The following is a 58,396-nucleotide window of genomic DNA, read 5'->3' as shown; positions in this document are numbered from 1 at the left end:
TACTAATAACAGAGACAACAGAGCTGCTTTCCAAGACTGCACAGAGTCAAGACGCCCTGGTCACCAGCCCCTGGGAGTGTCAGGGACTCAGGATGGGCTCTGAGGAACAAAAGACCTTGGGGAACCTATATACCACTCTAGATGACCTGGGGGGTTTAGGATTAGAGGGACAGTTGATTGACTTTACAATGGTAAGAAATGAAAATGAGGAGTTCCAGACAGGAATAATAGTGAGGGGCTGAGGTCCTACATATGGACACAAAAGGGAAAGACTTAGCCTAGGGCTGGGTCACCTTGGTCCTGGACCTTAGCCTAGGGGGAAGAAACCATTGGGACAAAAGGGATGTTCAATATTGGATGGGATTAGCTGTTCCCACCCAAACTACCAGGAAGTTCACTGTCTGGTGAAGTGGGACCTTCCCTCAGGGGGAAACCTCTCCTGTGACAAGGTCAGAACCTGGGGTTTCTACACTCAAACTAAATAAACTGGGGATCTCTAGATTTCCATGTTGACAATAGATTATAGACTATGCGTAATAGACATTTTCCTAAATATGGTTCTCCATGTGCATACACTTTGTCAACTAGAAATAACACAACTATTAGTCAAAATCACTCTTTAATCAAGGGCTAAAGGGGTTCAGCGCTAATAGGCTAGGATAAGAGAGCTGCTCGGATCTGGAGGACTGCACAGAGTGGGGAATTGAACTTTGGCGGCTCTGGTCAATGACCCCTGGGAGTGCCACCTACTCAGGATGGACTCAGAGGAACAAAAGAATTTGGGGAATTTATATACAGCTCTAGATGACCTGGGGGCTTAGGGTGAGAGGGACAGTTGATTGACTTTACAATGGTAAGAAAGGAAAATGAGGAGTTCCAGACAGGAACCACAGTGAGGGGCTGATGCCCCACAATGGTAGTAGTAGTAGTAGTCTGAGGATGACGATTGTCTTTGTGCATTTTCATCTATGATAGATGAGTGTGCACAAAGACACTTGTGCGTGAAGGAGATTTAAGTGGAAAAGTCAATGCACAGAGACAGTCCCACTCTCTCGGCATTGGAAGCCTTGGTCCAGTGGCATGAGACTTCCTCAGCTGCATTGGATGGCCATGTTGTCTTTTGTGCTCCAACATGCCCTAAGCACTCCACAGTGCCTTGTTGCATCGCCATCTCAGCCGTTGAACCTTCTTATTGGTTTCTTCGGCCGAAGCAGTCTTCACATGCTGGGCGAGCAAAGCCCTAGTTCACCAGGGGTCCACGATGACTCAATGGCTACCCTCACAAGGTTTAGCCGGCCTGTCAAAGCTGTTGCCCGGGGTGTGGCCGCTGGGGCATGCTAGCAGCTACTGGGAGCCACAAGTGAGAGTTGGGTGTCAGGTGAGGGTCAGAGGCTGGAGAGCTGCCCTAGGAGGGCATGACAAGCCCTCCATACCAGATATACTACTCCTCCCTGAGCACCCCATACACCCCCCCACAATGGACACAAAGGATAAAGACTCAGACCAGGGTTTAACCTTAGCCTAGGGGGACAAAAGAGATACTTAATATTGGATTAGATTAACTGCTCCCACCCAAACTACCAGGATATCCATTGTCTAGTGAAGTGGGACCTTCCCTCAGGGGGAAACCTCTCCTGTGACAAGGTCAAAATCTGGGGTTTCTACCCTCAAACTAAATAAACTGGGGGTCTCTAGATTTCCATGTTGACAACATATATAATAATTACATATAATACATAACATGTATATTATAAACAAATGCATATACATATATATAAACCTTACTCTGTGTTATAAATCTTTCTATGCTTCATTTTATGCACTTAATCTGTGACTGTGTCCAGCCTCCATGCAGCATCCTCCTTCTATTCCTCCTCACACAGAATTGAATTGAACACTTCCACAGAGATTAGTCCAAAATGAAAGAAACATAAGATCAAAGATTTCAATCCACAAGGGACCTCATTGGCCACTGAGTCCCCCTTCCCTTCAGGTGAGGAGATTGAATACACTTGGGGGTCAAACAACCCTACTAGGATCACATAGCCAAGTCTGAGTCAGGACCCATTAAAGCATGCTCCTTCAGCTTTTCTTTGAAGATAAAGGCAGCCCATTCCACTTTAGGGCAATTGCTATTAGGAAATTTTTCTAGACATCCAGTCTCATTTGGCCTGCCTACAATTTCTACCCCTTTCTCCTGGGCCCAAATTGATCACATATAATTGTTCTTCAAACAGTTCTGAACCCACAATTCTGAACAATCATGAATCTAATTCTATGGTTTGTCTGAGCTACACCTTTTAGTCTTCTCCTAGGAAGAACATGACACATATCCAATGCTTTGTTAAAATGTAGCTGAGTTCTCTCAACAACCTCCCTCTTATCTGATTAAGTGACTACCTCCCCCCCCCAATCCCCCAAAGAGAAAGAAAATAGTAGTAAAGTCATCCTGGTGAAATAGTGCTGATACTTCCTTTTCTTGATGTTTGCTGCTTTCATTATGGCATCTAACTCCACCCTGGATTCACCTACCACCTTGTCATTCAATTACATTCAACAGGCATTTTGTAAATATTATAGGCAGGTATCATGCTAGGGTTACAAAGACAAAAATGAAACAATTCTTTACATTTTATCAGGAGAAACAATGTACCCAATGTATAAGTATAAACTATACACAAAATAAATATAAAATAATTTTTAAGAGGATAAACAAGTAGCTGGGAGGGATCAAAAAGGCTTTGTGAAGGTGGTGGCATTTGAACTGAACTTAGATTATCACCAATATATTGTGTGTGTGTATGTATTGTGACAGCAATATGTGCCTATTCAAAGATATGAAAATGGTAGATGGAATAAAGTAGTAAGTTCCCCATTACTGCCTAGATATAGGCAGAGGTTGAATCACTGAATCACTGTTATTTTAATGTTGAGGAAGTAATCCCGTTTTTAAAGACCAGTGAAACAAGATGTCCTTTAAAGATCTTTTCATTTCTGAGATACTATATGAGTTCTAGTTTAGCTACTGGCATCTTTGTGAATTTGAGCTGTCATTAATTTTTCTAGACTTTTTTCCTTATCTATGAAATAAGAGGATTAAGCAACTAGGTGCTCTAATACTGGATTTGGGAGTCAAGGACCTGAGGTCAAATCTACTCTCAGATACTTTCTACCTATGTCACCCTCGGCAAGTCACTTGACCGCTATCTGACTCAGTTTCCTCATCTGTAAAAGAGGAAAATAATAGCACCAGGGACAGTTGGTAGAGAGCCAGGCCTGTAGATGAGAGGTCCTGGGTTCAAATATGACCTCAGACACTGGCAAGTCACAACCCCAATTGCCTAGCTCTTACCACTCTTCTTCCTTGAAACCAATACCTAGTATCAATTCTAAGACAGAAGGTAAGGGTTTAAAAAAAATAATAGCTCCTGTCTCCAAAGGTTGCTGTGAGGATCAAATGAGATATTTTCAAAGTGCTTGCAAAATTTAAAATGCTATATAAATGCTAGATATTATTATTATTATTAACAAAATTATTTCTCAAATCTCATATTACATGATCACACTGGAATGAGACCAGAAGCAGCCTATGCGCTCTATTGGTTTCTAAACCACATCAAGAGACCTAGAAGAAGGTTATATAACCTTCTCTAACCCTCTTGGCAGATCTGATTGTTAAATTTTTAGCATGAACATTTTCATCAAAGAAATGATCAAACTTCAAATTAGGTCCTGATTTATTGTTGAACTGATTGTCATTCTAGATTTAAGGAAGTAATGGAGAAAATGTTAATATTACAGATTAAATTTTAAATGTACCCTGTAAACTTGTTTTTGGAGAATCGGTTGACTTTTACCAGCATACCCCTAAGTACATCTCCTGGAGGATTTTTAGGAGGACATAGAGGAAAGCCAGAGAGAAGGAAAAGATTATGTTGGGCTTATGAGTTGAAAGTAGTGTTTACGTCAGTGAGATCACATGTTCAATGAAAGTTGGAAACATTGAAATAAAGATCAGAAAACCTACTCTAATCATTGATAGAAAAGCCTTCAGAGAGCCAGGTTAGAATTGAGAACTGAGCTTTCCTATCATTATCCATCTCTACCCCCAATTTAAGACTACAAGCAACTTGGAGACCCTAAATTAACAGGATTTCATCATCAGAGGGAATCTTTTTGGCTGCCCTAGTCCATTTCCCTACCAATACATGTATAGCCTCTAAAATATTCCCAAATCATGTTCTTCCAGTTTCTGCTGAAAACTTTAGAGAAGGGCAACTCATTAATGGTCTAAGTCATTGATGGCAAACCTTTTAGAGACCAACAGCCCAAACTGCATCCTTATGTTGCATTTGAGCCTTATCCCAGACAGGGTAGGGAGGAAACACTTCCATTGGGTTGTTGGGCAGAGGGGAAAGTGATATGAAAAAATGTCCTCAGGTACAGTGGAAAGGGGGAAGGGAGCACCCTTCCCCCCCCCCCCCGGCATGTATGCCATAGGTTTGCCAACATGGGTCTAGTTCAGTGATGGGCAATCTTTTGAGCTTGGTGTGTCAAAATTTGCCAAAAAACTGAGCATAACTCAGGTGGTGTGTCACTTTGAGAAAAAAAACAACATAATTTTGCAACATTTATAGTTTAAATAACAAAAATGTATAATTGTAACATATAACTGTATTTAATAAACCAAATTTAACTTACTTGTTTAGTGACTCCTTTCATCAGTCAGTTTCTTTTGTTGGTCTTGATATTATTTAACTTGTGTGGTGTGCTATGAACTAAGATAAGTGAAGAGATGAGGGGGGAGGGGAAATTCTTTAACTAACCTGCCTATTAGTGACTTTTCTGTAGCTGAATTTCAGTGGCTAAATCTTCAATTGAAGATTGGTATTTTGTATACTTCAAGCCCAAGCAAGCACTACTAATTTCATCTGTAAATCTGTTTCTTTTGTTGGTTTTGATATTATTTAACTCTGAGAATAAGGTCTCACAAAAGTACGCAGAAGAAAAAATTGTAAGTCATTGCTATATTTTTCAGGGTGCTAAAAGTGTCTGGTAATTGGTTCCAGGCACTCCTTCATTGCACATGAGCCAGAGCCCCACCCAGTATTCCACTGGCCCTGTCCCACCCTGCCCTTTCCCAGCCAGCTGGTGGGGTGTATGTGTATGTGTATGTGTGTGTGTGTGTGCGCGCGCGAGCGCGCAGCACCAGGAGAGCAGTGGCTGACACTGGCCAGCCTACCTGCCTAAGCTCCCTCCATGTGTGTGCTCCTCCCTGTGCCCCAGCCGCTTGGCACACACCCCCTGTCCCCAAAGCCAGTGTGTGGAGCATCCCTCCCCTGAGGGCCAGGCCAGGGCATGGCCATGGCGACAGTTGCAGGCTCTTGGACCTCAAGGCTCGCTGAGCCCACATTTGGTCACATGTAATGAAAAAATGACTACACATGTCATTGCTGACACATGTGTCATAGGTTTGCCATCATGGGTCTAGTTTGTAGGCTCTGGCATCTGAGAACAATAGTGCTTCGGACCTTCTTAGCAGAGCTAAGCTTATAAAGTGCTCAGTTGTTCAGTTATATCCTACCCTTTGTGACTTCATTTAGGGTTTTCTTGGTAAAGATACTGAAGTGGTTTCTTCAGCTCATTTTATAGATTTTATAGATCAGAAGACTGAGGCAAATAGGGTTAGGTGACTTGCCCAGGGTCACACAGCTAGTAATTTCTGAGGCCAGATGGGAATTCAGGAAGATTCCTAGCACTATCCATTAGGCTACCTAGTTGCCCACTTCACAGATAGCAAGAATAATTCATTAAAATAGGAATGTACTAAATTCTTTCATCCCACCAATATCCAGCTGAGGGCTATCTTTGGGCTTAATAAATTTTAATTTAATAAATTCCTAGTTATAGCTTTGTTTTTGACTGCAGAACACTGCCTGTTGATGTCAATGATTTGCCTCTCTTCTACTTCCATTCTTTGCCCCTAACAAAAGAAGTAATAACAAGGGAACTAATGTTTCCCAAAGACCTTTGGACTTTGGTTTTCCCATGGGCTGCCAAGAAACTGGGTGTCCTCATTCCCCACCCACGTGGTAATCATCTTAACCACCTCAGAGCTCCAGTATTCTCAGATTGATTACAGAGCTGGGCCTCCAGAGATAGGATGTGGACTGTGCTTAAAGTAAGACACTTTGAACAGTTTTTTAATGATTTAAAAAACCTTTGTTGAAACATGCCTAGGGCCAAACTTGGGCAAGACACACCTCTGGGGAGGATTCCAACTCACAGTCTTGGAATTCCTCTACAAACTGATAAGAAGTCCATGTACTATCCATTGAATTACTTAGCCCTTAGCAGAGTCTTGCCATCAGAACCCATGAATTTGCATCAGTATACCCTTTAAACTAGTCCTGCTCATCTCTTAGTGACTTAGTCTAGGTACAGTTGGAGGTAAACAAGGACAGCTGTAGGAAAAATTATGAAGGAAGCAAGAGCTCTCAACTCCTTCTCAGAGTCCCTTTCCTTACTTCTAGTCTCAGGGCTCTCAAACCTTTTCACCCCCTCTTTCCTATTAAAGAATGTAAGTCATTTTATACTTTATTTATTTATATCTTATATTTTTAGTTGTACTTTTATACTTTTTATACCTTTTTAAAAATTTGTATGAATGAAAGAGGTCCTCTAGAACAGTGGCATCAAAAACATAGAAACAGGGGCCACCAATCACTGAGTAAGGATCCAAGGCAGAAGAGCAGTAAGGGCCAGGCAATTGGGGTTAGGTGACTTGCCCAGGGTCACACAGCTGGGAAGTGCCTGAGACCAGATTCGAACCTAGGACCTCCCATCTCTAGGCCTGGCTCTCAATCCACTGATGTACCTAGCTTCGCCCCCCCCCCCCCCCCCCCAGCCCCATTACATTTTAATCTGGTTTGGTTGTGCTGGGGAGAGTTATTGGTAGGGTCTGATGTCCCTGCTCTAGAAGTTAGCATTTCCTAGTGACTTTACTATGGAAAAGTAGAAAGAGCACAACTCTAAGAATCCAAATTCAATTAAATTCAACAATCAAATTTATTAAACACCTATTATGTGCCAGGCACTATGGTTGGCGCTGGAGATACAAAACCAAAAACGTAATTGCTCATATACTCCAAGAACTTACATTCTACATAAGCCTATTATGCTTGCTCCATAATGTTTTTCCGTCATTTTATTGAGGAGAAAAGACTCACACCCAGAAAACTATGAAATAGCAGCAAAGCAATTTCTTGTGATACAGGGGAGAATGCTGATAGCTGGGAGGACCAGGATAGAGCTCTTGAAGAAAACTTTTGTTGTTTGGTTGTAGTCAACTCTTTGTGACCCCATTTAGCATTTTCTTGGCAAAGATACCAAAATAGTAAGCCATTTCCTTCTCCAGCTCATTTTACAGATGAAGAAACTGAGGTAAACAGGTTTAAGTGACCTACTCAAAAGGGTGGAATCAGGAGGATCTGGGTTCAATTCTAGATGTGTGACTGTGGGCAAATCACTTTGCCTAGCCCTTGCTCTTCTGTCTTTAGAGTTGTTACTAAGACAATATAAAGGTTAAAAAAAATGTGACTTGTTACCCTAAACCTGGAGTTGACCTTAGGTCCAATTGACTGCAGGCTCAGCACTTTATCCACAGTGCCACCTAGCTGCATTCAGGGAAGCTAGGGATTCCAACAACTGGGGGTGAGGAGGGAGGGCTTTCTAAATATCATCACAGCTTGGGAAATGACTTGTCATTCATAAGGAATAACAAGTGTTTCACTGTGGTTGGAACACAGGGGAGTAATGTAGAATCAGTCTAGAAAGACTATTTGGAGCTAGATTTTGAGGGGCTTTAAATTTATTAGTCAAGACACCAAAAATAAAACAGTCCCCAAGTCAAAAAAAAAGAAATAGGTTTACTGAAAAGGGGCCAATCTCACAATAAAGCCGGACTCCAGTTAGCCACCAAAGACTTGGAGCCTTGAGAGCAGCCTCCTTTTATAGCACAATTTACAGAAGTAGGATCAGAAGTACAATGGGAGTTGATAGAACTAACTTGACCATTATCACTCACTTGGCTCATGCCTGCCAAATTGTCACTTGGCCCATTCCACTGATGCAAGTATGTTCTGTACCCAATGCCATTTATACAAGTAAGCAGTGGTGACCTGAAGAGTTGGACAGCTGCAGGGATTCTGAGAACAATTATGTCATAAGGATGTTGCTTTCACAGACCTATTGAACTCAGGTCCTTTACTATACTCGGGCTGAGAGTGTGCCACTGGGCACTGGTCTTACAAATGCAGGGTGTGTATTTTAACTCAGAGTGTCAGAAAAGCACAGACCCAGAATAGAGAAGGATGTATAGCTTAGTCAGCCAGAAGTGAATTAGCTCAAAAGTTCAAATCATGGGGCAGGGGGGCAATATCAGAACAGAATAACTATAACATAACTCAATTATAGAATATGTATAAAATATTACAGGATCATAAGGGGAATGGGATTTTCATATTCACAATATGCTAATATAAGACTTTCTATGTTTCTAGAACTCATGAACAGAAGAGAGATTGCTCAGATTTGTGACCTGTAAATATCAACTTAATATCTATGTTTAGGAAGGATTGCTAAGGGGAGAGACTTTAGGCACATGACCAATTAGAAGGCTATTGAGCTGACACATGTAAAACCCAATGGAACTGCTCCTTGGTTATGGGAGGAGGGTGGGAAGAGGGGAGGGAAAGAACAGAAATCATGGAACCATGGAAAAAATATTCTAAATCAATAAATAAAAATTTTTAAATTAAAAAAAATGTAATTGAGCAATGATCTGGGACAATCCTAAAAGACTTATGATGGGGAATGCTATCCACCTCCAGAGAAAGAACTGTTGGAGTTGTCTTTCATTTCAGTGTATCTTTATTTGGGGGTGGGGTGGGATTTGGTTATGTATGAGTGTGCTCTTACAACAATGACCAATATGGAAAAGGGTTTTGCATGACAATAAAAAGAAATTAAAAAAAGAAAAAGGAAGGTTATTGGTAGAGTCCAGGTGAGAGATGATAAGAGCCTTAACTAGGATGGTAGTCATGTACATGGAGAGATAGGAAAATATGTAAGATATGAAAGAGTAAATCTGAATTTTGGGTCTGACCTTTTCTTGCTGGTTAATTTTGGGTAAGTTACTTGACCTCACGGAGCTTCAGTTTTTTCCTCTGTAAAAAGGGAATCATATCACTGGTACTCCCTACTGTATAATTGAAAATCTGTTACCCTAAAAAAAAACTACATTTCCCGGGAGCCCACTGACTTCCTGCCATTACTTACTTCTTGCAGACAGGGAATAAATATCCAGTGGGCAGTCCTGCCTACCTCTGTTTCTTTGGCATACAGCAAGTATGGTGGCAGCAGTAAAGCAGGGATTTTGAAATGGCTGATTTAGCCACAGGCACGTGGTTTTTATTTTGTACCCTCTTTATTCCTTGATTTCTAATGATCATTTAATAAACCTCCTAAAATATATTTTTATTATTAAGATTTAATTTTAAATTTTGCACTATTTCACATAGTTGTGGTGAAAAAAAAAACAACACCCTACATAAGTATGTATAACTCAAGAGAATAGGAGATAAGGAAGATATCAAAGTGTCCTATCATTCAACAGAATTCTTTGGTGGTTAAGGAGAAACCCTTTTTTCCATCAATAATGACAAGGAAATTGAAATCCAAAGTCCACTTGGGAAGGCGGGTTCTATTGTGTTTTAGCCATATGGAAGTTATAGAGAGTCTTATGTAGGCCTTATGTAAATAGAAAGTTCTTAACAGTTAGAACTTCCCTAAAGTGGAACTGGCTGTCTAATGAGATGAGTTTGCCATCACTGAATATTTCCAAATAAAAACATAGGCGAGCATTCATGGGGGATGTTAGAAGCCTTTCTTGTCCTAGTAATGGCTTGGACAAGATGGCTTCTGAGCACCTTTCCTACTTTGGGCTTTTATAAATCTGTGCCCCAACACATAGATAAAGTTCATATAAGGTAGTGATTAAAAGAACAAAAGGAAGTCAAGAATAAGTGTTTTTTAAGGGAGTTGGTTTTTTAAGACTGGAATTAAGAAGATTAATTAGGGCTAGATTTATGCATTTGGGTGACATCTACATAGAGATAATTGCACCCATTGATAGAGTCTGGTGTACCCCCCACAGATAAGAAATGATCCAGCAAAGGGAACTAAGAAATTAGGTAGGAAAAAGAACAAAGAGAAAATAATGTTACAGAATCCAATGGAGATGAGAATATTTGGAGGGTATCCAGAGGTAGTAAAGAGAGCAGTTGCTGAAAGGTCAATGACTGATTGACTATTCATCAGATTTAGAGTTTAGGAGGTCATTCCTGCTCTTTGAAAGTGTAATTTCTTTAGACTGGTTGGGTCAGAAGCCAATTTGGAAGGGGTTGAGAAATAAGTAGAAAATGAACAAATGGATCTCAGCAGTGAACTGGAGGAGAATTCTGGGTTAACAGCATGAGAGGGATGGCTAGATCAGGTGAATAACAAAAGCTGATTGAAATTTATGTAGCTCTTTAAGAGGGAGTGATTTACATACATATACATTATCACAGTTGAATATCACAGCAACCCTGAGATGTAAGCACTAGAGTCATTATTAGTTCTATTTTAGATATGAGGGAAACAAAACTCTTATAGTCATGGGACTTTTAAAAAAATTTAATTAGTCAATTTAGAACATTATTCCTTGGTTATAAGAATCATATTCTTTCCCTCCCTCCCCTCCCCCAACCTTTCCTATAGCAGAGGCTCAATTCTAATGGGTTTTACATGTGTCCTTGATCAAAACCTATTTCATGGGACTTTTCAATGTCGGGTTTGATTTGAACCCAGGTTGGCTTGATTCCAGACTCAGAAAATTATTCACCGCACTACCCTACTCTTAGTGAAAGAACTGAGCATGTTTCAGATTGTGAGCTGACAAGGTTAGAGTTAAAAGATAGGGTAGGAGAGGGGAGAAGGAGAGAAGAAGAAGAAGAGAGAGAGAGAGAGAGAGAGAGAGAGAGAGAGAGAGAGAGAGAGAGAGAGAGAGAGAGAGAGAGAGAGAGAGAGAGAGAGAGAGAGAGAGAGAGAGAGAGAGAGAGAGAGAGAGAGAGAGAGAGAGAGAGAGAGAGAGAGAGAGAGAGAGAGAGAGAGAGAGAGAGAGAGAGAGAGAGAGAGAGAGAGAGAGAGAGAGAGAGAGAATGAGGCAAACCTCTGAAGGAGATCAAGGGCATAAATCATAAATAAAGGGGTTACCTTTGCCAAGGAGAAAGGTCTCCTTCTCTGGAACTGATACAGAAAAGAAGTCAATATGTGAAAATTTAGATTTTGGGGTCCTTGAAGTATTTAAGTAAAGCTAAACCTAAATACCAGTTTAAGTGTCTTCAACTAGTCTCTCTGGGCTTCTGCAAACCCTTGGTAGACATTTGCAATTTTAGGGTTAGAGTCCTCTAGCCTCTCTGATTATTGAGGGATTTGGCAGAGTAGCAGCTGTGGTTTTCTAAATTAATATGCAGCACCCCCCTCTCCCACCATCTGCTTCTTTTTGAGTTTGATACCACTGCCCTAGGCAGTGATGGTTTCTTTAACTGGTCTACCTGCTTCCACTTTCCACATCTCTAATCTATCATTACAAAATCATACTTTGTACAGTCAACAGGTCTTTTAACTGATTTGCTAAGGAGAATAGGATGGAGGGAGTAAGCATTTATATAGCCTGTACTTTGTGCTAAGCACTTTACAAATATTATTTCATTTGATAGAGACGGGAATGTAGTGAGCTTCTGCTTTGCCAGTATAATTTGCTCATTGCAGAAGTCCAAGAATCTTACTGTTCCATTCTAAAACCTTTAATAACTCTCCATTGCCTACCAAAAAAATTTATAACCTGCTTAACCTAAAATTTAGGCCTTTATACAATCCCTTTGCCACCTATTCTTCCAATTTTATGACATATTACCCCTTTATCTGACCTAATTCCAGCCAAATTGTACTACCTTCTACCCAAGTTTAATGAGTTCCTTTCTTCCTTCCACTCCTCTCCCCACAGAGCAGATAACTTCTGCCTACTTTGGACACACCAGATAGGAACTCTTGGCTACTGGTGCCTAACCATATATGACTCATCTGCTGAAAGTGTACTGTGTTGGAAATTGATGACTTGGGGTATAATATTTAGGTTTTTTTTGGCTGGTAACCTATTGGTGGAAGCCCTTCAGGTGACAAGATATGATTTCATCAAGGGATGGAAAAGAATGAACTTTCTCTTCAGGGACATCACCCATTTATGACCATGGACTTAATAGGTCTTGTACTAAGACTCCTACTTCCCTTTGATTCTCCTATGTGTTTCCTTCCTTAGCAACAACTTTATAAAGATCAAAAGATGTGCAGTGATGGTAGCTGCTGTCTTCTTCTTTGGCAGTAGAGTAATTAGTGGGGAAAGAGTGGTCAGATTAGACTGGTACCAAGGGAAGAGTCACCATTAGAGAGAGACCACTAGAATGCCACAGGTAGGTTCTTTGATGCTACCAGAGGGAAAAAATAACATGACTAATTAGTATGTTTTGTGTTTTATGTCTTCATGAGGCTTTGATGTTAGCCTTTTTAGGTAATTGTACTCGTAGTCATACTAGTAGTTACAAGTATATTCTGTTAAAATCACTCTGTTAATTCATACTCTGATTCTTTTATGCTTATCATTTCTTTTTGTGTTAGATAAATGACTCATCCTCTACCTGACTGATATTATGCATTGGATATCTTTTTTTACCTACTGCCTTTGGGGAAGGTAGTAAAACTTTAGACAGGAATGAAAAGTAAAATTGTCCTTGGAGTAGCCAAGGGGACTTGGATAATGAGCCAGTAAATATGAGAATAGGGAGCTTACTTCTCTCATTAAGAAATCAGGCTTCCCTAGAATAGAATCTGGACAAACCATGGTGGCTGAAGGAAGCCAGGAGTTCCATTCAAGAGAGGCAAATAGAGTTAGAGGTATAGGTCTCCAGAATCCTCATTGAGGCCTCCTTTCACTATGCCGCAGCTGATTCCTTCAACAGTGTAAGGTTTAGGGGGCAGCTAGGTAACTCAGTGGATTGAGAGTCAGGCTCAGAGATGGGAGGTCCTGGGTTCAAATCTGGCCTCAGATCCTTCCTAGCTGTGTGACCCTGGGCAAGTCACTTAACCCTCATTGCCTAGCCCTTACCACTCTTCTGCCTTGGAACCAATATACAGTATTGATTCTAAGATGGAAAGTAAGGGTTTTAAAACAAAAACAAAAAATAGTGTAAGGTTTAAATTTAGGTTTTATACTAACTGAATTATAAAGTAATATTGTGGTCATCAATTTTAAAATATAGCTCAAGTCAAAATGACTTTTAGCAACTTTTATTTACAAAGAGGTAGAAAGAAAGAGTGAAAGTGTAAAATGTAGATAGACAGATTCCTAACAAGCCTACCAGCCCTTCTCCAGTGAAGTGCAGCTCAGCCCTGGCAGGGGCTTCCCCAAGTCCTATGATCTCCAAGTGGATTTCCTGGTACTCCTCAGTCAGAAGTCCTGGTGGTCATAGCCTTCAGTCAGAGTTCTACCAACACAGGTACCGGGGAAAAAGTCTCCTCCAAACACCAGGAAAGGAATCTTAGCCACTCACTCTAAACGTCAGGAAAGGAATGATTCCTAGACCATGCTGGTCTTTTCTTTTATGCTCCTTTTTCCATGTCACTTACTGTCATTCCTCCTCTTCACAGAAACCAATTGCAGTCTTTCAATTTGCCCAGCACTGCAGGGGGTAAGAGGGTTTGGGGCCAGTGGGGGTGGGGGCAGTGGCCTTTGGAGTTGTGAGCTTACTCTGGTAAGTGACTTTTGAACTTTCATACTTAATGGTAAGTAGGGGCACTGTAAGTTCTTGATTTGATTAACTAAAAATAGACAAGGGAAGAGTTAATCCTGTCTTCACAACAGGACTGGACCATAGTCTTTGTGGGGCTTAGATTTGCATACTATGGTATATACTAGATGGGACAATTTCAGACAATCAGAGTCTTCTCTCCATATCCACTGACTCTCTGAAAATATGCCTCTGCTTCCCCAGCTGAGGATGATATGAACTCCTTGGCTAGGTTGGAGGGAGGAAAGAAACTCTTTTCTTGAAGTTGCCAAGGACAAAGGATGGGTATTTCAGGGACACAGTCTTCCTCTAGAATGGATCTACCCAGTCATAGTTTTCCCTAAGGCACAAACATGCCTTGTAAGGCAGGACAAAAAGAACCTTCAGCTTCTTTCTGTCCTAGCATACTAGAAGATAAACAGAGACTAGCTGAAGCAAAATGGCCAAGTTTGGAAACCTACTTTTATAGTTTCTCCTTCCTCTTCCTCAATGACATCATCTACTCTTTTTTGTTATCTTCTTTTAATGCAGTTAAAAAAAAAAAGCCTGACTTTTGGAAGTCAGAGAATTTGGGTTGAGATTTTAGCTCTTCTGGGAGTTTCCTATGTACAAAAATACTTATATAGCAGCTCTATTTATAGTAGAAAAAAACCCAGAAAAAATAAGAGGGTTTTTTCCCCTCCACCAACACCAATTGGGGAATAGTTGACTAAATTATGATATATTAACTTAATGAAATACTTCTTGTTGTTTAGTCATTTCAGTTGTGTCTGACTCTTTGTAACCCCATTTGAGTTTTTCTTGGCAAAGATACTGAAGTGGTTTGCCCTTTTCCTTTTCCAATTCATTTTACAGATGAGGAAATGGAGGCAGACAATGTGACTTGCCTAGGATCATATAGCTAGGAAGTGTCTGAGGTTGGATTTGAACTCAGGTCTTCCTGATTCTAGACCCTGTGCTCTATCTACTGGCTGCCCCAAATATAATACTACTTCACCATAAGAAATGACGAAAAGGCTGGTTTTGAAGAAACTTTAAAAGACTTATATGAACTGATGCAGAGTGAAACAAATATAAATGAGAATAAAGTTATAAAGATAATCAACTTTGAAAGAATAACCATGATTTTAGAGGACTAAATGATGCTACCTACCTTGTGACAGAGAGGTTATAGATTCAAGATGCAGAATGAGACCTACTTTGTCAGATATGGTCAATCAGGAAAGGCTGAGAATGATAATAATGGTTCTCTGGGATGTAGTATCAATGAAAGCTGTGAGAAGAGGGGTATAAAAGTGGCTGTATAAAAAGAACATTATTTCCAGTCATTTCTGCGATGTGGAGATCCAGGATGATGTAGGAGAAGGAATGCTGAATTTTGAATGAGCAGACTGGGTTTACATTTTAGTTTTAATACTCAGTAGTATGTGGTCCTGGGTAACAGTATACTTCTCAACTTTAATGTGCTCACCAAGAAAACGGGTATGATGGCCCTTCTTTTTTTACAGCGGGCTGCTCTACTCTGGAATTTCTTTGGCTGACTTCACCATGAAGCAGGGGTAGCTTGATGCTGGGATAACTTTAGTATCCCATAAGATTCCATCAGCCTTCAGACTTCATCTCATTGCTACTTTCTGCCCCTCTGATTGGAGGGTGAGGTCATGAATTCCAGAGAGCTCAGCTTGGACATCTCCTTATTTCTTATTTGACTGGACTACTTTGGCACTTCTCTGACTTTTCTTCTCTGCCCCCAAGTCAGTCATCTTCTTGTCCTCTTTCCCGTTCCCCTATTTTGTGGCTTCCTTTTGTGTTTTCTCTTCTTCCTTTAGATTGTAAGTTCCTTGAAGGCAGAAAATGACTTTTTTTTTTTGTCTTTGTAGCTTCAGTGTGTGGCATAGTGCTTGGTGCATAGTAGATGATTCATAAATATTTATTGACTGACTGACAGACCATCTACATTACTTGATGGCTGTAAGGAAAGTCCTTTTCCAAGCTGAAAGCACTATAGAAAGATGATTTATAATAACTTTTAGAAAATCATTTAGGTTTAAGGGCCATGTACAAAGGCCTATAATGATGGGTCATAACATCCAATATGTGTCATATTAACATTAATTTAAGTTTTATTTGGTAATAAACTGTCTATTCTCTGTATAATTTGTTGCTTACACATCATAGTCACCTATTCTCCACATTTAAAATTTGAAGGAGGGTTTCATGTTATCCATCTTGTCTCAGCTCTTCCTGATTGGCTCCTTACCTCTGGACACTCATCCAAAGAATGTCCTCATAGGCAAGGCATGAACTCACCTGCTGGATCAGATATGAAGCTCTTGTATATGGCTCATTTTTACTTCACAATCTTTTCTGGTAATTGTACTATGTCTGAATATACATACATATGTGTGTGTGTGTGTGTGTGTGTATGTATACTATTGTGTGGATAGAATTTGCTCCCCAGGACTCTCTTACTCAGCTGCCCATTTACATACACACAGATGGGATGCTGGGTAAGAGGGTCCTGGGGAGCAAATTCTATCCACACAATGTGTGCTTTTAATCGCCCCATCCCTATCCTGGGCATGAGCAGCAGGCCACTTGCTACCTGTGTACCTTTGGGAAAATCATAATTCCTCAGTGCCTTTAAGAAGCTCTCTAAGATATACATTGAAGAATAGTTAACTACGTACTCCAGGAAAAAGAAGGTTGGACCTATAATTTAAAAATTTGGTTTCAAATGTAGACCCTGTCACTCACTACTTGTGTGACCTTGGACAATTCAGGTGGATTTATAGGTTCAAGTCATGCCTCTGACATACTCACTGTGAAACTCTGGGGAAGTCCTTGAACCTGTCTCACTGACTTCTCATTTTCTTTGTTGGATATTCATCTTGGTCATGGCCATTAACTATAGCCAAAGTTCTATTCTGGACCCTTTTCTCTTTCCCCTTTGTTCTTTTTCATTTGGTGATCTCAGCAATATTCATGGATTTCTGCAATGTCTCTCCAGGTGATTTTCAAATCTACTTGTCCAGCCCTGATCTCTCTTGACCTTCTGACTTGCATCTCCAACTACCTATTCAACATCTCCAACTAGATGCTCCATAGCATAGATATCTTAAACTCGGCAGGTCCAAAACAGAATGCAAATTTCTCGCTCTTCCCCATCCCCACCAAAAAGTCCTAGAATCTTTGGAACTTCCCCACTACTATTGAGGGCACTACCATTTCTTCAGTTACTCAGGCTTGAAACCTTGGTATCAATCTCAACTACTTTCTCTCTCACCTCTAAAATCCAATCTGTTGCCAAGTCCTGTGGATTCTACCTTCATAACATCTCTCATATATATCCTATGGAAGTTAATATTAATTTGTACCCCTTTTTGGTCCCCAAAACAAACTTTTTTGATTTTAAAACTCAAATGGTTGATTTTTGACCAAAACTATGAACTGGCTTCTGTCCCCAGACTGAGGTCATGGGTGCAGTCTTCTCTTATTTGGTATAGTTCTTTTGTCTTTGGAAAGGATGGGTAGGGTGGGGACCAATTCTTTGTTTGATCTAGCACCAAATATTCTCTTAAGTAATGAAGTCAGTCAGCTAGCACTATGTTGGCTCAAAGTGACAAGGAGGGGATGAGAAACTCCTGGAAATCAGAAGACTTACTTCTTGCCCAGAATGAGGTCTGAGTCTTCCAGAAAGGTTCTAGAAAGGGATCTCACAAGAGCATAAATTGACAGATGAAACAGGAAGTTAGCCTTTTTCCTGGAATCAGGGACTCTGGGCTGGCTCAGCTTACTCCCAGAGAATGTAGCTGGTCCCATGGCTCATGCTTTTCTCTCTTTCTGTGGTTTGCTTTTAGTGATTTAAGAAATAATTGTAAAATAAGATGAGTCTCTGGAGAATTTCAACTGTAATAATCCAGTTTGTTTTCTTTCATGTGATATAGGAATTCAATAGGCAGGAAGCTGGAGGAAAAGAATAGCAGATAACTTTACAAAACATACATTTCTTATCCTATTGTTGTTGTTCAGTCATGTCCAACTTTTTTGAACCCATTTGGGACTTTCTTGGAAAAGATAATGGAGTGGTTTGCCATTTCTTTCTCCAGCTCATTATCTATCTTATTTTATAGATAAGGAAACTGAGGCAAACTGGGTTAAGTGACTTGCCACGGGACATACAGCTAGTAAGTATCTGCAGCCAGATTTGAACTCTAGAAGATGAGTCTACTGTGTGCCATCTAGCTACCTTTAACCTATCATACATCTTAGCTTAATGGGAAACTTTCTCCCATTCATTTTTCTTCAATCTTCTCTGTGTTTTATTAGACCTCAACGTCCAAGACGGGTGCTGACACTAGCTATGATAGAATACAAAGATGTTTAAAGGTGAAAGCAATAAACAAATGAATAAAAAAGCATTAATTAAGGATTTTACTACTTACTAGGCACAGTAGTAAGTAACGGTGGGAATACAAATACAAACAGGCAAGACAGTTACTGCCCTCTGAAAGCTTATATTCTGACTGGGGCAGATGACAAAGATAGGGGAGCTTTTTGGGAACTGGAAGACAGAGAAAATGATGATTGGAGTCAGTGGGCAATTGATTCACGTGTCCTTGACAGGGATGGTAATGGTCATTTGATTTCTGTTCTCAGAAATCGAGATGGAAAATATGGAGCATGATAAAGGTAAAATATTCCCCACTCTGAGCCAAGGACATCATGGTGGGTCAGTTCCAGAGAGGGGTGGAGGTTAGAGAAAAGGGGGCATGACATGGAGATGGCATCTAACCCAGTTCCTAATTTTTATCCTCATTTCATAGCAAAGAAAATGGAGACTCCAAAAGCCTCAGAGTAATTGGTCCAAGACCACTTTGTAGGTAGCAGAGCTGGGACTCTAACTCAGGTCTTCTCAATCTAAATCCAGTGAGTGTTTTTTTCTTTATACTATGGGAGTCAGCTCTCAAGGTGAAGTCTCTATGATCAAATCCCAAGAGAAGCCAAGTTTATTCAATATTTGGGGGTTTTTTGGTCCCAGATGACCTCACCACTGACCCCATTACATCAATCCCCCCAAAAAGGATTTCTCTGGCAACTGAATGGACAGAACAATTCTGATGTAATTCTCAATCCCAGCCCAGCGTGCTCAGTCAGGTTTATCAGAATTGCTTCATGGATTGGTGGTGATTGTTCAAATGGACACTCTGAAACTCAGGCATCACAGATCCATTTTGTCCCTTTGACTGAATATTTGGGGAAGCCTATGGTGAAAAACTGGAAGCCTATGAAGATGGAAGGAGGTTTTGGTTCAGAATACAGGAGAAATAAAGTCCAGAGAAGGAGAATCAAATGATGTGAAGGCGGGGGATTAGGTGACAACGTTCCCACTGGCTGAAGGACTGCCCCAAGTCACTTTACTGAGATATCAAGTGATGTAAATCTGGCAGGGGTTAACTGGGTAGACCAAGATCCCTCTAAGGACCACCAGAAATGTAAATCTGGCTAGGCTTAATTGGGTAGACTAGGATCCCTCTGAGGACCACATGAAGAGATGTAATCTGGCAAGAGTTAACTGGGCAGACCAGGGTCCCTTTGAGGATCCAAGTGCCATGAGATCAGCCTCTGGGGTTCTCTAGAGGTAGGTAAAGGTTTGAGGCCAGACTGAGATGGCTGGAAGTCACCTCAAGCCCATCAGAAGGTAAGAGATAAGTCTCCCTACAACAGATTTAAGAAAGTTGGGAAAATCTCTTGCCTGCCAATCAGAATCCTTCCAAACCAGTGTTCCCAGAAGAACAAAATCTTCAACATTTTAGTGTCAGTCCCCACTGTTACCGATACCGTCCACACCTTATTTATATTGAGGTAAAAGTCAGTCAAGCCTTGAAAGTGTAAAGAAGTCAGGAGAAGGCAATCTGAAGCTCAAGCGCCAACCCATGGAAGCAGGATGGAGAGCTTGTTGCTAGTGGAAGGAGAAGTGGATTTTGAGTAACAGAAGTCTTGGGTTTGATCTTGCCTCTTCAGTTTACAACCTCCGTGACTTTGGCAAGTAACTTAAGTTCTCTTTACTTCATGTTCCTTCTACATAAAGAGGATCAACTCTAAGAACCTGTCCAGGCCTGAAGTTCTACTATGATTTCTTTCTTTTTTTAAACAACTCTTTACCTTCCACCTTAGAATCAATCCAAAGTATTGGTTCCAAGGCAGTAGAGTGGCAAAGGCTTGTCATTTGGGGTTAAGTGACTTGCCCAGGGTCACCCACTTAGAAATATCTGAGGTCAGATTTGAACCCTAAGACCTCCTATCTCTAGGTCTGGCTCTTGATCCACTGAGCCACCTAGCTTCCCCTTGCTTTCTTATATAAGTATTTGGGTATTTCTTTCTCTTCCTTTTAAGCTCTAGTGAACAGAACCTGCTTCTTAGCTTCTACAAGAAGCCTTCCCCCAATCCCTAAATGCTGGTGCTTTCCCTCTAAGTTTATGTCCCGTTTATTCTGTCTATATTTTGCTTGTACATAGTGGTTAGCATGTTGTCTCCCCCAGTCTCCCAGGTTGGCCCTGACTGGTCCCCTTAGAGGGACCCTGTTCTACCCAGTCAGCCCCTGCCAGATGTGAGTTCCTTGAAGAAAGAGATGTTTGTTTGCTTGTTTTTTTGGTGTATGTGTGTGGGCACTTTCCTCCTATCTCCAGTGCTAAACACACTACCTCACACACAGAAGGAGCTTAATAAATGCTTGTTGACATGACTGGATTTCCCCCGAGCCCCCACCCCATCCCATCAATTATCAACAAATATTTACGAAGCACCAACTGTATGCCAAGAATTGTCCTGGGTGCTGGGGATACAAGTACAAGGAAGGAAACAGTCCCTACTCATCAGGAGTTTAACCATCATCTGTACCTCTGATTTTTCATTTGAAGCATGAGGATCCCTGAACGCCGGAAGCCTAGGATGCTCCCCTGTAGCTTTGTCAATGAACCAAACCCATAATGCTTAACCTTGCTGTCCAGGTAAGTCTCTTTCTCTCTAACAAAGGAAGGCCCCCACAGGCAACCTTGTCATGGGAATCTTCAGACATTCAAATGAATGCTGCACAATTTCCCCTAAAACACATGGGTTAGATGTGGAGGAGCTAGGCTGGGAGGGTTTGCAGTTGAGTCATCCCACCAGAGCTTAGGAACTAGACCGATTTGGACTTCAAGAAGCCCCACTTTGCTCCATGACTCAGATCTCTAAGGCTAAGGCCCCCTCTCACTGCTTTGGAGATCTTTCTCTTTTCTCAGGCTTTCCTGCTTCTCCAAAAGTTCTTTCCTGGTGCCACCCCAGTCTTGGATTTCTGACCTTCTCAAACTCTTAGCCATCAAGTTGGCAGATCATAGACAGAGAGCTTGAAGGAACTCGAATGGCTATTTATTCTGATTCCTTTCTAATTTGCAGATGAGGAAACTGAGCGGCTACTCAGGCAAAGGGATTTATTCAAAATCATACTAGTTATAATTTGGAGAGTCAGAATTTGAACTCGTCAGCTGATTCTCAAGTCAGTGTGATTTCCACAGCTCCGTATCTGTTTCTCATATGAATAGATCTTAATTAAAAATAGTGAGGAGTATAAAATACACCCTTTCCAGTGGGGATTCCTTCCTTCGTTCTAAATGCTGTGGCTGACTCTTTTTTCCTCCTTCCCAGCTTTCCATCAGGGTAACTTGAGACATTTTGCAAACATCATCTAGCAATGACAATGACAGTGATAACGATAATATATATTAATTTCTGGGTCACGATAAGGTTGAGAAAGTGCTTTCCTTATAATACTCCAGTGTGATAGGTAGTATAAGTGTTATTTTTCCCATTTCACAGATGAAGAAATTAAGGTGCTGAGAAGTAAAATGACTTATCCAGGATCACCTAGCTAGGAAGTGTCCGAGGTAGGTAGTATTTCAGCCCAAGGACTTCTTGTGAAAACCAGTGTGTCTGCAGGAGAATTAAGTTGATAACTGAGTGTCCTTGGAGCCTTCCAAGTAAACATGGCCTCAAGGGGCAATCAGCTCATTTGACAAAGAACTGGATGGCTTTGCATGTATTTTTGGCCACCATGGAGGAAATTGGCTGGGGTGGGAGAGGTTGTTTTGTTTTAGAATAACTAGGAAAGAACTTGTCAAAGATGGCAGTAAAGGCAAGGAAAGTGTTTGATTGTCGTTTAGTGGGTATCTAACCCCAAATGGGATTTTCCTGGCAAAGATACTGAAGTACTTTGCCATTTTCTTTTCCGACTCATTTTAAAGAAAAGGAAACGGAGGCAAAAAAAGCTAAGCAACTTGCCCAGGAAACACAGCTAGTGTCTGAGGCTGGATTTGAACTCAAGGAAACAAGTCTTCCTAACACCTGATCATCCACTGTACCACTTGTCTGCATGAAAGAATGTATAAAACTGCTTCTTTCCTGAGCCACACAGAGACACAGTAAGTCTCTTTCTCTATATCTACTAGATATCTGAACAGATCTAAATGACAACCCCCCCCCCAATAGGGTTCTATTTTCAGTGTGGCCCAAATTAATGGGCCAAGTCACACCCATGAATCTATCTGACCATCAGACTCAACCAAAAAATTAGTATAAAAACAGGCTCGACAATGTTGTGAGATACTAAGACGAATCCACCAAAAAAAATCATGTCTGTTTCTACTCCCTAAAAAGCCAAAAAATCTTTATTTTACAAAAGAAATCCCTATTAGAGCAACCATAATGAAATCAAGAATCGGAGAAACAACTTAGATATATATCCATGTATCAATAAGACCATGTTCAGCATCCAATCAATCAATCAATCAATCAATATTTATCAAGCTTCGCTAAGTGTTGGGGGAAAAAGATATTTTGTCTGATGATTTCAACCAAATTTTAAAATCCAACAAACATTTACTAAGAACCTGCTATGTGGGAGGTGTTTGGCATCATGTAGACAAAGGATGAGAAAAATACAGCCCTTTCTTTCAAAAACTTTGTCTTTTCTCTGCATTGCTAAGAGAGAAAGCATCTTATGAAATCTAACACGCCTAGTGCTTCCTGTCATGGCCAAACTAGGTTTTTTTGTTTTGATTTTTTTACTCTTTCTCAAGACTATGGCTAGGTCTCCACAGAATAAATTAGTTTCAATTAATTTTATTTCCAAATAGCTTTTAAGAGTGAAATCTACTTTCCTATTGATTTCTTTCTTTAAAAAAAAAAAAGAAATGTTGCCTGCTATCCTGATTTGAACAGAAAAAATGTCAAGTAATCAATATACAAATCAATTTTCCTAAAGTTGAACCATGTCACTCCCATGCTCAATAAACTCCTGTGACTCCCTATTTACTTAAGGATAAACTATGAAATTATAAGATCAGAAGATCATAGATTTAGGACTGAAAGGCATCTTGGAAGCCTTTGAGTTCAATAATTTTTTTTTTAAACCCTCACCTTCCCTCTTGGAATTATACTATGTATTGGTTCCAAGGTAGAAGAGTGGTAAGGGCTAGGCAATGGGGGTTAAGTGACTTGCCCAGGGTCACAAAGTTAGGAAGTGTTTGAGGCCAGATTTGAACCCAGGACCTCCCATCTCTAGGCCTGGCTCTCCATCCACTAAGCCACCCAACTGCCCCCTGAGTGCAATCATTTTACAGATGAAGACCCTGAGGCAGAAAGTGGTTTAATGACTTGCTCAGGGTTTCTCAGCAAGTAAGTGTCTCTTTTGCATGAAATTTAAATCCTTTGATAATCCAGCCCCTTTTCAACCTTACAATATGTTACTCCAGCATTATAATGATCATATTCTTTAGCCCAGGTAAGCTTTTAAAAAACTTTTTATGCACTCGGTTTCTATTGTTACTGCCGAGGCAGAGGAGGGCTGACAGGGTGATGGGCTCCTGGCTTGGTCACCAGCCCAAGAATATATTCTGATTCTCTCTTCTCTCCTTTTCTTGTTCACCGTCACACATGACACTCCATTTTCCTTCTCTCTCCTTTCTACTTGCTCTCTTCTGGGCCTGGAATGTTCTCCCTTGTCCCTTCTCCTCAGAATTCCTTGTTTCCTTCCAAATCAGGTTCCCACATCACCTTCTACATGAAGCCTTTCTTGATTTGCTTCAGATGCTGGTACCTTCTCCCCCAAGTAACCTTGGATTTATAGTGTGCATGTCAGTGCACATACACATCACATGTATGCATACATGTACACACGTGTGCACTCACATATATGTGCATGCACACACACTCAAGTACATAACAGACATTATTATTAATACCATCAGGCTCAGATAATATGTTGGTTAGTTGGTTAGTTTTTATGAGTGGGCTTCCTCCCCATCCCTTTATTCTTTTGTATTTGGCAGGGTGGTTCTCTTAGGAAGGAATGTATTTGGAAATAAAAGTGATATAAATACCATATTCATGCCAATAATTTAAGAACGCCAGACTGGTTCTTTTCATTATTCTTTTCGAAGGCTATGTGACCAGAATTCTGAAGGCCACGAATGCGAGATGAGGGGCTTCCCAAGCGTGAAAGACTCGTCCCATGGTCCACAGAAGGAGAACAGGGGAGATGATAGAATGGAGAATGTTCTGGAAGTAATGGAAAAGCTTGAAAAATGATCTAACAGCAGCTCTAGAGCAAATCATGAAGTCAGAGAGACCCGTGTTCAATTTCTTTGCCCCAGACTGACTCTGAGAGCCTGGTAAGTTACTCACCCCTTGTGCCTCTGAGTAATTTTCTCTGAGATGAAGTTACAGACGGGTTGTCCATGTGCATCTGTGGAGGGGATCTCTGCTCTGTATTACTCACAAAAAATGAAATTAAAGGGTCTGTAAGCACCTAGAGTGCAGGGGTTGTTTCATTTTTGACTTTTTAAAAATTTTAATTTAATTTAATTTTTTAAATTTTATTTAGTCAATTTAGAACATTATTCCTTGGTTACCATTTTTGACTTTTTATTTCCAGCACCCAGCTTAGTTTCCAACACAGAGTAGGCTTAAAAAATGAATAACCTTACCTTCATCTAGGATCAATTCTAAATATTGGTTCCAAGGAAGAAAAATGGCAAAAGCTAAGCAATTGAGGCTAAGTGACATCTTCAGAATCGCATAGCTAGGAAGTATCTCAGGGCAGATTTGAACCTAAGACCTTTTCAGTAGACTTAAAATAAATAAAAAAAACTCCCTTTACCTTCTGTCAAGATTGAGTAGTAGTTCCAAGGCAGAAGAACAGTAAGGACTAGACAATGAGGATTAAGTGACTTGCCCAAGGACCCATAGCTAGAAATTGTCTAAATTCAGATTTGAACCCAGAACCTCTTATCTCTAGGCCTGACTCTCAACCTACTGAGCTACCTAGAAGCCCCCTTTCAAACTCTACCTCCATAGTATTTTTAAATTTTTTAAAAACCTTACTTTCTGTCTTGGAGTCAATACTGTGTATTGGTTCCAAGGCAGAAGAGTGGTAAGGGCTAGGCAATGAGGGTTAAGTGACTTGCCCAGGGTCACACAGCTAGAAAGTGTCTAAATCTAGATTTGAACCCAGGGCCTCCCAACTCTAGGCCTGGCTCTCAATCTACTGAGCCACCTAGCTACCCCCTTCCCAGCTCTACCCCCATGGTCTTTTTAAATTTTTATAAAAACCCTTGTCTTGAAGTCAATATTGTGTATTGGTTCTAAGGCAGAAGAATGGTAAAGGCTAGGGCAACGGGGGTTAAGTGACTTGACCAGGGTCACACAGCTAGGAAGTATCTGAGGTCAGATTTGAACCTAGGACCTCCTGTCTCTAGGCCTGGCTCTCAATCCACTGAGCTACCCAGCTGTTACCCAGCTGCTCCCCATCCCCATTAGTTTTTTAATAGATGCTTAAAGGTAGTGATAATATAAGTAAGATCTATGACACAGGGACCTGAAAATCATCCATTGAGCCTAGACCTTTGATATAATTATTGCTAGTAATACTGAGTTTCATTATTGTCTTTTGTTTCTCTCCCATAGTTCTTTTTTTCCTGACATGATCTACCTCCCTCCCTGGTAAACCCTACTTGTCATAAGGAAACACATTTAAATGAGGCCAAGCTTCCCAGCAGCCCAATCAACAAGCCTTTTACATCCCCTACCTATAGTCTTCTTTTCTCTCCTCATCATTTCGCAGTGATCCAGGCTGTTCATTGCAATCTATTCAAATTTGGCTGATTTTTAGTGTTATTTCCTAAGCATTATTTCCATCACTGTAGTCACTATGTTGTGTTTTCCTGGTTCTGTGGTCCTTAATTTGCATTGCTTTAATAGAGGTTGGGGGTGTTGCAAGAGGAAGGTGGGGACAGTGGAAAAAATGCTTGACTGGGAGTCAGGAGAGCTTTTGTTGTTGTTCAGTCAGGAGAGACCTACATTCGAATCTTGCCTTATACCTATTTACTGTGGGAATTTAGGCAAGTTCTTTAACTTGAGCCTCCTTTTCCTCAGTTGTAAAATGAGGAGAGCATCAGCTGTGGCTCCTACATCAGAGGGTTGCCGTAAGGCTCAAATGAAATGATGCAGGTAAAGTGATCTGTCAATTATAACGAGCAATATTGCTGTCAGCAGTTATAATTATGTTGGTATGTTCACGGCTCAGGGAAAAGAACAGGCTTGTTGGAACAAATCACTTCCACTAGGAAACAGGAAGAGATTCTGTTGGGTTAGTAGAGGGATGCCAGACTATGATCTGGAAAGCCAAACAAAGCAGTTAACATTTCATCCTGTTGGCAATGGGGAGCTATAGATGGTTAGGAGGAGCAAGAAGACTTTGGGCTCTGCCCAACATAATGAGAGTTGTGCTTAAGGAAGATGAATCTTCAGCAGGGTGCAGAAAGAATTGGAAGGGAAAGAGGCCAGAAACAGAGACCAGTGAGGACATAGTTGCAATAAGATAGTAGGAGGCAATGAAGGGTTGAATCTAAGTGGCGATGGTTAGAATGCAAAGGAAGGAGAGATACATTTTGAAGAAAGAATCAATGGATGTTGGGGATTGAGTAGATGTGGGTGACGAAGTAGTGAGATAGGTCAGATATCTCTTTGGTTTCAAGAAATATTACTATATGACTCCCATACTCAAGTATTGTAGCCCAATCGAGATGGATTATAATCAGTATTGTGGAAGGAATATCCTCATCTGAGAGACTGGACATCCATCCCACCACACTTTCCCAGTCTGTGTCCATGACTAATCCAAGATATCCTTTATTTTGAACTTTAATTAATTTGGGGGTTTCAAATTCATTCATTCGTTTGTCCATCCACTCATCCATCCACCCATATATTTATCCATCTATTCTCCTATTCTTTCAACAAACTTTCATTAAGCACCAGGAAGAATACTGTGCTGTGTGCCGAGAGAGATACAAAGTTTAAGTCAAATAGAGATGGGAGAGAAAGGTGGGAATAGTAGAATGAGTGTTTATGAGTCAGTCCTTGCTCTCAGGGAGTTTACAGTCTAGTCTGGGTTAAGACACAAATATATGTATCCAGAATAAGATGTGATCTTAGAGGGGAATAGATCCCTCCCAATTTCACTGGCATAGGGAGTTTCTGACGAAGAACTCGCTGTATCAATGTAGATTGACTGCTGATCTCTAATTCCCATTTTCAGACATTTGTCTGGAAGCATGAAGAATTTAAATGACTTGCCCAGGGTCATACAACCAAGATATATTAGAGGCAAGCCTTGGCCTCAGGTATTCCTGACTCTGAGGTCATTCTTCTATCTCCTGTGCAATCTGTGTCTTACACGCCAAGTTCTGCCAACCAAAGTTATGTTATTCTACCAAGGTGGGGAGGTTAACAGTTCTATAAAATGATTTTGCCTTCAACAAGGCTCTTCTGAAATGCTTATATCCTCATTTCTTTTAATAGGTCCAATGAGTTTTGATGGAAGAGGCAAACCAAACAGAGATGGTGTGGTTCTTCTTTCGCCCATTCTCATCTCATTTTCAGGTACAGATGGTGATTTTCATGGCCTTCTTGGCTATGTATCTGATGAGCCTCAGTGGCAATGCCACCATCGGTCTAGTGGTCCAGGCTAACCACTCACTTCATACTCCTATGTACTTCTTTCTGGCCAATTTGGCAGTTTTGGAGATTTTTTATACATCAGCAATTGCACCATTGGCTTTGGCCAACCTCTTGTCCATGGGGAAAACCCCAATTTCCCTCCCTGGGTGTGGTACACAGATGTTCTTCTTTGTCTTCTTGGGTGGAGCTGACTGTGTGCTGTTGGCTGTCATGGCCTATGACCGGTTCGTAGCCATCTGTTACCCACTGAGGTACACCCTCATCATGAACTGGCGCTTGTGTGGCCAGTTGATGGTGGGATCTCTGGTTCTAGGTTTCATGCTGTCCTTGCCCCTCACGACGCTGATTTTCCGGCTCCCGTTCTGCCATAATAATGAGATTTACCACTTCTACTGTGACATGCCAGCAGTCATGCGCCTGGCTTGCACGGATACACACACTCACGAGACTGCTTTGTACATCATCAGCTTCATCGTTCTGATGATCCCTCTCATGCTCATCTCTATCTCTTATGTCTACATTGTGGCAGCCATCTTGCGCATCCAGTCAGTGGAAGGGCGCCGCCGAGCCTTCTCCACCTGCTCCTCCCATATCACTGTGGTTCTGCTGCAGTACGGATGTACAAGCTTCATTTACTTATCTCCAAGCTCCAGCTATTCTCCTGAATTGGGTCGAGTGGTATCCGTGGTCTATACCTTTATCACTCCAATCTTAAATCCTCTGATCTATAGTATGAGGAACAAGGAACTGAAAGATGCCCTTCAGAGAACGCTGGGGAAGTTGTTGTGGACACAGTGTAAATGACTGATACCGTACCCTGGGAAAAGGAATCTGAATGGCCAGATGGGATGTCAGGGTTTGAGGAATGGAATGAGAATCATCACGTCTGTGATATTGATCAGTGTCCTGATCATGGACCAATCCCTGAAACTCAGGGTCTTCACCTTTAAAATGATGATGATGTAGATGACTTCACTCATAGGGCTGTTGTGAGGAAAATGCTTTGTAAACCTTAAAGTACTTTAAAAAGAAAAAAGGAGAGTTTTGATTAAAGACTACAAGGCTCAGAGCCAGAGACTAGAGTTTGAATTTCCTTTCTGTCACCCACTACCTGTATGTATTACCCCTAGCTGTGTGACCAAGGCTCTGGGTTCCTATTGACTAAATGAGAGGGCTGGACTGGATAGATAGTCTTAAATATCTCTTAGAATTCTGATAATTGGGGGTAGCTGGGTGGCTCAGTGGATTGAAAGCCAGGCCTAGAGATGGGAGGTCCTAGGTTCAAATCTGGCCTCAGACACTTCCCAGCTGTGTGACCCTGGGCAAGTCACTTAATCCCCATTGCCTAGCCCTTACCACTCTTCTGCGTTGGTGCCAATACACAGTACTGACTCCAAGACAGAAGATAAGGGTTTAAAAAAAAAAGAATTCTGACAATTGAAGAGCTGACAAAATGGTAAACATGGTAAATTAACTTCAATAACCTTAAACTGCAAAATGTTTATCAGATAATAATAACCTTATCTCTTTTCATCTCTCCCTGTGCCTCAACTCTACTAAAACGACTATTTGTCTTCGCCTGGATCCCTCAATACTCTCTGAGGCCATCATTCCTGTGTGGTTCAACTTTGCTCCCTTCCTAATCTCAGTTTTTTCCTTCTGAACCCAGAGTCACATTGCTAGATCAGAGATATTTGAGAGGTGATAAGACAGATAAAATTGTAACCCACAACCCCTTTTGGAGCCTGAAAGATCAGAGATTGCTGGATCTTTGCCTGATTTTCTACCCAGTTTACATGCTTAGGGGTGTAGGCATGGCCCTACTACTCTCAGCAAAGAGTAAAAGCGAGGGGACTTGGTCATCCCCTTATTCACAAAAGATATGTAGACCTAAGAACCTATCTTTCTATGCTACCTGCAAATGGTCTGGCTATATTTAAAGACTGCTACCCCCCTTCCCCATCCACATTTTATTTTGAGGGTACACACATATTTTATATGGAGGGCTTATCCAAGAATAGCACTGGAAAAGAATACCTTGACCCCTTTGTGGGTACCCTTAGAATTTTTTTGAAACCCTTACCTTCCATCTTAGAGTCAATACTATATATTGGTTCTAAGGTAGAAGAGTAGTAAGGGATAGGCACAAGGGGTTAAGTGACTTGCCCAGGGTCACACAGCTAAGAAGTATCTGAGGTCAAATTCGAACCCAGGATGTCCTAGCCACTGAGCCATGTGTTTGCGCTCTCATACCCTTAGAATTTTGAGCGAAAGCCATACTCTTGTTGACCTAACTCATCAGTGTGAATGAGTTGAGATAAGGATCCTCAGAATTTATATGAGTTATAAGTGGATTAATCCATTATGCGTCCACCAACCATTCTGCTTCCTATTCATTTTCCCTGAATTTTCCATATTTCTGTATAAAATGATGGCAACCCAGATGACTGGGTACACAATAAATCTATGTTGTCTAATCTCAACTGGGTCCTCACTATGACAAGATAATCCTTTTATTCCTCCCTAACTGATTCTCTATCTCACTCACCAGAAGACTTATTTCAAGCCTTTTCATCTCTGCATGTCTCACACACTATCTCTCCCTGGTAGCTGAGAACCTTACTTCCTGTTTTACTGAATAAATAGAGATCCGTCACCAGGAGCTTTCTAGTTTTCCTTCTTTACATTTGAAAACCCTTTGATGTCAACCTTCATTCTCTTCTCCTTTACTCAGATCTCTAAGGAGGAGGCAACCCTTCTTACCAAGGCTGACTCTGATCCCCATCCCCTCCTACCTCCTCTAGCAGGTATCGGGCCCCCCACAGTTATCCTCTTTCCCCTTATTTCTTTTTTTCTCATTTCCCTCCCTTCTTTCTTCTCTCTTTCAGCTACAGGTTCTTTTCCTTCTGCCTACAAACATACCTAACTCCCTGTCTTTCCTCCAAACAACTCTCATTAGACTCAATAATCCTTTCAAAGAAGATATATCTCATCTCCTTCTCAGGCTCACTCCAAGGTGGGAAAAACCCATTGGCTCCACTTCTTCTTCTTTTTTTAATAAACCCCTAACTTCCATCTTGTGTATTGGCTCCAAGGCAGAAGAGTGGTAAGGGCTAGGCAATGGGGGTCAAGTGACTTGCCCAGGGTCACCCAGCTGGGAAGTGTCTGAGGCCAGATTTGAACCTAGGACCTTCCATCTCTAGGCCTGACTCTCAATCCACTGCCATTGGCTCCACTTCTGTCATACTGCTAAATCACTTGTGATCTAGCTTCTGATATCACCACACAATTGAAATTGTTTTCTTCAAAGTTATCATTGTTTTCTTGACTGTCAAATTGGACAGTCTTTCTATTGCCAGTCTGGTGCAGAGTGGATACTCAATAATGCCCAATGGATTGGCTGGAGGAGATAAGGACACAGGGTAGAAAGAATTCTTACACAACAGCCCCATTGGAAAGGAATCCAACTCAAGACTCTGAGCCATCTTTCTAGATTTCAGCAGGTTCAATCAGGAAGCCTTTTTCTGTTGATCTCCCTGAGAGTAGTTTATTTTTATGTTCTTCTTAATTGGTAACTTATATACTAATTTCCTCTAAATCCTACAGAATTATATATAAAAATGAGTTCCGCCTGAACAGGGACTTGAACCCTGGACCCTCAGATTAAAAGTCTGATGCTCTACCGACTGAGCTATCCAGGCTCCTGGAGGATATTGCATAAAGTAGTCTTTTTAGTTTATCTGATGTGGTTTTTTTTTTTTGTTGTTGTTTAAGCGAAGCTTTGTGAGACATCAGAAAGATCATTGAAGTTGGAAACCAAGGTTCTGAACTGAAGTCATTGTTCAGCTCCTTCTCTTTCTGGTAGGTTGTGTGAGTTTGGGTGGGTCATTTCACTCTCTTTTCCTTATCAATAAAAATGAAACTCAGATGGATTAAAAATTACAGAAAGAATTAAGTCTCCTAGACATCAAATTATTCACTGAAACACCTTCTCGGACAGATAGTAACCTGAAACATTGCGAATACCATTATTTTTGCATTATTGATGCATAATGCTGTAAAGTAATTTTATTCTTTTTTTTAAGTTTTTGAAAATTTTGTTTAATTAATTAATTAATTTAGAATATTTTTCCATGGTTACAAGATTCATGCTCTTTCTCTCCCCTCCTCCACCCCCCTCCCGTAGCCAACACACAATTTCACTGGATTTTACATGTGTCATTGATCAAGATCTATTTCCATATTATTGATATTTGCACTAGGGTGATTGTTTAGCATCTGTATCCCCAATCATATCCCGATGGACTCATGTGATCAGGCAGGTGTTTTTCTTCTGCGTTTCTACTCCCACGGTTCTTTCTCTGGGTGTGGATAGTGAGTGTTCTTTCTCAGAAGTCCCTCAGAATTGTTCTGAATCATTGCATTGCTGCTAGTAGAGAAGTCCATTATGGTATCAGTCTCTGTGTGCAATGTTTTCCTGGTTCTGCTCCTGTAAGGAATATTATTGCACCCTAATAAACAATGACTTGGAAGAAATCTGTTCATCATTTCTTACCTTGCAATGGTACTCCATCACAATTGTTCAGCCATTCCCCAATTGATGACCATTCCCTCAATTTCCAGTTCTTTGGCACCACAAAGAGAGTTGCTATAAATATTTTAAAAAACATGTTGGTTCTTTTCCTTTTCCCCTGATCACCCTGGGAAACAGAACCAATAGTGGTATTACCCAGTCAAAGGGTATACCGTTTTACAACTTTTTGAGCATGATTACAGATTGCTCTTCAAAATAATTGGATCAGTTAATAAATTGATTTTTAAAATGTAATGCCCCCTCTCTTCTATGAAAAAGAGAGAATAGCACAGAACAACATTTTGTGGTTCAGTCACGCCTGACTCTTCATTTGGAATTTTCTTGGCAAAAGTAGCTGAATGGTTTACCATTTCCTTCTCCAACCATAGCAAACAGGGTTTAATGACTTGCTCAGGGTCACACAGATAGTTAGAGTTGAACTCAGGTAGATGTTTCCTGACTCCAGACCTGGCACTCTACCCATGGAGCCATCTAACTGCCCCTCAATTAGGTGAATCTAGGTAGAAATTAAAGCCTAATTTAGTTTTTTAAATTAAAAATTATTCATTAATTTGTTGCATTAAAATACCCAGGTAATTCCCTCCCTCCTTCTCTTCTCACTATTAGAGAAGGCATCATTTGACTAAATACACACACACATACACATATATGTGCATATATATGTACATATATATATATATAAAAAGTTATACCTTGCTGATTTCTATTCATCAATTCTTTCTCTGGAAATGGATATCCACAAATCATCCCATTATATATCATATTCTCTTGGTTCTGCTCATTTGAGTCTTTATAATTAAATATAATTAGATAGTCCCAAGAATCAGTTTTAAAAAATGATTTTACAATTAACAAGCATGAATTTTCTTTTTCTCCCATTCCTACCATTTATAAAGAAAAAAACAAAAACAAAAGCTGAGCAACAAATAGGCATAGCCAAGCATATAAGAAAACATCTCATTCTGCATCTTGAATCTTTCAAATCTGTTGCAAAATCAGGAGGTACAGAGGATAGATTAAAGGACTTGGAGTCAGGATGTCTCTTAACGTGGAATTTTTCTTCAGACACTTTACTAGATGTGTGAACTTGGGCTAGTTACTTAATCTATGTCTGCCTTAGTTCCCTCATCTATAAAATGGGGATAGTGATAATTCCATAACTCACATGATTGTTGTATCCATTAAATTAGCATGTGTAAAGCATGTCCAAATCTTAAAGTGTCATATAAATGTTGGCTGTTATTATTATTGTCTTCTTTTTTAAACCCTTTCCTTCTGTCTTAGGTTCTATATGATCCTAAAATAGAAGAAAGGTAAGGGCCAGGCAATTGAATTGGGGTTAAGTGATTTTTCCAGGGCCACACAGTGTTTGAAGTTAGATCTGAATCCAGGACCTCCCCTCTGCAGGCTTAGCACTCTATCTACTGAACTACCTAGCTGCCTCTATTATTGTTATTCCTTCATGACATCTTCCTCATTCATCCCCTACTTTCCACTTAGGCAACACTTACACAACCTCATGCCTAGACTATATAACTAGCCTTTTATTTTTTTTTAAACCCTTACCTTCCATCTTGGAGTCAATACTGTGTATGGGTTCCAAGGCAGAAGAGTGGTGGCAAGGGCTAGGCAATGGGGGTCAAGTGACTTGCCCAGGGTCACCCAGCTGGGAAGTGTCTGAAGCTAGATTTGAACCTAGGACTTCCCATCCCTAGGCCTGACTCAATCCACTGAGCTTCCCAGATGCCCCCTTCACTAGCCTTTTAAATGATCTCCCTTCCTTATGTGTCTCCTCATTCCATAAGGACCTCCTCTGGCCATAGCGACCTTCTTAAACTATGTGGTCCAGCCATGTCACACAGTGGGTCTGAATACTCCCTCTCCCCCAGAATCCCTGTTACTTCCAGCATCAAATATGAAATCTATTTGGCTTCCAAAGTCTCTCACAGCCTGGCCTCTTCCTCCCTTTCCTGCCATTTTACATTTGCTCCTCTCCATGTAATCTGTGATGTACAGACAGTGGCCTCCTTCCAGTGATTCAAACACAGTATTCCATTGTTGGCCTTTGGAATGCTCCCCTTCCTGCTCTTCCACCTTTCGGCTTCCATGAAATGTTGGTTTAAACCCATCTTTTGAGGACACCTACCTCTTCCCCCACTGTCTCCCATCTTCCCTCTGAGATTGCCTCCCAGTTACACGTCAGTCTTGTATTCTCGTAGTTTTGGTGTACCATCTCCTCCATTAGCTGGGAGCTCCTGGAGGGCAGGGACTGCCTTTTTGTCTTTCTTTGTATCGTTAGGCCTTGCTCAGTGCAGGGTCCGGCACATTTGACTTGACTTTCAGGAGGTGGGAGCCTAGAGAGAGAGTCACCAGTCTTCGAGAATCCTGAACGATCACTGCATTGATTGGAGTTCTTGGAAGTCTTTCAAAGTTGTTTGGGTTTGAAATGTCGTTACTGTGTGCCTTGTTCTCTGGGTTGTGCCCATGTTACTCTGGATCGGCTCTCACAAGTCTTTGGGACAATAGTATTTACATTCATATACCTTAGTTGGTTTAATCAATATCTTTTGGGCTCCATATTCAAATGAATTTGGACTGGAATAACAGGAAAACTAAGAAGGCAAAGTTCTTCCCTGACCTAGCCACATTCCTTTAGCCTATTCTTCTTCTTCTTTTAAACCCTTACCTTCCATCTTGGAATCACTACTGTATATTGGTTCCAAGGCAGAAGAGTGGTAAGGGCTAGGCAATGGGGGTCAAGTGACTTGCCCAGGGTCACCCAGCTGGGAAGTGTCTGAGGCCAGATTTGAACCCAGGACCTCCTGTCTCTAGGCCTGACTCTCCATCCACTGAGCTACCCAGCTGCCCCCAGGCTATTATTCTTGTGCATATCTGTCACCAGCAAAATGCTATTTCTATTTCTTTGGCACTATTTTTGAGTAGTCTAAGTTAACTTATAGATCACATCGCTTTCCTTTCTTCTAACAAACAAACCCCACAAAATTGCTGCTCTACTGTTGGTGGAAAATACCATAGGTTTGTAGTCAAAAGACCTAGGTTTGAGTCCTTGTTTTGCCACTTAGCATCTCTCCTAGTTTATTTGCTAGTTATTAGCCTTTAAAAGATGGTGTGGTGCAATAGATAGCACACTGGGTTTCTAGTAGAAATGAATTGAATGGGGGCAACTAGGGGGCTCAGTGAATTGAGAGCCAGGCTGGGAGATAGGAAGTCCTGGTTTCAAATTAAGCTTCAGACAATTCCTGGTTGTGTGACCCTGGGCAAGTCACTTAATAACCCCTATTGCCTCGCCCTTACTGCTCTTCTGTTTTGGAAATGCATAGTTAGAAATTCTTGAACCTCAAAAAAAACCCCTTCTACATTACCCAATTCTTTTCTGTATTACCTAGAATCCTTTTCCTTTTTCCTGCATCTTCCCATTTTGTGTGATTGTATTTAAATGCTACAACTCCTCCCTTTTCCTCTCTCTTTGAGAGGCAGTTCTTTTGCTTTAGTTTTTTATTAATAAAAGTTAATAAAAGTTTACAAAATATAATAGTTATTATGCATTAATTTTAATTTCTACAGAAACCAATATATAGCATTGATTCTAAAGTGGAAGTTTTTTTGTTTTGTTTTTGCTTTTAGAAATGAACTGAATGCCAAAGTTCTGGATTTAAATCCCAGCACTTGTACTTTTCCATCTCTGATGTCAGTGACTATCTCATTTTTGTCTTCCTATGCACGGTGCCTAGGCAATAGACCTGTAGGGTCCTAATAAATGCTTGTTGAGTTGAATCCAATTTTATATGCTTTCACCCAGCTGTTTGGGGGGTGATTGTGCATCTGAGGGGGCTTCTATTGGGAGAACCTTGAGTGCTCTTTGAGTTTTGATACCCAGGGCATCAAAACAAAACTTACCAAGACAATTTTTTAGAGGAGGCAGAAAAAAGACAAAGTGGAAAGTATGAGATATTTCTAGTAATCATTGGGAGTGCTGAACAGCCCTTGATGAACTTTGTATTGTCCTCAAGTGAGATGGTAGTTTATGATGAATTAGTGCCACCATCCCACAAATAAATAAATAATCCTTTGAAATGAAGCTTGCCTGGGTTTTAAGCCCAGATCATTTGTATCAGATTCTCCTCCTTGGTGGAGAAATGATGACTTGATTGTCTGCATGAGGGGTGGAACTGTCATGAGAGCTTGGGGAAAGACTTTCTTCTTCCTGCTTAAAGAGAGAAGATAAAATACGGTTCCAGATTCTCTTCAGGGAGACATTTGTAGGAAACTTGGAAGACAGGAGTGTAGTAGTGGTCCTTCTCCTTGTCTACTGTCCCTGATTATTGGTCTGCATCACTAGATACCTTGCAAAATTTCTCCTTGGGTGAGATCAGAGATTTTCTGGTCTAGTTCCAACTTAGCTTTTCATGCAAGCACACAGTGCCATCCATTATCCTCTGCATCAACACGTAAGACTAGTCTTACGCAAATGATCCAGCTCTAACTTAGTGTTACTTAAGTGTATCATCAAAAGCAGTGAGTTCCATTTTAGACCAACCCAATTCCGGGGACAAGGCAATGTAAACAGTCAAATGAACATTTTTTTTTAACCCTTACCTTCCATCTTGGAATCCTTCCATCTTGGAGTCAATACTGTGTATTGGTTCCAAGGCAGAAGAGCGGCGATGGCTAGGCAATGGGGGTGAAGAGACTTGCCTAGGGTCACACAGCTGGGAAGTGTATGAGACCTGATTTGAACCCAGGACCTCCTGTCTCTAGGCCTGGCTCTCCATCTACTCAGCTACCCAGCTGCCCCCTTAAATGAAAATTCTTAAAACATTGTTTTCACTCTTTATTCCAAAATTTACATTGACTCCCTATTGTCAACTCTCTTAAGTAACAGTTTCTGCCTAACTGGCCTGATTAACCAAGATCTGGCCTATCCTATTTTTCTAGCCTTCCCATTGTTCCTTTATGTGAGTCCTTGACTTCAATCAGGTGGGCTCCTCATTATCCCCCACAATGTTACATGTGTGTCTGCTCTGAACTTTTGTTCTCTCTATTGTCTCTGCCAGGAGTACCTTTCTCTTCCTCTTAGTCTGTCCATGCCCCTACCTATTGTGAATTTTAAAACTACTCCACCCTACTCAGGATGTACTTTAGAAGAGCTGATTTAGCAATTTTCTGATTAATAACAATAGAGATACTTGGTTTAACAGAATCAAGTCTTGGGAACTATACATTTTTCCACCCTCCTTAGTTTAACAAGATTAGGAAGGTCTGCACTAAACTCAAGATTTAATTATCTGAGGAAATGGCCTTCAATAGACATGTGCAGAAAAAGTGGACAGACCCCTGGGCTGTCCTAAGTCAAGCTAAGTGATCATTGGTACAGATAAGATGCAGGAAAGTGACATAAAACCGTCTATATAAGGCATGTCACTTGCTCTCTCTCTCTCTCTTTCCCTGGAGAGGTGACTCTGGCTAGCAGCATGCTAAGCATTCCAACATCTTGGAGTGGTGGCAGCTATTGTCTGGATTTGGCATTGAGTTTGCCCTTGAGCTGATTCAGGTTCAGGCATCTTGGCTGAGTCCTTTGGAGTTCAGGATGATTCCTTCCTCCTTACTTTTCAAAAACCTTATTTTCCTAGAGCCTCTGGTCTTCCTCCTGGTACTAGCCAGGCGGGAGGAATCTTACACCCTTTTCCTTCTTCCTTCTTCTTAACTTCTTTCCACTATATCGATTAAATCACCATACATTTCGAGCTTACTTTGTTATATTTCTTTTATATTTGGGATATCCATGGTGACCAAATAATTAACATAGTTTAGGCCACAACGCTAAATTATCCTTTACACTACCTAAAATGCCATCTTTGCTCTAAAGAAATTCTCTCTTTGTCCTCTCAACTCCTGTAGCAGCCCTTAGGAGATGGGGAGTTCATAATTCTCTTACTTCCGAGGGCTCTAACTTCATCAGTGTGGCCATCACAGATTGTAATTGCAGGATTTAGAGCTGGAAGTTAATTTAGGGGCCAAATCTAACGCCTTCATTTATAGAAGAGAAAACAAAGGCACGTGGGGGTTAAGTGACCTGGCCAGGGTCACTCAGTAAGTGACAGGATTTAAGCCTGGGACTCTCTGATTACAAGTCTGCTATGCTATGTGTCCTCTAAGATTAGGGGGATTTAGGCTATTGAGGCCCAAGTAAGCTGGTTCCCTGAGTGGGCATTATGCCTCTTAACCTCGGATAATACGAGTGGCTAGCATTTACTAGTCGTTTAGGATTCATTTTACAAAGAATAACTCATTTGATCCTGACAACATCCCTGAGAGGCTGGTGCTGTTCTTATCATCCTCACTTTACAATGAAGAAACCTGTGGCAAAAGAGGCTCAGTGTCTTGCCCCAGGGCCACCCAGATAGTGTGAAGTGGATTCTGACCTCTTGCTGATGCCAAACCCAACACTCAATGTCCTGTACCTCATAGCTACAAGGCAGTCAGTCATTCAACAAGTATTTTTAACGTAGGCTTACTGTGCTAAATAGTAAATGCACAGGGAGAAGGTGTGGGAGGGAGGAAGAGAACATGGATTGAGAAATATCAGAAGATGATGATGAAAAATTGTATTGTTGGAGGCAGCTGGGTAGCTTAGTGGATTGAGAGTCGGGCCTAGAGATGGGAGGTCCTGGGTTCAAATCTGACCTCAGACACTTCCCAGCTGTGTGACCCTGGGCAAGTCACTTGACCCCCATTGCCTAGCCCTTACCACTCTTTTGCCTTGGAGCCAATACACAGTATTAATTGTAAAAAAAGAAGGTAAGGGTTTAAAAATAATTGTATTATGTGAAAAAACCATTAAATGTACAGATGCACACAAAAAGAAAGATGGTTCCTATTGACAAGGAGCTTACATTCTAATGGGGAAAGACAACACCTAAAAGGAAGCGAGATAAGAATGGGGGTTGGGGTATCCAATCAGAAAGGCTGAAGGGCCAGAGGGTAATACTAATAGATGAGCTCAAGGGCTGGAATGAGCTTCCAAGATGAGGAGGCTTCTACGGTGTGACAGTGAAACTCTGAAGGGCAATGCCCTCAAGCATGAAAGTCTAACTCTGATGAATCCCTCCAACTATTAGTGACAATAAACCTTGTCATTGCTGTGCATAAATTTGGTATTGAGTCACAGTTTTGAAATTCTCTTTTTTTGGTAAACTGCATTGCCTTCTCCCCAAATTGTAGCAATTCACAGACCCAATAGTGGTGTCATAGGATGCCGGCTTTCCCACAATTCCATCAGCACTAGATTGTTTTTAATTCCTTTTACTTACTTAGTGCCATATATTGATCAAACTACCAAATGATTACTTTATGGAGCTGGATGAGAATTAAATTCATTTTTTAAACCCTCACCTTCTGTCTTAGAATCAACACTGGATATTGGTTCCAAGGCAGAAGAGTGGTAAGGGCTAGGCAATGGGGGAGTTAAGTGACTTGCTCGGGGTCACACAGTTTGTCAGTGTCTGAGGTCAGATTTGAACTCAGGATCTGTCTCTAGGCCTGACTCTCAACCCACTGAGCCACCCAGCTAACTCCCTAAATTTATTTCAAATTTGAACATAAGATCTCCTGTTTCTGGGCTTGACTCTCAACCCACTGAGCCACCCAGCTACCTCCCTAAATTTATTTCAAATTTGAACACAAGATCTCCTATTTCTGGGCTTGACTCTCAACCCACTGAGCCACCCAGCTACCTCCCTAAATTTATTTCAAATTTGAACACAAGATCTCCTATTTCTGGGCCTGACTCTCAACCCACTGAGCCACCCAGCTACCTCCCTAAATTCTCTAAATTTATTTCAAATTTGAACAAAAGATCTCCTGTTTCTGGGCCTGACTCTCAATCCACTGACCCACCCAGCTGCCTCCCTAAATTAATTTCAAATTTGAACTCAGGATCTCCTGTCTCTGGGCCTGACTCTCAATCCACTGAGCCACCCAGCTGCCCCCCTAAATTCATTTCAAAGAGCAAAAAGCAAGAATCTCAAGGGATAAAGTTGTGTGCCTGGGGGGGGGGGGGAGAGGAAAGAAAAGGGTCTGAGTAGTATTGTAACAGACTATCCTACAAAGTAGTAATCATCATAATTACTTCATCCTGATTAAGAAATAAAGAGGCTGATGAGGTAGACACAATATAGAAGCAAGGAAACACAGTAGCCTAGCCTTTGAGAAACCCAAAGATCCCAGCTACTGTGTCAAAATTCACCTTTGTTCTAGATTACCCATTTCCTGCTAGAGAGATGATAGTCATGGTGCTGAATTAGACATATTTTTTTTGGACGTGGCATTGTGGGAATTTGTTTTGCATGGCTATACATATCTGTTACAAGGGATTTGTTTTTATTTCTTTTCTCCCAGAAAGTGAGGAGGAGGAAAGAGATAGATTTCTGTTTTAAAACATAAAATTAAATCATTGAACAAAAGCTACTGGTAAAGCTGGAAGCGACTGGAAAGCAGCCTTGGAGAAACCAAGTGTAGGCCAATATCTTACACTTTTATCAAGAAAAGCTTCCAGTGGTTAAGTGACTTAGATATAGAGATATTAGGAATAAATTAGAGGAGCAAGGAAGAAATGTCTGTTTGGGTCTATGAAGAAGGAAACAGTTTATGATCAAATAAGAAATGCAGAGGATACAAAAGATAAATCAGACAATTTCTGTTACATAAAATAAAACATTTTTTACACAGACAAAATCAACAAAGCTAAAATTGTAAGGAAAATGGGCAACGGGAAAGAAAATCTTTCTAACAAGTTTTTCTCATAAGGGTCTGATAAAGATATAAAATTTGTAAGATTAAGAGCCATTCCCCAACTGATAGTAAAAAATATACAAAAAAGGTTCAAATCTGGCTTCAGATACTTCTTGGTTCTATGACCCTGGGCAATTCATTGAACCCCTTTTGCCAAGCCCTTACTGCTCTAAGGAAGAACATAAGCTATCAATATCCATATTTTTAAAATGTTCCAAATCACTTATAAGTAGAGAATTTCAATTTAAAATAATTCTGAGGTTCCATCTCATATAACTGGATGGGCAAATTTGATGGAAAAAGTGAATGAGAAATGTTAGAGGGCCTGGAGGAAAAAGAGGTTCATTAATACATTGTTGGTGGAGTTGTGAATTGTTTTAGTCATTTTGAAAAGCAGTTTGGAACTCTGCTCCCCAAGTTATTCAATTACATAATTTTTGACCCAGTGATATCATTACTAGTTTATATACCAGAGATAGAATAGAATAAAATGACCCACACGTACAAAAATATGGCAGTCTCTCTCTCTCTTTTTTTTTTTTTTGTGGCAGCAAAGAGCTAGAAACAAAGGGGACTGTGCCCATCCATTTGGGGGAATGGCTGAATAAATTATGACATGGGAATGTAATGGGATACTATCAGACTGTAAGAAGTGATTAAAAGCATTTTATTTATTTTAAAACCCTTACCATCCATCTTAGAATCAATACTAGGTATTGGTTCCAAGGCAGAAGAGTGGTAAGGGCTAGGCAATGGGGGTCAAGTGACTTGCCCAGGGCCACACAGCTGGGAAGTGTCTGAGGCCAAATTTGAACCCTCCCATTTCTAGGTCTGACTTTTAGTCTACTGAGACATCCAGCTGCCCCAGATTAAAAGCATTTTAGAGAAACCTGGGCAAACTTGTATGAACTGAAATAGTGAAATGAGCAGAACCAGGAAAACAATTTACACAATAATAACAATACTGTAAAGAGAAGCAATATGGAAAGACTTAAGAACTCTCATTAAAATACAGTAACCTCTCTTGATTTGTAAACCTTAAAATTTCTTAGACTTATGAATGTTGGAAATTTCACCATTGGGAAATTTCATACTTGAAAAAATCTCCTACTGATAGTAAGAACTCTATTGGAATATGAAACTCCTTGGCATGGGAGGATCCTTCTCCTCCCTACTTAAGACTACTTTAGGACAGAAACCTTTTGCTAAACAATGGAAAGGGCTTTGACCTATGCTTAAGCATAGAAGAGGAAGTTCTTTGAGTCATGATTGATTTTAGAATTGATACAATAGAGATACTTGGAATGACAGAACCAGGTCTTGGAAACTTCAATCTCCACCCTACTCAGAGTAACAGGATTTAGGAAGGGCTGCAGCAAAGATCAAGATTTAATTATTTGAGAATATGACCTTCAACAGACATGTGCAAAGGAAACAGACCTCTGGGTGGTCCTGGGTTAAGCTAGAGCCACCATTGGCACAGGGGAGACATCGACAGTGATTGGTAGATGTGAGAACTGAGGGGAGGGGACTTAGATGGTTTCCTTAAAGATAGCAGGGGTCTGAGGACAGGAGGAGGTTTTGCTCTGAGAGGTTTTTGGCTCAGAGAGGTTTTTGCTCTGAAGGAGGTCTGAGAAGAGGGCTTGCTCTGAAGGAGGCTGGAGGTGGAGGCCCCTGAGACTGTTTCTCCATTTTGGTCACGTGAGTGATAGGGACTGATCTCTTTTCTTTGCCTCAGCTATCTAAAGGCTTGGGCCTTTGGCCCAGCCTAAGCAGAGGGGGTATTAAGCCCTATTCCCTTCTCTCCCCTTCTCTCTCTCTCTCTCTCTCTCTCTCTCTCTCTCTCTCTCTCTCTCTCTCTCTCTCTCTCATACCTTTCTTCCTTCTGTTTGTAATTAAAAACTCCATAAAAGGTTGACTGCTGACTTGAGTTTTCATTTAGGAATTACATAGCTGAATTCCTTGGTGACCTTAAATTAATATTTATCAGTCTTTTAAAGTGATTTCCATATCACAGATTCCAGAGGACTTATGATGAACTAGGCCAGTAATGTCAAACTCAAACAGAATGGGGGCCATTAAACCATACATCAGGAGCCCTGCTGATCGCATATTGACTTAGAAAACCAAATATTAATATTATCTAAGTTTCTTTTGTCAATTTTTATATATTTACTAAAATAGTTCCCAATTACAATTTAATCTGGTTCAGGGCCAGTAGGGAGTATTGTGGGCTGTATGCAACATGTTTGACACCTCTGTTCCAGTAACCTATTTCCTGATAGAGAGATGATGGCCTCTTGGTGCTGAATGACATATATTTTTTTCATAGCATTATGGGAATTTAGTTTGCTTGACTATTGTAAAAATTATTTTATTTTTAAATTATTTTTTTTAACTAAAAGTATTATATTTTTATGAGTTTATTAAGGATTATTAGAATTAAGACTACAAGGTAGAAAACCACGTGCCCATGGCTCGTTAGTCAATTCAGAATCCCCACACTTAGCATACTCACTACATGTTGCAATCTCTGAGTACAGGAAGAGAGCTCTTGGGAGGCAGAGAGCCCCAAATACTAAATTGTGATCTTGCCCAGGTGGAGACCCAGGTGAGATTGTAGGGAATTCTGGGAAGTACCAAGGACTTCTGGGGATTGAAGTCCAGGGTTCAAATCTCCATTTTACACTATGTATACCCATTAAAAGGATTTTGTTTTCATTTCCTTTCTTTCTTCTCCCCAAAATTGGGGAGGAAAGAGAAAATAGATTTTTGTTCACTGAAAACATGAAATTAAATTAAAAAATGTTCAACTTTGAATTTTCTTACTTTAAATCCTCTTTGCCAATTTAGTGAGCAGCAGGTGATTCTTTGGAATTGTTGAATGGTCATTTAACTCTACTGGAAAGTGTGGAGAGGAAGGAACCTGGGATGGTGAAGGGCTTCACCTTCCTAAGTATCCTTAAATATTTGAAAGGTTATCAGTTGGAAGAGGGACTGGACTTGTTTAGATTAGGAGTAATAGGCGAAATTTTGCAAAGCATCAGATTCAACCTTTTATAACAAGAAACTTCCTGACAGTTGTTCTTTTTGCTCAGTCATTTCAGTTGTGTTCAACTCTTTATGACCCCTTTTGGGGTTTTCTTGGCAAAGATACTGGAGCAGTTGGCCATTTCCTTCTCCAGCTCATTTTACAGATGAGGAAACTGAGGCAAACAGGGTTAAGTGACTTGCCCAGGGTCATGCATCTAGTAAGTGTCTGAGGCCAGATGATCCAACACTCTGGGATGACCATCTGTGATAATAATCATCTCATTTCTGCTTAATCCGGAAGTCAGGGGGAAGGGAGGAACTTCCTGCCATAGACTAAACATACAATAGCAGCTCCTGGCTCTTCAGTCATCTTCTTCCAAGTTGGCATTCCAGTCGTTACCTCACTGCTCCCCCCTGTATTCCTGGGGGTGGGGGGTGGGGGAGAAAGGAAAGGGAGTTTCGGTATAATGTCTGTTCCCAAAGAAACAAAACTGGGCTGAGTTACTATTTGAATGTGCTTGAAGCATGCTCAGGACTCAGTGAACCGTCATGGGGAGGAATGGGAGATGACTGGGTGATCATCGAGAGCGGCTTTTAATATCATAATTCAAGGCAGTTCATATTGAAACAGAACCAGTGGAACAATTAGTTCAATAACTGCAACAACAGTAAAAAATAACAATTTCTAAAGCCTTAAGGGCTCTGCTTAACACAATGACCAGTCCAGAGGACTAATAATGAAGCCTGCTAGCCACCTCCTTTCACAGAGGTGATAAAATGTATTTTTTGGCTATGGCCAATAAAGGAATTATTCTTGCTTGATTATGTAAATTAATTAGAAATGGCTTTTTCTTTCTTTTTAAAAATATTTTTACTTTCTGCCTAAGAATTGATACTAGGTATTGGTTCCAAGAGAGAAGAGTGGCTAGGCAATTAAAGCTAAGTGACTTGTCCAGGGTCACCCTGCTGAAGGGTCTGAGGTCACATTTGAACCTAGGACCTCCCACCTCCAGGTCCAGCCTTCTATCCACTAAGCCACTAGCGGCGCTTCTTTTTCCTTTTCAATGAGGAGAGGTGGAAAGAGAGAAAATAGAGTTTGCTAATTAAAAATAAGTAACTAAAATGGTTTCTAAGTTAGAATGAATTAAATGCTCATCAGATTTACACTTTTATCTAGTCATTCCCCAATCAATGGGAAAACTAAATTTTTTCCCCTGGGTTTTGCTATTCAAATACAGCTTAATATATATTTTTTTAACTTTGCAGTCTTAAGAATAATAGTGTGAGGGGGCAGCTGGGTAGCTCAGTGGATTGAGAGCCAGGCCTAGAGACAGGAGGTCCTAGGTTCAAATCCAGCCTCAGCCACTTCCTAGCTGTGTGACCCTGGGCAAGTCACTTGACCCCCATTGCCTACCCTTACCACTCTTCTGCCTTGGAGCCAATACACAGTATTGACTCCAAGATGGAAGGTAAGGGTTTAAAAAAAAAAAAGAATAATAATGTGGTAGAAAAAAAAAAGCTTTAGATTTGGAGCCAACAGAACTGGGTTCAAATCCTACCTCTCTTATTATTATATTAGTAGTAGTAGTAGTCTCTCCGTAACCGAGGATGACAATTGTCTTTGTGTGTTTTTGTGCACAAAGACACTTGTGCATGAAGATTTAAGTGGAAAAGTCGATGCACAGAGACAGCCCCACTCTCTCGGCGTTGGAAGCCTGGGTCCAGTGGCACGAAAAGTCGTTACATCTGGAGGCTTCCTCAGCTGCATTGGATGGCCGGGTTGTCTTTTGTGCTCCAACACGCCCTAAGCACTCCACAGTGCCTTGCTGCATCGCCATCTCAGCCGTTGAACCTTCTTATTGGTTTCTTCCGTCTGCTCAGCTGAAGCAGTCTTCACATTCTGGGTGAGCAAAGCCCTGGTTCACCAGGGGTCGATGACCCGATGGCTACCCTCACAAGGTTTAGCTGGCCTGTTGAAGCTGTTGCCTGGGGTGTGGCCACTGCCACATGCTAGCAGCTACTGGGAGCCACAAGTGAGAGCTGGGTGTCAGGTGGGGGTCAGAGGCTGGAGAGCTGCCCTAGGAGGGCACGACAAGCCCTCCATACCAGAGATACTACCCCTCCCTGAGCACCCCATACACCCCCTATATATTATATTATATATTATATGCATTACATAATATAATTATACAATATTATTATATTAATCAATATAATCAATATTATATTATTGCATTATAATATATTATATTACATTATATTGTTTTGTATTGTATTGTATTATGTTATGTTATATTTTGTTATATTATATTGTATTGTATTGTGTTGTGTTATGTTATGTTATAGTATATTATATTATGTTATGTTATATATTACATTACAGTACATCATGTTACTTTATGTTAGGTTATGTTAGGTTACATTATATATTATATTATATTATATTATATTATCTTATATTATATTATGTTATGTTATGTTATGTTATGTTATGTTGTCATGTCTTGTCATGTCTTGTCATGTCATGTTATATTATTATATTATGTTATGTTATGTTATTAACTATCTCTATAATTTTGGGCAAGTTACTCCCCATCTCTGTGTTTCAGGTTCCTCCTTTATAAAAGGAGGGGTTGGATTTGATGATTTCTAAGATTCTTCCAGCCGTAAGCAGATGATATTGTAACCTCAGAGGACGACATGAGCCATAAAACATACTTTCACAAGGTAGAGGGCAGTGAGGACTATTTGGGAGTGTTTTGTCAAATAGCTCATGGCCAGGAATTGAATGAGATAACTGCTTTTTCACCTCAGTATTTTGGGAGCTGAGAGACTAGGCACAGATGGTCACAGACTCATTTTTCTACATCGGTATTCATTTGATGACAGCCCAATTTTCCTCTTGAATGAAAACTTTGAATCTTTTGGTCTGATGATTAGGACATGAGGTCCCCAGCTCTCACTAGGGGATCATTTTAATATGCACAAGTCTGTATCCCTAAAGAGTTGCAGTTCCTTTAATAAGGCCCAGGGCAGTCATATCTGTTGACTGGATAATCATGGAATGGAACATTGTGTCTCCTGACAAATCTCCAGCTCCGAGTGTCAACACCAGAAAATTAGTCTCTGATTCTTGGTTCTGGTCCAATTTTCCAACTTAGTCATTCTTTTTGTCTTTTCCACTTATGAAGACACTATTCCCCGGAGCCTTTCGTTTCCCTCAGGAGGCAATGCAGTTAGGTAGGAAGGGCAAAGGGCCAGGTGTCTGTATTGCACTACAATCCCCGAAACCCCAAATTAGGAGACTCTTCAGAGGCTACCTGGTGGTCTAACCTTTACCCGGCTGAGAATGTCCTCCAAGACCTCCCATGATCCTGGAAGTTTTGTTTGAATCGTTCTTGTGGTGAGGAAACTGTTATCTTCTGAGGCAGCCCTTCTAGGCTGAGACAGCTACAATGGAAGGAAAGTTTCTTTTTATAACTAGCTGACATCTCAGAATCAGGAATAGAGCTGGAAGCAACCTCAGAGTCAAGGGTGTGTCAGAGCCAGCTCAAACTGATTGTTAACATTTTGGTGTGAACACCAACACCTCCAAAATTGGCAGATGCCACAAATCAGCGCTTGATTTCTAATTTTGTCCACTGTCTTCACTTAAGAAAGTGACAGAGAAAATGGTAGCAATACAGATTAATTTAAAGCATAACAAGAGCATGCTCTTTTTAGGGGAGAGCCAGTTGTTAAACATTTACCAGTACATCCCTGCTCAGATCTCATCTAATCTAATCCCCTCATTTATAGCCGAGGAAAGCAAATTTAGTCCTTTCTCATCTTCTATTTATTGTTTTTAGTTCATAGACTATGAAAGTTAGGAGAAGTCATTAGAGTCCATCTAGCCTAAGGCCCTCATTTTTATAGGTGAGGAAACTGAGACCCAGAAAGGCTAAATAACTTGCCCAGGGCCACATGACCAGGTTTCTAGTCTCTAAGATCAGCTTTCTCTTTATTCCCTGTGACAGGTGGTCTCTCTAATTTGTCCTATGAGCTGAAGCAGAATAGATGGAATCCCTTCCAGTCTTTTAGGTACTTAAAGATAGCTAGTTTATCTTTACCCAGTGTCTTCTCTTTTCTAGTCTTAGCATGCCTATGTAAATCTCTCTCTCTCTCTCTCTCTCTCTCTCTCTCTCTCTCTCTCTCTCTCTCTCTCTCTCTCTCCCTTTCTCTTTTTCTCTCTCCATCCATCTATCCATCCATCCATCCTCTATCTATCTATTCATCCATCCATCCATCTAAAACTTCCCGGCCCGCAAGAAGTTTTAAGGAAGGAAAAATAGAAACAGGATAGAAGTTTTGGATCCCGCGAAGGGCATGAACGAGCCGGCTTTAGAGATGTAAATAAACGAGTCAGTAATCAATTATTAATATTCGGGAGCCACAGCCTGCTCCAACCACTGGACTTTACTATTCAGGCTATTCCATCCAATGATCTCAATTTAACACTGCACTGGTCAGAGGATAATGCTAGCTCAGTAGGAAAGGAGATTAGAAACTAAAGGAGTTAGATAACTCTAGGTATTAGCATTGGAAAAGAGAGAGAGACAGGAAGGCCTGACCGAAAGGCCAGGCCTCAGGGAGAAAGAGAGAGGAGAGAGAAAGGGGAGAAGTTGCTCCTTTGCAAACCTGTCGATGTCCTCCAAGTGGCCAAGCTGGCTTCGTCAGGTTTCTTTTATTCTCTTTGATATACAAATGAGCTCAATACATATTGATCAATTACATGATGCCTCAATACATATGGATGAGTTACATAGTGTATTGCCATTGGATAATTGCAAATTATGACAAGGTGAAGGTGGGGTTATTATCCTCAGGTGAGTGAGATAGGAGGAAGCAAGGTTTCGCACCTAACCTCAGCCATGCTGGGAATAGAGCCCATTGCCATGCGCAGGATGGCCATGTGCTCACTCACAATCCTTGTCTCTCCATAATACCTATGGGCTGGACTGCTACACCATCCATCCTCTATCTATCTATCCATCCATCCTCCATCTATCTATCTATCTATCTATCTATCTATCTATCTATCTATCTACCTATCCATCCATCCAACCATCCATCCATCCTCTATCCATCCATCTATCTATCTATCTATCTATCTATCTATCTATCTATCTATCTATCTGTCTGTCTATTCATCCATCTCTCTCTCTCTTTCTCTCTCTCTTTCTTTCTCAATGCTTATTGACTGCCTGACTAGGCTAAATACCTATAGTCATCTAGTCTAAACTTCTCTAATTTAACGTTTTCTTTAACCACTTCATCCTTTGACTCTTATCTTCTCACCATCAAGGTTGCTTTCCTTTGTTGTGCTAAAAACTGTCATTGCCCATTTTCCCCCCTCAAAAGAGTTCTCTGGGATGGCTCAAAGCACACCTCTAGCGTTCTGTTTTAAAAGCCTTTGCCTTCTTGACACACCATAATCCCTGACCCTCTAATTAGCTCCTAACTATGGAAATTCCTCTGGTTTTCAGCTCCTGTGCTCAGCAAAGGTGTCTAAAGAGCCTTGAGTATGAGGTGGCATGAAGCCTTCTCAAGCTCCACTTACTCACCTAGATTCTCTTTGTGCTGGAGGGGAACCCAGAGTCTTAGAAGCAGTTTAAAAGGATGTCGAGGGTATTTAGGTTGGTTTGGGGCACAATCGCAGTGCTGAGGCTGGCACATAGACTTTTCAAAAGAAAGGAACTGAGTAAACATCTTGGAATCCTACATAGTCTAAAGTTTGTGTTCAAGTACTGGTTCTCACATTGCCTAGCTCTGTGACTCCAGGCAGGTGAATTGTCCTGTCTGAAATGCAGTTAGTTCATCATAAAAGAGGGCAAAGACAATTGCTACCTGTCCCACAGGGAGTTTGGTCTGGTCAAAAATGGGCTCTGGAGGCAGAGGACCTGGGCCCAATTCCTGGCTCTTATCACTTGTTACCCATACGATGTTGGACAAATCCCATAACATCGGCTTCATCATAGGTAGTTTCTAAGTTCCATTTCAGTCCTATAACTAGGATCAGACCTTATATATTGGATAGTGCTACAGACACTTGAACTGGCATTATTGAAGGCCTTTTCTTAGTCTTATCTCCCTACTCTGCTTAGATCCACCCTTCTTTCCCTTGGGTTTATTGAACTGGGCTTACTCTGTGGTAGGATCCTTTATTATTCTGGACTCTGATCTACTTACTTGGTTATTGCCTAGATTATTTTGCTGATGCCCTATTAGAGGAAGGATCCTGGTCCAAGGCAGAAAGGTTCATTTTTTTTCCCTACATTCATGCTCTTTCTTGGTATGGCTCTGCTGCGTTAGAATAGCTGTCACCTTTCATTTTATAGAGAAGGAAGTGAAGGGATTTGTCTAGGGTCACCTAGTAAGTTAATAGTGTATAGTTAGACATTCTTGAACCCCTAAAACTACATTACCCAAAATTCATTTCTGTATTACCTAGAATCCTTTTCCTGCATCCTTGGGGGGCGGGGTGTTGTGTGATGGTATTTAAGTGGGCAGTAACTCCTCCCACACTCTCTTTTACTTGCCATGGGACTGAGTTTCAGGTACTTCCTTTTACATTAGTTATTGTAAAAAAACCTTTTTAAACATTGATTCAATTAATATTGAATATGAATTAAAAAACCCACAATAGCAGAAACTCTTGAAGACCCTTGAAGCTTAGCTAGGTTCCCTGCCCTCTCCTCTCTCATCTCCTATTTCACCAAAGAGAGTCTCCAGGTTGGATGATTGAATTTTAAGTCTTGGCATGAGCTGGTGGGGCCCCAATTTTGTTACCATAGTGGGTCTTGGATGGCTCTGATAGTTTGTACTAGATCTAGGTCTTTCTAGAAACAGGGTCATACTGAAGAGATCTAACTAACATGAAGATTGAGCTGCTAGAACCTAGGCATTGGCCATAGAAAGGTCTAATTGCAGAAGAAACAGGTACAGAATGGCCATGGGCAATAAGAAGGTTTTGTGCAGTGGTATAGAAAGAGTACTTTGGAGTCAGAGGACCTGGGTTTGAATTCTGCCTCTGTACTAACTCCCTGTGAGGTCTTCCTGATTTGAAAGGCAGCTCTCTACACACCAAACCAGGCTATTTATCATCATTATTATTTTGCCTAAATACCTGGATTATTTGATGCCGGCATAGTTCTTTTTTTAAAAAAACCGATTTCCTTCTGTCTTAGAATCGATATTGTGTATTAGTTCCAAGGCAGAAGAAGGTAAGAGCTAGACAAAAGGGGTTAAGTGTGTATAAATGGAGACTTTGAGCATTTGGACTTCATCCCCCAGAAGTCCCTTAGAATTTTCCAAAATTCCATTTTCCTGTGTCCCCACGTTTTTTGTGTGATTGTATTTAAGTGGCTGTAACTCCTCCCTCTCTCTCTTTTGAACCTGCAACCAGGTTGAAGTCAGACAGTTCTTTTGCTTTAGTTATTATTAATAAAAGTTCATAAAATATAATATTTAGTTATTGATTATTAACTTTAAAACCCACAAGTGACATGCCCAGGGTCACCCAGCTAGGAGGTATCTGAGATCAGATATGAACCCAGGACCTTCCGTCTCTACGTCTGGCTCTCAGTCCACAGAGCTATTCCCCAACATAGTTTTTATAGAATGAAAGGGAAAGGAAATGGTTCACTTGCTCATAAGAGAAATCTATAAGCCATGAGGCACTGAGCAATCAGATTGAGCCCTAGACTTTAGGATTATGAGACTGAGAGCTAGAAGGAGACTTACAGAGTATCTAATACAATCCCATCATTTTATTTTGGGCAGTTGAACAAATTGAGACCCAGAGAGAGGGGAAGAGCTTGACCACAGTGCCAAAGTTAGTCAGTGGCAGGCCCTGATTCCAGGTTATCTGACTTGAACTCCAGAGCTCATCACCAATCAATCAGTATCTGAAGCACCTACTATGTGCTAAGTGAATGAAAATAACTATCTTGAGACATGAAAATGACGTTGTCAGTTCATTATGAATAGGAAATGTGCTTCAAGTTGTTTTCTAAATGGGGGAATGGGCTTATACTAACTCATCAGACTCCCTTAGTAAATTGCCTCTATGACCAACTTGTTTTTCAGTTGGGAACTTGAGAGGCAATATGACTTAGGGGACAGAGTGCTGGGCATGGTCCATTTAAGTCCCATGTTCAAATCTCACCTTTGCTATTTCCTTGCTATGTGACCACGGGCAAATTATTGAACCTTTCTGAGAATCAGTTTCTCCATTTGTAAAATGAGCATAATAATGCCTAGCTTTTATGAGGATAAAAACTGTATTTAAAGTTTTGACCTTATCTAAAAGTGGGGATGGGCTTGTATTGCTTCATTCCCATTCCTCATGTGGAGTTAACATAAATTTTCCTCATGACGGAGTTCTTCATTCTTAAACTGGGTGATTGAGCTTACTCAAATAGAGAGAAAGGATCTTGGAAAACACAGCTCAGGAACATTTTAACAATGGATGAGAAGGTGATGAGATTGAAGAGAACCAAAGCCAGCATCAGAAGGCTCAGATGGAAATCCTGGCTCTGGTACTTAGTCCTTTGGATCTTGGGCAGATTCCTTCCTAAGTCTGGTCCTCTGTTTCCTCATCAATAAAATGAAGGATTAGACTGATGGCTTTTTAGATAGGTAAAAAGACAAGTCTTTGAAACACTGAAATTTTACATCAAAAGCTACATGAATTCAGACTTTCCTTCACTTTCTTATAGAAATCCTGTATCTTTTTCAGCATCTACCATAGGATTCTGTAAATAATTACTATATGCTTCTGGACTTGAACAATCATAGTAACATGGGAGCAATCTTCTGATGTTCTCATACTTAAATTATTTTGTTAGATCAGTGATTTTCTTAGTGTGAAAATCCTGGCTATTCCAAGCCTCTTACATATTCTCTCATAATTCTCCATAGAGCATCTACCCATTTTCTTATTCTTTTAATATCTCAGGGGTACCAGTTGGCCATTTAGTCTGCCTATCTCTCTTATCCTTCATTCTTACCATGTAACCAGTCTATTCTCTCTTCATAGCCTTCGATCACTTTTCTGTTGGGAAATAAGTCATGTGTTTTTCTTATAGGCATTATATCTCTCACTGAATAAAATAATTTAATTGTTTGGTTGCAGAAGGGTCCCAGAGAGCAACCATTTTATGTAGCTCTTATTTCATAATAAAAAAAAAAACTGAGTCCTAGAGCATTGTATTAACATAGCTAGTTAGTGATAGAGTCAGAAATAGAACCTGAGCCATCCTATTAGGGTTATACTACAAAGGATCCCAGAAAGAAAGATAAGGAAGCATATACCCCCAAATACTTACAGCAGCTCTTTTTGGAGTGGCAAAGAACTAGAAACTCAGAGGATGTCCAGCAAGTGGGGAAAAGCTGAATAAATCGTGGTTTATAAAGACATGTAAAAAAAAAATATATATATATATATATATATAGTATATATAAATTAGGCAGCTAGATGTGCAGTGGGTAGAACTAGGCTTATCATCAGGGTACCTGAGTTCAAATCCAATTTCAAACAATTATTAGCTATGTGACTCTGGGAGAGTCACTTAACCTCAATTTGCTTCAGTTTCTTCAACTGTAAAATGAGGATAATTGCTCCTGACTCTCCAGGTTATTGTGAAGATAAAAATAGATAATATTTGTAAAGTGTTTACCACAACAGATGGCACACAGTAGGTACTATGTAAGTGCTCATTTTCTTCCTCCCATGTGAATATAATGGAATACATTATGGTCCCATAAAAATTATAAAAGGGATGAATGGTTTCAGAGAAACCTGACAAAATTTGTATGAACTAATGCAGAGTGAAATTTAGGGGAGATGGGGAGACTGAGGCAGGTAGAAATTAGTTTCTCTCTGCAAGGAGTATTATAATTTTTAGAGGTTTATTGAAGATTAAAGAATATACAAGTAAGAAACATGTGCCTAGGCCAGAGGCCTAGACAAAATAACCTCACATCACGCAAGAGACAAGCCTGCTCCAAAACGGAAGTCCAAAAAGAGCCCAAGAGAGAGAGCTCTCAAAAGCCTTTGAATCAGCTTAAATACCTTCTCGATCTTGGCCCAGGTGAGATTAGAAGGCATTCTGGGGAAGTGGAGCAAAGGCTCGTGGGGATTGTAGTCCTGTATTCGAGTATTTTTTTACAGTAGGTACTATGTAAGTGCTCATTTTCTTCCTCCCATGTGAATATAATGGAATACATTATGGTCCCATAAAAATTATAAAAGGGATGAATGGTTTCAGAGAAACCTGACAAAATTTGTATGAACTAATGCAGAGTGAAGTGATCAGAACAAGAACAATTTAAACAACAACAATATGTGAAAACAACATTGAAAGACTTTGAAAGAACTCTGATTAATGACATAACTAACAATAATCCCAGAATACATATGATGAAACATGCTACCTTTCCCTGACAGTGAGGTGATGGATATAAGATCCAGACTGAGACACACCTTTTTGAACATGTGGAAAAATTTTTTTATTCAGATTTTTGAGTTTTTTCTTTTTCTTTTCAATTGGCATTGGGGTGATAGGGGAGAAATTAATGTTAATAAAAATGCTTTTGACTTTCAAGACACTATTTTCTTGTTTTAGTTCAAGTGCCTCTGTTTCCAGATGACTTATCTTGCTTTTTAAGTTCTTTTCCCAGTTGTCTTCAGCCTCTCTTAATTGTATTTTGAATTGTATTTTGAGTTCTTCCAAAGCCTGTGTCCAATTTGCTGGAGTTTCTGTGTTTTTGCTTGGCATTTCTTGATCCTCCTCTGTTTCATTTGCTCTTTGTTCATTGCCTGTATAGAAGTTGTCGATTGTAATTTCTTTTTTTTCTTTTGTTTGCTCATATTTGTCCCTTCTTCCCCCCTTCCTCCCCCCCCCCCCATAGTCCCTGTAGTCTTGCTCCTCTCATTATGTGCTGGATCTGTGGGTTTGACTTTTCTGTCAGCCTTCACCCATAGAGGTTAGTCAGCAAGGCTCTTAGAACAGTCTGTGGGGGAGGGGTGTTGGAGCTTGAGCTTCCCTGCCCTCTGAAGGCTTGATAAGATTAAGCCTGTTGGAGTTGATCTTGCAGACCTGGATGTGCCCTGAGACCAAAACCTCAGGAAGGTGGTGGTGGTGGTGGGGGCAATATGGAGTGTCTCAGCTGTGATTGGACTGCCTTCTCTGAGGTTCTTCTCTAGCTGCCTCCCTGCCACCTGTGTTCAAAGCCCTGAGCCTGGCACAGCTTTGCCCACAAGGTACTCCCTCCAGACTAGCACTCTTACCTGCCTAGAGATTCCAGCCCCTGCTGGAGGCTCAGTACTGTAGGTGGGGGAGGGGTCCTAGAACCTTCCTTCTTCCTTCCCGGTAAATCCAAGTCAAATTCAGGCTTTTTTGGGGGCATACCTTTTAAGTTGAGTCCAGCAGGAGGGTTTCTTAGCTCTGTCCTGTTGTTAGATTTGGTTTTCAGTCCCCTAGGCGCATTTTGTTTTAAATTGGTGAGGAAGGGTTTTCAGAGGTCTGAATTTTTGCTGCCTCTTTGCTGCCATCTTGACTCCGCCCTCAAAATGTTTTTGAAAAAATAAAGGAAAAAAATACTCTTGGTCTCTTGACTTTCATTTGAATACTCTTCTTAATCTTTAGTTAAGAAATTGACCCTTGGGGGGCAGCTGGGTAGCTCAGTGAATTGAGAGCCAGGTTTAGAGATGGGAGGTCCTAGGTTCAAATCTGGCCTCAGATACTTCCCAGCTGTGTGACCCTGGGCAAGTCACTTAAACAATACACAATATTGATTCTAAGATGGAAGGTAAGGGTTTAAAAAAGGAAAGAAATTGACCTTTGCAGAATCCTAAAGACAAGAGTCACTCTGCAGTATAATTTCAATGATGAGGCTTATAATACATTTCCATTGTAGTGAAGGCAAAGAACATAAAGTAACTTCAGATTTGAAAATCTTGGGAGATATATTTTTAAAAACATGCAGTGGAATAGATTTCTTTGCTCAGAATGGGATAGACTTGCATGTCTTTCTTGAGATTAAATATAGAAAAGAGTAGAGATGAAAAGGAAAAACAGAAACAGGGTCAGGATCACAGTGTTCTGAGACTGAGACAGGAAATACCTTCGAAAGTTGGGTAATGGAGGGAAAAAAAAACTCTTTGTGTTGGATATTCCCTGAGAGGAGAGAGGAAAGTAGGGCTGGATAAAGAGAACCAAGGAAAGCAATTCTCCACACTAGGATAATGGAAATAATTCTGGACTTGGAAGCAGTAGTCCTAAATTCAAATCCTAGATCTGGCATGAATTTTCTATTTGATCTTGGGCAAATCATTTACTTTTTCTTGCTTTCAAGCTCCTTATTTATAAAATGATTATGAACTAGATAATTCCAACTTTAAAAAATTGGAAGATTCTATGACCCCAGTGTCTCATCATTTAGGAGTGTTTACACACGGTTATTGGTTAGATTATCTAAAAACTAACAATCAACATTTTAAATAGTTTGAATGATTTGTGAATGTGTATCACCTGTGTGTGTTTTTTTAATTAGGTGGATGACTGAACTAATGTGACCAGAGATTCTGTTGCCATTTTGACAAAGCCTGACTGATTCCTTCAATTCCTAACCTGTTATGAAAAATTATCATCTCCCTTGCCTCATTTTCAAGCTGGTTGATTTTGGCTTTCAAGACACTATTTTCTTGTTTTAGTTCAAGTGCCTCTGTTTCCAGATGACTTATCTTAGTTTTTAAGTTCTTTTCCCAGTTGTCTTCAGCCTCTTTTAATTGTGTTTTGAATTGTATTTTGTGTTCTTCCAGAGCCTGTATCCAATTTGCTGAGTTTTCTGTTTTTTTTTTTTGCTTGATGTCCCCTCATCCTTCTCTGTTCCATTTGCTCTCTGTTCATTGCCTATATAGGAGCTGTTGATTGTAATTTCTTTTTTCTTTTTTGGTTGTTTGCTCATATTTACCCCTTCTTTACTCCCTGCAGTTGCCTGAGCTCTTGTTCCTCTCATTTTTTTGTGGTTTTGGGCTTTTCTTTCCACCTTCACCCTTGGAATTTTGTCAGTAAATCTCTCAGTGCAGAACCATGCCCAAAAGGCCATACCCTTAGCCTCAACAATGCCACTGCTAGGTTTGTATCCCAAAGAGATGAAAGATAGGAGAAAATGACCTACTTGTAGTAACAGCTCTTTTTGTAGTAGCAAAGAGCTGGAAACTCAGGTATATTCCACAAACTGAAGAATGGCTGAAAAAGTTGTGGTATATGATTGTAATGGAATACTATTGTGCCATATGAAATGACAAACAAGACAATTATCAAAAAACACTAACAAACTAGAAAGACTTATATGAACAGATGCAAAGTGAAATGAGCAGAAACAGGAGAATGTGGTACACAGTAACAGCAATAATGTTCAATGACCAACTGTGAATGAATTTACGATTAATAGCAATGCAAAGATCCATGATAACTGCAATGCATTCGTGATGAAAAAAGCTAACCAACACCATAGAAAGAACTGATGAAATCTGAATGCAGATTGAAGCATATCATTTTTCATTTTATTTCCTTCATGGATTTTCCCCTAGTGTAAATGATACATTTCCTTTTTCACACCATGATGAACTTGGATATGTATAATATAATAACATATGTACAATACATATCATATTACCTGCCACCTTGAGTAAGGAGGAAGGATGGAAAGGAGGGAGAGAATATGGAAAGCAAAAGGTAAGAAAACAATAATTGAAAAGTGTACTCACATGTAAAAAATACATTAAAATTAAATTAAATTGAAAAAATGTTAAAAAATAAAAAGGATGCTCACCTTCTAGGACAGCAACTTCTGATCTTGTTGAGAATGTCATTAGACAATATCAGGGTCATTTTTCTGCATAAGA

General features: G+C 40.5%; 1 protein-coding gene and 1 non-coding gene across 2 annotated transcripts; one reads left to right on the top strand and one right to left on the bottom strand.

The window, feature by feature from the left end:
- The first annotated feature begins 27,853 nt into the window (after positions 1-27,853).
- On the top strand, positions 27,854-30,590 carry LOC100028068 (olfactory receptor 10V1-like). The gene has a single exon (XM_056803669.1). The coding sequence runs from the start codon at positions 27,861-27,863 to the stop codon at positions 28,806-28,808; it is 948 nt and encodes a 315-aa protein (XP_056659647.1). The 5' UTR covers positions 27,854-27,860; the 3' UTR covers positions 28,809-30,590.
- A 1,042-nt stretch (positions 30,591-31,632) lies between these two features.
- Positions 31,633-31,705, bottom strand: TRNAK-UUU (transfer RNA lysine (anticodon UUU)). Its single transcript has one exon. It is a non-coding gene; the product is annotated as a tRNA-Lys (tRNA).
- Positions 31,706-58,396: the final 26,691 nt, after the last annotated feature.

Source organism: Monodelphis domestica, chromosome 6 (assembly GCF_027887165.1).
Source record: "Monodelphis domestica isolate mMonDom1 chromosome 6, mMonDom1.pri, whole genome shotgun sequence".
NCBI classification, from domain to species: domain Eukaryota; kingdom Metazoa; phylum Chordata; class Mammalia; order Didelphimorphia; family Didelphidae; genus Monodelphis; species Monodelphis domestica.
Note: the sequence above shows the minus strand (reverse complement) of the source record. Positions and strands in the feature narration are given on the sequence as shown.

Bases quoted from the DNA above. Each gene is read 5' to 3' on its own strand.
- LOC100028068 (XM_056803669.1), top strand. From the start codon at position 27,861: ATGGAAGAGGCAAACCAAACAGAGATGGTGTGGTTCTTCTTTCGCCCA.